Source organism: Manis javanica, chromosome X (genome assembly GCF_040802235.1).
Source record: "Manis javanica isolate MJ-LG chromosome X, MJ_LKY, whole genome shotgun sequence".
Taxonomy (NCBI): Eukaryota; Metazoa; Chordata; class Mammalia; order Pholidota; family Manidae; genus Manis; species Manis javanica.
Genome location: NC_133174.1, coordinates 8,608,749 through 8,680,837, shown reverse-complemented (window position 1 = coordinate 8,680,837; position 72,089 = coordinate 8,608,749). Strand labels below are relative to the sequence as shown.

The following is a 72,089-nucleotide window of genomic DNA, read 5'->3' as shown; positions in this document are numbered from 1 at the left end:
ATTTTCCTACTTTTTCTTCAAATGTTCGTGAAGATTTCATTTTACATTGAGATTTATTAATCCAGTTAGTGTATATTTTTGTAAGTGGTATAAGGTAGGAGTTTATATCAATTTACTTCCAAATGGATAGCAAAATAATGTGAACATTTAATAATCTTTCTTTTCCTACTGAATTGTAATGCCAGCCTTTCCAATATTAACTTCTACATTCTTGGATATGTGTTCAGAGTCTTTACAGTGTCCATTATTCTGCTTACTATTTCCCGTGCCCCTCACCACCCGCACCTGCCCCCCAACAATTCCCTCTCTCCCTGTCTTCCTCTCTCCTAAATTCTTGTGGTTGATTCTATAAACCAAATGCAGGCATGACTATGACACAACTCTATTGGAAAAACAGTACCCATACAGCCAGGCCCTCACAGGGCTAAAATTAAAGCAGGATAGATCAATGCCAGACAAAACCACCATTTCTGTTAGTGATATAAAGCCAAGCGTGAAGTCCTCGCTCGGCTGAGCCCTCATCCCTCTCAAAGTGCCATGCGATGATTTTATCAAGCGCTTTCCAGGCCAACATGGATACTGTGGGTCTGCCATCCAGGCCACTGAGCATTTCTTGGGCTATGTGGCCACCAAGCAGTGCTCCCTGACTTTAAAGTCACACTGCTCAGCCTAGTGTTTCCATGTCTGCAGAAAAACTAGTGTCTCCCCTTCAGGAAAAGAGTTATAATTCATAGTTCAGCCCTGACAACCACATGAGCTAATTAACCAACCTTGGAAACAAAATAGAGCCATTTTTATTTTGCTTTAAACTTGTTTAATAAATATGATATGCATAGCTGCTGAGGCAGTAGCCACCGCTAGGAAATTATTATGAACATAAATTAGAGCAGTTTGTCTAGCCCACAGGTAAACAAGTTTTCAGATTGATTTATTTTCAAAACAAATCCAAGTTGTCAAGGCAAAAAATTACATGCAAAAATGCTGAAGCACTGATACAGAGCCAGAAAGGTAAAGTTCTAGGAAATTAAGGGAATGGACTACAAAGTTGGATTCAACCCAAGGTTGATGGAAATTATAGTGTAGGAGAAAGAAGAGGAAACGCTAAGTCAGAAAGCACTGAAGTCCACCAGACTCCAGTTCTGTGTACCTTTCTGTGAGCAAGGCAAGCTCTTCAGGCTGGGCCTCCTTCCCAATTTGCAGGGCCCAGTGCAAAATGAAAATGCAGGACCCCTTGTTCCTCAATCATTACAAATCTCAAAAAGGTTCAAACAGAGCATCAGACGAAACACAGGGCCCTTCTAAGCACAAGACCCCAAGATCCTGTGCAACTGTACAGGTTGTAAGCATCTCACATTTCAATTTTTTAGTCAGTGCAATGGGAAACATAACAAAATTACATTCACTTTGCTTTCTTCCTGGAGTCACTGGGGCTGATAGATTGAGATCTCTATAAAAATGGATTGCAGATTTGAAAGCTCTTTATCTGGACCAAAGGCCATGGAAAGTCTAGAAGCACAAGTAAGAGGGTCTCCCGGACACCTCATGCCACTTACAGGAATTTAATCGGCAATAGCCAAATGCTTCACCTATAATTAGTAAATTATAAATCACAAAACTGAGATGGAGCTCGTTCTTAAAAGTTTTCACTCAATTAAAAGAAACCAGCTCCTTAAATGCAGTGTGGTTTCCCGGATTGGATCCTGGAACAGAAAAAGGGAGATCAGCGGAAAAACTGGTAGAAACACACAAAGGTTCTGGAGTTAATAGGAACATAACACTGTTGATTTCTCCGCATTGACAAAGGTACCATGGTCACGTATGATGTTAACATTAGAGGAAGCTGGGTGAAGGGTGGTTAGGAACTCTCTGTACTATCTCTGCAACTTTTCTGTAAATCAAAAATTATTCCAAAATTAACAATTTATTTTAAAAATGAAATTAGTCCAGTTTGACTGGGAGGAAATGATGATTTTTAGTTGGAAGCAAAATAACAAGATTAGCTCCTGTATTCAAATACAGAAACCTGTCCTAAATTATCTAGACAGTCGTTTTAAATTACATCAGCCTAACTACATACATAGACACATACACGGATAGAAATAAAAAGGGGGAGGGGAGCAAGTGGACTGGATCATTGGCAGTGACTTGAAATTCTGCTGCATGTACACAGTATTTTATGTATTTCTGATTTACTCATAGATTCAACCTTGATTCCAGAATCTTCTTCCTTTGGCAAGTATCACTGCATATGCTTTTTTTTTTTTTTTTTGCTTACCTATGTTTTATTTTATTTTATTTTATTTTTTATTTTTTTTATTTTGGTATCCTTAATCAACAATTACATGAAGGCCATTATGTTTACTAGGCTCCCCCCTTCACCACATCACTCCATATTCTTATTAATATTTTTTCTGATTACAAGATGAAGTCATGCTTGTTCTAGAAAATACATAAAAATACAGCCCCCCCAAAATTATTTATAACCTATCACTGACAAGTAGACACAGTCAACATTTTGACTCATTTTTCTCTCGTGTACATATGTGCCTGCAAACATAGAACATCTTAGGATAATAGAAGCCATTGTGTACAAACCAGCATTTCCAAACTCATGTTCCATGGAACACTGGGATCCATGGACAGAAAACTGGGAAACAGCCCACCATGCTCTCCCTCTCAGAGACTGGCTGTACCAAGCAACAGAGCGAAAGCCATGAGAAGTCCTATGTAGCTTCTTAAAACGCGGATTTCTCAGCGTATGAATTCTATTATTATCCAAAAGAACACTCCTTGGGAAACTTTGGTATAAATAGCTCCACTCCAGATTTTTTTCACTCAACATAATGTTATGAGTATTTTTTCATGTTACTAAAAGTTAATGACAAATATCATTTTAATGGCTACAGATATTACGCCATGTGAGCATTCCATTATTTATTACACCAGCAGTCAACAAAAACTTCAGGCAAGAGTCAGATAGCAAACTTTTGAGGCTTTGCGGGCCCCTAAAGCCTCTGTCCAATGTCTCAAGCCTGCTGCTAAAGCACCAACTTGGCCGTAGACACTATGTAAATGAATGGATATGGCTGTGTGCCAATAAAACTTCTGTATCATTTTCACATGTCGTGAACTATTCTTCTTCCTTAGAATTTTTTAACCACGTTTTCTAAAATACCATTCTTAGCTTTCAGGCTGCATAAAAACAGGTGGCACGCCCACAGGTCATAGGTTGCCCACCCACGTTTTTCTCCCCAAGATAAAAAATTAGTAGGTGTTTGGAGAAATAAATCTTTGTCTGAATTTCTGGTCGGTTCCTTTGGATAGATTCCTAATAAATTCCTAGACCCAAACTAGACCAGGGAATATGAATATCAGGTTCTGAATGCATGTTGCTAAGTTGTTTTACAGTAAAGATATACAATGCTCAACAGCATTGTCCCAAAGTGTCTGTCTCACTGTAAAGATGCCAGTTTTGACTATTATCATTTTTTAACTTTTGATAATTTGATAGATGAAAATTAGTATGAAAAATACTATGCAATTCTCTGATTACTAGTGAAGCTGGACAGTCTTTCATGTTCACTGACCATTTGCATTTCCTCATTTGTGACATTTCTGATGTGAGCTCTTTTTCAGTTCGGGACTGAAATATTGTTTGTTTTTTTTAACTCATGGCAGTTCTTTATATACAGTGCATGTTAATTCTTATTCTCGGCAAATATTTCCCTAATTTGTTGACCTCTTAATTTTATGTTTTTTATTTTGATGTTTTCAGTTGTAGAGACCATTTTAAATTTATAAGTTGATTGTAGATTGAATATAGATACAGATTATAAATTGCCATAGATTTATAAATCTGCCATTATTTCCATTTCGGTTTCTCCCTGTGCTTTTATGCATAGAAAGTACACTAGCTACTGTTTCAGCTCTTGTTATTTTAGCATACATTTGAACACCAGTTCGTGTTGAAAGGTATGATAAAAGACCACTCCCCTTTATTACTCTGAGTTCTCGCTTCTCAGAAGAAATTACAGGGCATCTTTGGAATATCTATGTAAGGGGAAAAAAAGCCCAGCATGAGTGACTGATCTACACTGAAACTAGGCATAGATAATTCACATTTAGTTTACTAAGAGAAAGAACAGATGAACCCAAAAATTCATGTGAGGAAAAAAGTGTTGGGCACACACTACCTTGGGAGGAGCTGTCTCCCCATTTGCCTTAGTCCTATAGATAACACTCAGTCAGTTCCTGATTCTTCCGGTTAAATCTGCCACAGGAATGTGTCTAGAGCTCCATGGATCATCAATCCCATAGCAGCTTTGAGTTAGCCAAGGTCTCCAGCCAAGTGCATCAGGAGAATCCTAACAGAAAATGTGCTCTGTGGGCAGAGCCTCTCCCTCTTCCTTCCCTGGTCACCTTCCTTGGGTGGGTTGTAAACACAGAAATCCTCAAAAGTGTGTCAGCAGTAGGAAGAAACCCAGCAGCCAAACCTCAGATTGAATGTGTAGGCCTGGGTTGGCAAACTACCACCCACAGGCGAAATCCTATTTTTGTACATAAAGTTTGATTGGTGCAGAGCCATGCGATTTCTTTCTTTTCTTGTCTGTGCAATGGCAGAGTTGAAGAGTTGCAGCAAAGACCGTACGGCCTGCAAAGCTGAGAGTATTTACCATCTGGCTCTTTATAGAAAAGGTTTGCTGACTGTGTCATTGGACTGGTTGCGCACTCCCCCAAGCGCGGGTCCCTGCAAGCACGCCTTACTGATTATAAAGACAGACGCTTCCTTCTCTTTTACTTTCACTTCAGCAATTCCTGTCTGCTTTTAATTAGAATCGAATCCAGACCTCAGCCGTTCGCATGGAAGACCAGAGGCTAATGCAGTCACAACTTTTAATTTCCCTCCATGAGGCTGCAATCAGCTCCTAAATTCAATCTGATTGTCAAGGCCTGAAAAATGCTCAAGCTGGGACTAAAAAAATCATGGTTAAGCAGCTAAGGGCAAGTTGCCTCTTTCATGCTGCTAGTGCTGCTGTATAAGGGAAGCCTAGACTGATGAAAATAGCAATGTGGCAATGTCCAAGTTTCAGGATCTCTAAAACAGATGCGTTATTTTTAAGCACATTTCTTCTGTCAGTCTGAAACCTCTTCAGGTAAGAGCCAAGACATTTACAGGCCTTTGCTATCTACAAGGTAATTGCTGACTCTAGTTTCTGAGCCATAAATTGAGTGACAGTATGTACCAATAATCTTGTGTTCCCACAGCAGCAAGTAAGAACAGCAACAGACCAAATGATAATGATGTTATTGGTCTTACACTGCGTTTCAGACTTCAGGGTTTAAATCATGTAAATTGTTTTTCAAATCATTGCCTAGAAGCTCAGCCATAACATTTAGTGAACAAAATTATAGGAACACTTCATTTGGTCTGCTTTTCCAGAAAATGAGGTAGTCCATATAGGTGAAGTTTCCAAATAAATAGATTTGAAGGTCAGAATTCTTTTAGTCATAATCACTTTGGAAGGAATTTTTTCCAAAATATATTACTTCACTTTGTATTAAATGCAAAGCACTAGGTTTTTCAGTAGCCAAGGGCCATCACTTTGAGCATTTAAGTCTCTGCCAAGAACCATCTCTGCCCTCCAGGAATTTATAGTACAAGGGTCAGCAAACATTTTCTGAAAAGAGCTAGATAGTGTAAGAGTAAGTATTTTTAGCTTCGTGTGCCACATAAAGTCTGTTGCATGTTCTCTGTTAAGAAATAAAATTCTAGCTGGGTACATCAGGCTTTTGGCCTTAAAGGATGAGTAGCACCCTGTGTTTTCAAGAGCAAATATATAGCCAGAATATATTAAGAACTCTTACAACTCAACAATAAAAAGACAACCCAACTGAAAAAATGGGCAAAGGACTCAGACATTTCTCTAAAGCAGATATACAAGCAGCCAACAAGGACCTGAAAAGATGCTCCATATCATCAGTGGGAAATGCAGATCAAAACCACAATGAGATATCATTTCACATCCTCTAGAATGGCTATAATTTTAAAAAATGGAAAATAGCAAGCGTTGGAGAGAATGTAGAGAAATTAGAGCCCTTACACATTGCTAGGAATGTGAAATGGTTCAGCTGCTCTGGAAAACAGTGTAGTATTTCCTCAAAAAGTTAACACAGAATTCCCATACGATGAAGTAAGTCCACTCCTAGGTATATCCCCCAAGAATATAGTGAAACAAGCACTTGTATGTGCATGTTCATGGACACACGAGTCACAATAGCCAAAAGGTGGTGACAGCCGAGTTGTCCATCAACAGATGCATGGATAAACAAATGTGTAGTATATCCAGACAATGGAATATTACTCGGCCATTAAAAAGGCATGAAGTTCTGACACATGCTACAGTGGGGGTGAACCTCAAAAACATCATGGCAAGTGAAAGAAGCCAGATACAAAAGACCCTACTGTATGATTCCATTTATTTGAAACGTCCAGAATAGGCAAATCCCAGAAAGAAGATTGGTGGTTCCCAAGGGTGGCAATGAGAAGGGAATGGGGAGCAACTACTTAACAGGTACAGGCTCTCCTTCTGGGGTGATGGAAATATTTTGGAACTAGATACAACTGGTTGCACAACATTGTGGATATACTAAATGCCACTGGATTGTTCACTTTCAAATGGCTAATTTAATAGTATATGAATTTCGCCTCAATTTTTAAAAAATTAGAAAAAAGAACAAATATGCAGGGTGGCCCTAAGGTCAGGAATCAAAGATACTGTTTTGTGATATTGTGATATAATATCATAAAGCCATTTTATATGTATAACTTGCCTGTGTTCCCACCCTTTTTGACCACCTTGTATATGTATTGATTTTTTTACTGTTCAAGTGCTAGATGTTTGTTGTAAAATGTAAGGCATGTAGAAAAATGTCATGCTGATAGCTAAATACTAAATACTTAATACTAAAAGGTATTAAGTCCTGGCCATCTGCTAACACTGTGATGAAATGAAACAAGACGCACATGTATGAATGCTCTCAACAACCCTGTCAGCTAGACATTGTCTATGCCCAGTTTAAAAGATGAAAACACAGAGGCTGAAAGAGATTAGGCAATGGACCTAATGGTAAAAAAAACTAGTAAAAAGCAAAGCCAGAATTGGAACCCCACAGTCCAAACCCAACAGTCTGGCTTTGAAACACTGCCTTCCATTGCCTTGAAAGAAACCACAGCTGTCCCCTAATGCTGCACTCTAGAGGAATCACTATTAACTAAACATTTTTAGATCTTTTTTGTAAACAGGATAAGGATCCCTCCCACCACAGACAGTGTTCCAAAGCCCAATTTTCTTAAATGTAATATATCACGAGCATATTTTCATGTCTGTACACTTATTTGATCCTGTTAAAAAAAGAAACAACAAGCTCAAAATGGACACATTTGCCCCCACTATGGCAAACCAAGTTTCAACCTATCCCAGGAACATGGCCTTTCAACAATCTGAAATTTCCTGGTCTGCACTAGTGAGGCAATCTGATAAAAACCCTGCCATTCCCATTTCCCAAAAAGGAAGATGTCCTGGCCTGAAACAATCCTTTCTTTCCTTTTGCTAATAATTTCTTGCCCCATCCTCCTGTCTATAAAATGTCCCATGTTATACAACTCCTCAGAACCTCTCTCCATTTGCTAGAGGGGATGCTGCCGATTCATGAATTGCTTAATAAAGTTAATTAGATCTTCAAATTTACTCGGTTGAATTTTGTTTTTGAACAGCCCTATTAATGGCCACATCATATTCCATCGCACAAATAAACCCTCCTTTACTTATCCAGTTCCCTAGTTTGGGTACTTAGGCTGTCTCCATTTTTTCACTATTATAATGTGGTGATAAAACCCCTGTTAAAAAAATTCAACAACTAAATTTGAAACTCTAATTGGCTTTACTAAGCGATTCATGAATTGGGCAGCATCCCCTTTAGCAAGTAGAGAGATGCTCTCAGGAGTTGTACAAAATGGAAGGTTTTTATAGGCGGGAGGGTGGGGCAAGAAGTTACTAGCAAAAGAAAATCTTAGGGTTCGTTTCAGGCCAGGTCACCCTCCATTTAGGAGGAAGAGCAGGGGGTCCTATCATGCAGATTACCTCTCCAGAGATCAGAAAATTCCACACTGATTGGTTTAAAATTCCACTCCTGGGAGAGGCTGAAACTGCAATTAAGTTAGGCAATAAGCAGTGTTTGGTGGCTTGGCCTAGCAGAGCAGACCCCATGTGGGGCCCGTGTTTTTCTATTTACCCCCACCAGTATCTTTGTTCACTTAGTTGATTACATTGTCAAGATAAATTTCTAGAGGTGGAATTGCTTGAGCAAAAGATATGCCTATTAATCATTGTGATGAATGTAGCTGAATTGTGTGCCCCAGATCGTGTGAATCTAGATGTCCACCCCTAGCGTGTGGGGGCTCCTTTCCTCACACCTTCACAATCCTAGCCATTGTGAGTCTTTTTAGTTGTTATCACCCAATAAGGTGAAATTTATACCTTATTTTACTTTGCATTTCTTTCATTAACAAAGTTGAACACATCTATGTATGTATTGGCCATTTGAGCTGCTTTTAAGAGTTGATGCTTTATGTCCATCTTTTTCTATTGGGGTGTTTATTTTATTGATTTGTAAGGCTGTTATATTATAGCTAATAGCCCCTCCATATTTTTTTCTGTCATATGTTCAATATTTTCCATGGGTTAATATTTATCTTTTAAGTTAGGGTATTTTTGGCCACCTATAAGGTTGTTTATGTTTTTTTTTAATGCAGTCAAATCTCTCAATATTTTAATTTAATGTTTCTGACTGCAATGCCATGCTTTAAGGGGACTTGATGTCAAGATTATGAAATTATTTTCCTATTGTAATATATGATAAGAAATACATATTTGGTCTTCCTCTTATTTCTGGCACAGAGCTCCTAAAACGCATGGAATTTCCTAAGCAAAAAAGGTGTCTTCTGTTATGTTAGTGAGGTGACTTTGGGACTACACGTAAGGAGGGGTTGGTTTCCCAGAGAACAACATGTGATTAGAAGGTTGGCATCCGCCTGAGAAGGGCTAGAGATTGAGTTCAATGACCAAAGGCCAATGTTTGATCAGTCATGCCTATTTAATGAAGCCTCCATAAAATCCCGGCAGGATGGGTTTCCTTCCAGGTTGGCAACATGTGGCGATGCAGGGAGAGTGGCGCACCTGGGGAGGGCATGGAAGCTCTGCGCCCTTTCCCACACTTTGTCCTATGTATGTCTTCCGTCTGGCTGTTCCTGAGTTCTATCCGTTTATAGTAAACTGGTAATTTAGTAACTAAAATGTTTCTCTGAGTTCTGTGAGCCACTCTAGCAAAGTAATCAAACCCAAGCAGGAGACATGGGGGTCTCCAAACTGTAGCCAGTGGGTCAGAAGCACAGATGACAACATGGACTTGTGACTGGCATCAGAAGTGGGAGGGGGCCATCTTGCAGGGCTGAGCCCTCACCCTGTGGGGTCTTAGGCTATCACTGGGAAGACAGTGTCAGAACTGAGTTGAATTGTAGGCGCCCCCAGCTGGTGTTTGAGAATTGCTTGGTGGTGTGGGACAAGCTCCCAAACACACATCAGAAGTGAGTGTCAGAATCCTTTACCTGTTTTTCTAGGAAAGTTTTACTTTTCCTGGTGAAGTCTTAGCCCACCTGGAACTGATGTGTGTTTATGGTGAAAAGTAGGGCTCACACTTTAGAAATGAGGAGGACAGCAGGTAAGATTGTCTCTGGATTTTGTATTTTGTTTGTTTGGTTGGTTTGGTTTTTGAAATTTAGTTTTCTTTTTTGAGAAGAGAGTTTTTTGTTTTTCTTCTAATTTTTTCAATTATCTTTGTGCATATGTTACTCTGGAGAATAGTTTTCACTGCAGATGCCCAACACAATTGATTCAAGTGTAATGTTCAGAGCCTGATGCTATGGCCCCTTTCCTTTCCATGGACATCTCTTAAGATTCCAGATTGGTCCAACAGGGACCTGAACGAAAACACACAGCTATAGATGTGAATAAAATCAAGCTCAAGTCAAAGAAGAGGAAGGAAGGATGGCTGAGTGGTGACACCCTGATGACACGGGCACTGAGAGCAGTTCCCAACAATCCACGTCTATGCCCATTTGACCGAGTCTCATAAAACCGGGATTGAGGTCAAGGTGCCTTCATTACCTTCAGAGATGTTCTTAGGTTATTGTGCATGTAGTAGGGATAAAATGTCAGCTGACAAATTCATTTTTGTTCATGGTGATTCTTAATTCACAAGTTTCAATAAGAAGCAAAGACGCTATGGAGAGGTGGATGCTCAGAGACCACAGGGAACATCTAACCCCGCAGAGAGTCCAGCTGCCCCGGCCACTGGCTAGAATCCCTGAGCAAGACCAGGAAGGCCAGGGGGAAGGCAGTGGAGGTGCTGTCAGTCCTTGGACACGTCTGCTCCAGCTGGCAGACAGTCTGTGTGTCTCTCCTTTCCTCTCTACTTTAGTCCTTCAGCTTATGCCTCTTACCACAGACCTAGCCCCAGCTTACTTCACACACATCCCTCTTATCCCCATGGCCTCGCTTTATTTCAATTGAAGCACTTTCTGAAATTACTGAGCTCTTTTTTTTTACAGGTTTACATGTTATTATGGGTTAAGTTGTATTCCCCCAAAAGACATTTTGAACTCTTAACCGCAGATGCCCGTGAATGGTACTGGAGTATAGTGGGCTCTTAATCCAATAGGATTGGTGTCCTTATAAGAAGAAGGAAATTTGGATACAGGTGCAAACACAGAGAGAGAGAAGATGGCCACATGAAGACAAAGGCAGAGATCGGGGTTATGCTGCCAAACCCCAAGGAAGAGCTGAGACTACAAAGCTAGGAAGAAGCAAGAAAGGGTTCTTCCCTAGAGCCTTCTGGAAGGGGCGTAGCCTTGCCCACACACTGAGTCAGGATGTCTAACCCCTAGAACTGAGGGAGATTGGATTTCTGTTGTTTTAAGCCACGAAGTGTGTGGTGCCTTGTTACAGCAGCCACGGGAATCTAATAGACATGTTTACACTCTATCTTCCACCACAAACATGAAAATGAGGGCAAGAGCGGGTCCTGTACCTCTAACACTTCAAACAGGGCCTAATGCGTAGTTGGCACTCGGTGAATACTTATTGGAAAGAAATGACTAAGATGTTCGGCTCTGCATGTGAGAAGATGTCATTGCCACCTCCTGTACTATGTACCCCTTCCATTTGCTTCTTTTCATGTCCCTTGACTCTGTACAAGTCTATCTCAAGACCCTTGCCAGAAAGCTTCCCACAGCTGCCCCTAACTGCCTCCATATCGCTTAGAACTGGGCAGCGGGAGGCAGGGCTGTGCAAGAACTGAGGCTCCAAGCGCCCAATGCATGCTCCATTGTCCCATTGGACTTCACTTACAAAACACGAAGTCGAAGATGAAGTTACTACGACTCTCAAGATAATGACTGCAGAGCCCTGAATCCCAGGCGTGGAGCCCTTCTGAGGGCAGGCCCCTGTGCAGCTGCACTGGTCACAGGCCCGAAAAGCAAGACCTACTTTAATCTTGCAGCAGACAAGGCCAACCTGCCTTGACCTCCTCTGGTCTCTTTTGTAAGTCTGTGTGCCCTTCCCCAGGCTTCAGCAGGCTTTGCTTCTCAAGGCCGGCGCCTACCACTCTCCTCAGAGTACTGCCCCTCAGCCTCTGTAGCCACTTCACCCTGTGTACTGAGAGCGGAAATGTCTGGGGGTTCACTTCCTCCTCAGGAGTACGGGAGCTGGGAACCTTAGCTCGCTCACCTGAAGGTCTGGAGGCAGAACAGGCTGTGAGGCTTCCTTCATCCTCCAGAATTCCCAGGGATCTTCGGAGGCTTGGACTTCCGGTCCTGCACCCTCCCTTTCCTTCTCTCTTGAGCATTTCCTTAGGCAAACATCAGGGTCAGGGGAACCTGAGTTCAGACAAACCTTCCTTTTACTGCTTGTAGATAATAATACTGAGGGCCGCCATGTACCAGGCATGGTGCTAGGCACTTCATCACACACAGTGCCTGTGTGTCCCTTGGTGTGGAGCAGGGCAACCAATGATGAGTCATGTGGAAGGAAAAGCACAGATGTAGAACAGCAGTCATCATTTGCAGAGCAGAATGCTTAAATTAAGGGGGCAGTGTGACACATCTTCAATTAGCAAGGCTCCGACCACACAGAATTGCCCAGTCATCAGTGCGCCGTTTTCAGTGTTATTCAGCAGTCAGGTGAGAAATCGGGGAACAACAGTGGTGAAGCTTAGAACCTCAACCCCCCTGTTTTGAGAGAAAGCTTCTGCATTTGAAGACTCCATGTGCTGCCTTTAAGCCAAAATACTCTTAAGATAAACATAAAGTGTCACTTAGACATGACCATATGTGACACCAGGGAGCAGAATCATTTATTTTGCTCTAATGGAGTAAGTGAAAGAAACTCCACTAAAAAAGTACACTAAATGCAAAGGTATCATGTACTCTTTCTTTCTCTTAAAAGCCACATTTTATTCAGATGAATAATTCCGGTTATCCTAGAGAGAACAGAAGAGAAAAAAATCCCTGCTTTTAAGTAGGCAATTGGATCATCAAAGAATTTCTTTGATTCCTGAGAGTTGGCTTGAATTATAGAATTATGTCTTAATGTTCTTCACTCCTGTCATCATCCAGAAAGTCATTTTTCTCTTTTAAAATGAAAGCCTGACTTTTCCCTTTTCAACACCAAAAGTTAGCAGTTGTACCCACACGAAGATGAAAATGCTGAATGAAATTTTTTTAAGCAGTCATAAGTATATTTTATTTAAATGATGAAAACTTACAAAAGTTTTATATTCTTTTAGTAAGTCTATATTTTAGAAAACTTGGAACATATAATCCTATAGAAATAGTATGATACAAAATCAAGACAATCGAAAACTCTCTTTAATCTGTTGGGTAGGTAAATATAATATAAATAATGTCATTACAATTCCAACTAATCTCCATGTTTTTCTATGGGAAATTGGTCCAGAATGGTCACATGATATGCCCAAAATCTGGTTTCTTGGCAGCAGCATCCTAAAACAGAAGGGTTATAGGGGATATGGTAGGCAGTCAAAGGCAAAAAATGTTTGTTGATCATTCATGTCTGCATAGTAATTATGTAGATATTTTTCATTTAATTGTTTTAAATGCATCTTAAATTATCAGGGTACAAAATTCAAGGTTTCAGAAGAGCATATGGCAAGAGGTCTCCTCTCACCACGTCCCTACGTACCCACTCATTTCCCCTCCCAGTTATTAGTTCCTTGTTTATCACCCAAAGGTTTTCTCTGCATGTGAATCCATGTTCTCCTTCTCTTTTTACATCCATATTATACACACTGGAATGTCTTGGGGTTTTTTTTTTGCACTTAATGATAATGGTCTATTTTAACTGGAGACTGTTAATAAGGTCCTTGAACCTCAAATTTAATTCAGTGCTGTAACAGGAGATTCCCAAAGTGACATCCACTGGACAGCTGATATCTGAATCACCAAAAGCTGATGTCCAAGCTCAATTTAGACCTTAAGAGACATAAATGTGTACCCTAAAGTGTGTGATCTGAAGATGTGGGAAAAAGAGCACTGGTTCTGGAGTCAAATAGATCTGGGTTGGATTTAAATCCTGTCTCCGTGTGTGCCCCTGAGGCAATGGGGATGATGGTGTCTACCTCTGTGTTCCTGGGAGGAGTAGGTTTGAGTTGCATGTTCATAGTAGGAAACAATCCCAGGAACTGGTTTGTCAGCTCATAGGCACCCACACCAGCCTCTTCCAGCCCTCTCTCTACAAGTCCTAGCAATCCCCTCCCACCTCACTCCTGGCAAAGTAGGGAGCTTCTTTGCTGCCCCTCCCTTTCTTGTCCACTTTCATACTCCCTTAGCTTCTTCCACAACCCATTAACTTAAGACATAGCCCATGTGTAAGAGTTCCATGGATAGAATTTTTCTAGCACATTCGTTCAGGGGGAAACAGGCACAAACATGAAAATAAATTAATTAAAACACATATTGTGATAAAAACTAAAAAGCAAACAAAGAAGAGATAAAAGGAGAGAACACTTTGGTATGGTAGCTAGAGAAAACCCCTCTGAGGAGGTGACACTTCAGCATTACCAAAGGATGACCAGTTAACCGCAGACTAATACTCATGCTGAAAACAATTCTAAGTATTGAACACGATACAGTAAACAGCCCTCTGAGGGCACTGCAGAGCATCAATGCAGGCAAGCTCAGCAGGGCCAGGCGCTTGGAGAAAAGAGGCGCATAAGAGCGAAGCCCCGTAGTCACCCGTTATTCCCCAGGAGTCCTTCACACTCATGGCCCAGCAGACAGCAGCCATATTACTGAGCCAAAGGGATGGAGATTAAAGTTTGGAGCTGCCGGTGTGCCTGGAAATTGAGGGGCAAGGTCCCAGAGAGAACTTGAGCCCCAAAATCTGCCCAGAATTTCCCTTCAAATGATCAGTTACCTCCTAGGCTGTCTATGTGCAGGGTGAGACTCCTGGAAACCCATAAAAAAGCAGCAGCTGACAGGCTTTAAAAAGCTAGGCAGAGGTGTAGCAACCACATGGTGCTAGGAAGACAACAGTGGTGGCTCCAACTCTACCAAGGTCATTGATAAACACCTCAGGCTTAGTTAAACACCTGGACCACGTGCTGAGACACAGAAACATGCTCTAGGATTAAGGGAAGCACTGAAGTAGACTGTCCTTCACAAAACCTGAAAACCATGTCTCCATAGGACCCAGCTGAGAAACTGGCACTTTCTTTGCCTGCCAAAGAAAAGTTGACCCTCTTTGGAAGAGGAGAATATCATTCAGACCCTCTATAATCTATTGCCCACAAGATCCAGTGTCCACTAAAAAATTACAGGCTGTGCTAAAAAAACAAAACAAAAACAGAAGTAATTGACCAAAACCTAAGGAAATAAAATAAGCAATTTAAACAGAATGGCAAGTGATTTGTAATACTAAAATCTTGAAATAATTAAGACTATTATAGGAATTATATAGGAATAATTAATATAGGAAAAGATCATTGGAAAAAAGTTTCAGCAGAGTCCTGGAACCTATAATGAAAAATAACAAGTTCTAGAACATCCTCCCAAAAAGAAAGTATCTACAATTAAGAATTCAATAGATGGGTTTAAGATTAGATTAGATACAACTGAACAGAAGAAGACAGATGAGAAGATACATACAAATTGATGTACAGTGTATAAAAAAGATAGAAAATACAGAAAAGAGCATAATAGCCATGAGGGACATGGATAGTAGACCTAAAAATATGTAATGAACTCCTAGAAAGAAAGGAAATAAAGAGGATGGAACAAAACCAATGTTCAAAGCAAAGCAGTAATGGCTGAGAATTGTTTCAATACTGATGAAATGAAAGATACCAACCCACAGATTCAAGAAGCTCAATGAACCCCAAGCAGAATAAATACAAAGAAAACCTAAGCATATCTTAAACTGTTGAAAAAGATGCTTAGTGCTCGCTTTGGCAGCACATATACTAAAATTGGAACGATACAGAGAAGATTAGCATGGCCCCTGCGCAAGGATGACATGCAAATTCGTGAAGCGTTCCATATTTTTCAGACAACGAATTTGACCGAATCTGTACTGTTGGAACTCAATCAGGAGTTGGGAGGGGTGCAAGTTGTAGCGCTCCAAAATCTTACGACTATAGACTATCTACAGTTAAAAGAACATATGGGATGTGAACAGATCCCAGAAATGGGTTGCTTTAATTTGTCTGATTTCTCTCAGACTGTTCAAGTACAGTTGGACAATATCCATCATATCATAGACTAATTTTCACAAATGCCTAGGGTGCCTAAATGGTTTTTTTGGCTTCACTGGAGATGGCTGGTAATTATAGATTTGCTTTGTTTATGTCACCGTATTTCTATTATGTTAATATGTGTGCGCAAGTTAGTTAGTAGTTTAAAACCTATACATACTTAAGGTACTCTACAAGAAGATATGTCAAAGAAATAATCCTCCCATGTTTTCTTCCATATGCTACCTCTATAGCTTTTCTTCTTCCTTCCTAATTACAACCCTTAAATAGAATTCATGCCTCATATCGAATTTACCGAGTATCATAATTCCTCCAAGTGGTAAAGATACCTCGAGACAAGTGCTGGGCATAGAAGCCACAGGGCATAAATCTGCAAAGAAGTAAAAAGCTAACCTTTTCAAACAATATGGCTTCTCTCTCACTTACCAACTTTATATTTCCCTGTATGGCCCCGGAAGATGACTGGTTAGCGAGAGACGGGTAAGATTCCTCAAGGGTGGAATAACCTAAGACAAGCACAGTCGCAGGGGGGCCACCAGGTGAGAAATCGGGGAACAACAGTGGTGAAGCTTAGAACCTCAACCCCCCTGTGTTGAGAGAAAGCTTCTGCATCCGTGGATGTTTTATTGCCCTTGTCTAGCTCGGATTAGCACATAGTCTACAGGCACACACCTGATCATCTACAATTGCTCTCTTACAACACTAAACTATGTTTTCTACCTTTATCTTGCATCTACCTACCACTTCAGCAGTTTATTAAAAATAAAAATAATAATAATAATAAAGGGAGAAATGTGGGATCCACATATAAATCAAGTATAAAAATCAAACGAATATTCATATTTGACCTGATTGTTTATAGTTCATAATGCGTGATCAAAACCGAGGGAACGAAGTGCTCAAAAAGGTATTCAGGGGATGCGATCCAGGGAGGAGCTGGACGGAAGGGAGACAGCAACACAGTGGTAGGTTCTATACACTTGTAAGTGTGTGAGCATATTGTGTGTGTGGAGTGAGATTGTAAAAATGGAGACAGTCTATGCATATTGTTTCGTATCCTGCTTTTTAAACTTTAAACATTATGAAAGACTAATGTAGGTGCTCTCAGGGCCTCTAGCCCCGACCTCTTCAGTGCCAGCAGCCCAGCTCCCTGTGACTCTTTGCCGGGAGGCTCTCTCTGGCACTGTAGTTGCATTGGCCACCGGCTGGCAGGCTGCAAGTGCCAGGGAGTTAATGCCTCCTGGGGGCAGCCCTCAACAAATGACTGATAGGAGTTGGTATATAAAAATGTTCCAGTTCCCTCCCCAAACTTAACCAGTTGCCATTAGTGATACATAACTTGTTAACCCTTTATTGCCTACCTTTCCATTCCTGTCTCACTTCCCCATTCTTTACTAGTTTCCTTCACCTCCCAAATAAACAACCTGCATTCAAATTCTTGTCTCAACCATCTTCTAAGGGAATCCAAGCTAAGACAACACCTTTCCATAACAGGAAGGTAAAGAAGGATGTTGTAAAGATTAAAGAAATGAATATAAAGTATTTGAAAATTGCCAGACACATAATAAGCACTATACGTGTTTGCTATCATGAGTACTATTTTTATTACTATTACTACTACATCTCCATTTGTAATAGTTGGCAACACCACTATTAATAATTGTTCCAAAATGCCTCCTACCTTGTTTCACTAAGGAATAGTTTATTCACCAAGCAATTGGACGTGGTCCATCATTTCCATCCCCGGTAGGCTACAGCAGGAGTTTACCCTTGTCAATAGGTCTTGGAATTTTAATCGCATGTATCTGGATTACATTTTGTAGTTGTGAACATTCTCTAAAGCCTTCACACTCCTCTCTCACTCAGATATGAGGCATGCATTATTAATTAAATGACAATGTTATTACAACCAGTAATTGAATGACTCTGTAGCCCTGCCTGCAGTAATTAAAGTCATTCAAAATAAAAGAGGAGGAGTTGTGTTGCCCTTATTACAAATGGTTTGGTTTTATGGGTTTCTGATCAAATTAAATAGAATCAAACTAACAAGTGATTGAATTAAGTGAAAGTCATCATACTTATATTGCCCTGATTTGTTCCCAGACACAGCTGAATATTGAGAATTGACTTTACAGTCTATACATTTTTCCTTAACAAACTTCCCTGTTCTCAGTACAGACCCAGGAATGTGACTATGCTTTTAAACTGATGAACGGGATTCTCGTCAAATTAGACTCAGTAGCTGCTTTGCACACAAAAAACTGCTTAAAAGTAAGTCAAGAACAACCAATTAAATCAAAAAATGATTCTGCAGCCTCTGTACCAATTATAGGCATAACCAAGGAGCAGTTTGTGTGCAAAAATACTCATAAAATCAGAACAGTGTCCAAGTCGGTCGATAGCCATCAATTTTGATTAGTGTAAAAAAAAACAGTAATGCAGGCAAGCATGGAGTAGGCCAAAGCTGAATCAAAGGGAAGTTTTCCCGTGAATAGGCAAACAGATTGTCTCTCATGAACAGACATGTGATTGCATACAGAAAAGTCAGTAAGAAGGAGACAGGCCACCCCCAAAATAAAAGCTTCCCACCAAGCCATATCCCCATCAATATTGGAGCATCATGAACCACATAAACATGCTGAAATCTATATTTGTAACAGTATTCATGACAGCTGTGGACTTCAACAGACACATAGACTACTTTTCTTCTTTACCTAATAAAGACAAAACCTGCCTTAACTGGACTCTCTCCTTAGACACAGTTCCCTCCCTCCCCTCTGGTGAATAAACACACAGGCAACTGCAGCCATCACTCACAGGTTGGCTAAAAGCAGTTCAGGTAAGCTTATTCTAGTCAAGATGGCCTGCAATAATCCCATTTATGGCTGTTGTGCTAACTAAATTAGCAATAGTACTCTTTCCCTCTCAAAAGTATGCTGGTTTAGAAAATAAATTATTTGGTCCTATGGTGTCCACATGGAAGGATTCCAACAAATAGTTTCATTCTCTTCTAATCTGGCACAATAAGGAGCTCTCAGTCCCAGTTAGCATTCCTGAACATCTCCACATTTCCTGTGACATTCTCTCTCAGATGCTAAATCATGGCAGGCTTGTGGAATAGATCAGGGGAGAAGAAAGGGAAGTGAGAGAATAAAGGAAGGAGAGGGAGGGATGAAGGTGGGGGGTGGGGGAAGCCCTAACTGTCCACTCATACACCATACAATGCCGTGACTCCATCTGTAAACACCTGTTCCTCATACATATTTGAGATAATTTGTATAAGTTCCTTAATGAGGTAGTTCCTCTCTTAATATGTAAACGACAGTCTGCTGGATAGGAGAAGGCAGGGATGGGTACAGTGCATTTATTCCGAACTAAATATCATTGTGGAGCTGAGGTACTTCCGTGCTTAAAATTTCTTAAATAATAAAAGGAAGTGGCCCTCAAAGAAAAGTGAGTTTCACACATACACACAGCTGTTTAATTTCATCACAGATAATAGAAAAAATCAAACTACAAAAATATCAATAATTGAACAATAGGATCAACTGGGTCAAAGAACATTCTACAGGCCAATAACCTCATTTTGTCCTCAATATAATAGTATTCTGTCTGGCTTTCACCCCCCCAAAAGGATCTTTTGAGCAATTATCCATCAAGATGACAAAGCATTGGAAGAGGCTAGCTAAAGAAAGTGTACCTAGAGGCATACCCAGAAGATGCATAAATAAATAATAAGCAGCTCTCCTGAGTGCTGTGGACTAGGCTGATTTTTCAAGTTACTTTCCAGCCATACAAAATCTATGACTCATTAGAACTTTGAAACCCTCTGTAAGCAGTATGCTAATACGTGTTAGTGCATTAAGTACATCCAGGGAAAATATGACCTTGTGTAGACATAAACTTATAAGTGGTCAAATTAGAAGAAAAACAACTCCCTAGCTCAAACCAAACAATTCATTTCTTAAAAATAAATTCTAGTTGCTCAAGAAATACGTGTTCATTGGGGGAAAACTTGGAAAACACAGATGTAGCATATAAGAAAACAAAAATCAGTCAATTCCAACATGGTTAACATTTTGGTTTATGTTTTATGTACAATTGGATGAATTATGATGAATGTATATACCCATGTGCCCTCCACCCAAATCACGAAGTAGAATATTTCCATCTCCTCCAGAAGGTTCCATGATGGCTCCTTCCTGTCAATCCCCACCCTCTGTAGGCAATCACTATTCTGATTTCTGTCACTAGTTTTGCCTGTGCTTGAATGTCAAAAAAATAGAGTCACACAACAAAATGTTCTTGAGATTTATTCACATTGTTCATGTATAAGCATTTAATTCATTTTTATTGCTTAGCCATTTTCCACCGTATGAATATAGTAGGATTCCATCAAATGGCCATACTACACTTTGTTTACTCTTTCTCCCCTTGATAGCCATGGGTGAATAGAACCCACAGTCAGTAGTAGAGGGGAGAGTTGGCAAGTGTCAGCTGTGGCCTCAAGAACAGCTGCAGGGATGAAGGCTATAGTTATCACTAACTTTCCTCCTAAAGCTTTTTGCAGAAAAAGAGACCAACCCTACTTGAGAGGCTATTCCGGAACTTATTGTAAGGTGCGAGGGCCTCCGAGTGGAACAAAGGATGGATGGTAGGCAGTGCTCTGAGCACGACCTAGGTCCTCTTTAAAAACTGAAGCACCCACTTCCCCAGCTGCTGGAAGTGCTAGTACCTGATGGCCATCAGCTGCAGAATGTTGACTCAGCCAATGTTACAGTCCTTCCCTGGGGGAAGCCGGCAGCCAGGAGTGGGCGAACTGAGGGTAGAAAAGCCAGGCCTCCCTCACCTCGAAGCAGGGCAGCTCTGAAGGGCTGTCTCAATTGCAGGGCTCCCTGAAAGATCAACTGAAGCACCCATTGCAGCTCTTCTGCTGTTCACCTTCTCCCTCTGCTTAATCATACGTCACTCCTCACACGTGTTCCTATGAGCAGTCTCCAGTAACGCTTTCACATGAAATGTCACAGTCTCAGAACTGGCTCCTCCTGGAATCTGACCCAGAGCAAACAAGTTCTGAAGTAAGGTAAAGTCCTCCAATTGTGTTCCTCTGTTTCAAGAGGGTTTTGACAGTTCTAGGTCTTTTGCATTCACATGTAAATTTCAAATGCGCTTGTCTATGTCTACCAAAAAACCTGTTGGGATTTGGATTGGAATTGTATGGAGCCTGTGGATCAGTTTGGGACTGAGGTTAACCTATTTCCGTGTGGATATTCAATTGTTCCGGGAACATTTGTTGAAAAGATTATCCTTTCCCTCATTGAATTACCTTGACGTGATCATATCATCTGCAAATAGACAACACAGGTTTGATGGAAGTTGGGAAAGCAGATATCCTTGCCTTCTTCCTAATCTTTAGGAGAAGTGCTTGCTTGGTCTTTCACCAACAAGTATGTTAGCTGTAGGTTCCCCCTCCACCAACACCAAGTTGAAACACCATCTTTACAAATTCCCCTATATTCGTGGACTTATTCCCATTGATTTATCTTTTCCTACACTAGTATCACAATATTCTAATCACTATAGTTTCATAGGTCATGTTTATTATCAGGTAGAACAACTTTTTATTTTCTATTATCTTGGTTATTTTCCACTTCTTCTAGATACAGTTAAGAAAAATATTTATTTGTCCCATTTTTTGTTGTTGTTCCTCTGTTTCTACTTTCTTAGTTAATCAAGTGTTGTTCGATTTTAATTCCTCTATTGACTTTTTATACCTCTTTGTATTACTTTGAGTAATTGTATTCTAAACATTACAATATGTGTCCTGAACTTATCAGAAACTATGTAGATTTAACATTATGCTATTTCACATAAAATGTAAGAACCTCATCCAGTATAATTCCATTAACCTCACCTTGTTAATGTTGTTATATATATTACACCTATACATATCATTAATGCCAAAGTACTATCTTTGCTTTAGAGAGTCATCTGCATTTTAAAGAGATTAAGATTAAAAATGAAAAGAGTCTTTTACATTCGTGCAAATACTTATCACTTCCAGTGTTCTTTATTACTTCTTTTGTACTTGAGATACCATTTGATGCCATTACCCTTCAGCCTAAAGAAATTCCTTTCCCATTTCTTGCAGTTCAGTTCTTTGCTTGGAACAAATTCCTTGTGCTTTTGTCCTTGTCAAAATATATCTTTGAATTCTTTCCTTTTCATTTTTAAAAAACACTTTCTCTGGATATGTATTTCTGTGTTTTTTTTTCTTTTATTTCATTTAATTTTTTTTCTGGATATAGAATTCTGGTTGAATTTTTCCTTTAAGCATGATTAAAATGTCATTCCATTGTCTCTGGGTAGCTATTATATCGGATGAGAAGTCAGCCATAACTCATACCATTGTTTTTTAATGTCTCCCTCCCCACAAGCCACTTTTTTTAAGATTTTCTCTTTACCTTTGGTTCTCAGCAGTTTGACTATGATATGCCCAGGTGTAGTATCATTTGTAATTTACCTGCTTGATGTTCCCTGAGCTTCTTAAACCTATAAAGTGGTGTTTTTCACCACTGGGAATATTTCAACCATTATTTCTTCATTATTTTTCATGCTCCTTTCTCTCCAGTCCTTCTCAGACATCAGTTACACACATGAAGATCACTTGATATTGTCCTACCTGTCATTAGGAAAGCTGCTTATTGTTTTTTCGGTCTCCTTTTCTCCTTATTCTTCAGTTTGGACAATTGTTATTGATTTGTCTTTAAAATTCATTGATCCTTTCTTGTGCCAATTCCAAGCTGCTATTAAGTCTATCCACTGAATTTTTCTTTTCTGTTATTGTGTTTTACAGTTTTAGAATTTCATTTGGTCCTTTTTCATAGTTTTTGTTTGTCTCTCTACCTCGGTTTCCCATCTGTTCACTCCTTATAATAATTTGTCATTTAAGTTCTTGGACATGTTTATAACAGCTCTCTCAAAGTTCCTGTCTGCAAATTTTCATCTGTTTTTATTCACTGCTTTCTTTCCAGACCTTATGTCACATGTTTCTGTTTTTTGCACGTTGTTTTGGTTTTTTTTGTATGTTGGACATTTTGGATAATGTTTTAGAAAATCTGGACTGTTATCCCCTGTGAATTATTGTTGATTTTTGTTTTGCAGGTATTTAAATTACTGATTGGTAACCTTGCACTTGTGGAGGCTTGGTTTCATGCTTTGTTAGGATGGATGGGTTTTTATTTGTCCTGAGACCTTAGGATTAATCTCTTAGTCCTGTGACAGAGTTTTAGCACCCTTGGCATGACCTTTCCTGAGTTTCAGTGCAAATCCCAAAGTATTTGACAAACCTACATAATTTGGCAGGACTCAAAGTCCAAACTCTGTCTTCTCTGTTGTGGTCAGGAGTTTGAATCTCTGCCCACATTTTCCGGCTCTCCGGCTGTTGCCTTCCACTAGTATCTTTGGATGCCCCTTTATGCAAGTTTAATTCAGGAATCAGCCAAGGATGTAAGGGGAGATTATACACAAATCTCTATGCATATGTGAGATGCATATAAAGGATTTAAGGGGAGATTATATGCAGCCACCTCCATGACTCCCTCTTTCCTAGGGTTTTATCACTCAAATTCCAGCCACTCCTGAATCACCTAACTGATCTTCTGACAACTCTAGCCAGTATGAAATCAGCTCATCTTTGGGTTTTAGCATAGACTGGAGAATACCTTCAGAGGAAAACGATATAAGCTTGGATCTTACCCAGTGCAGTCCCCTGATTTCAAGAGTCCAGTCCTATTTCTGCAGTCTTTTTGTCACTTTCGAGTGCCTTCAAATAGTTATTTAGTTAACATTTTGTCAAATATTTTCAATTGATATATGTAGGAGAGTTAGTCCAATCCAGCTCCCCTGCCCTCACTAAAATTCTCTCTATGTACTGCTTGTTAACTTGCTTTGTTCACCTAACACTTCAGCTTGAACATTTTCCTTTATAGTTAGGATTTCTTCCATAATATGATTTTTCAGGTTCAAGCATAATTTTTTTTCAGATAAACCTCACTATGTCAGTCTGAATCATGGAAACTGCTAAAATACATAACTTTTAGTTTTCTCATAAGGACACCATGACAGTCTGGTTTGCAGCACCATGGAGATGGGGAGACTATTAGGTAACCTTTTGTGAAAATTCAGAACTTCACAAACGATTCCAGTGAGAGAGTTCAAACAACAGGTGATTTCTCCCTTCTGGCTGCACCTTAACTGATATACCAACCTTAGGGATATTCAAACACCTTGATTCATGTTCCAAAAGGAACCCACCTCCTCCCCTCAAGAAAAGCAAATGCTCTGTGTACCTTTCAGATATTTTTCCATTTCTCAGCATGTGTTCCCTTTCCCCACTAGTATTTTCCTCATGGGAGCTCTAGGTAAAGGTGTAGGAAGAAAAAATTGACACTAATAGCAATGCTTTACCACACATCAGGGCTCTCACCATTACTTTATTTTTCAAACACACTCTATGATTTACAAACACAGTAAAACAAGAGAGCTTGACAGGATGTTCTAAGTTTGTGAGGAACTCTTCATATATAATACTGAATGATAAACACCCAATCTATTCAGAGACAAACTTGGGTGCTTTTTTTAATACACTCTTTGGCAGCTCTCACCACTTAGAGTAGGTAAAAATTTCAAGCATTAGTTTTCAAGTCTGACAAGTTTCATATTCAGATTGTTTTTTCAATTCTAGAGTTTTCTAAGCAATTCCATCTCCTGGAAAAGAAAATATCTCTTTAAAGTTTATGCCTGTGTTTATTATTCACCATGGAGAATAAATAGCTGAAATGAAGTGACTGCATAATGAGGTTTCTCTTTAGTCATCAGAATAAGGAACACAGCTTTTCCTGGATTATTATTCTGCTGTTGGGGTTTCAGAAGTGGAGCTACAATTGTCTTTACTCAGGACACCTGAGTGCCTGCATTAAAAATCTGAGCACACTGGAAAACACAATGTTCCCCAGGCCTCAAATCATTAAGTGCTCAGCACCAGAATGTGTAAAGATACCACTGCAGTTCTCCATCTCTGGGATAAAAATGCTGGCTGAAAATTCAAGTAATAAGCTTGATTAATTATGCCATGGTAGTTGCACCAAGCTGTTTCAATAAGAAACATATATTTTGAGGGACAAAAGGCATGTTTATGTTTATTTCGATCAATACCCTTTCAGTTGGTCACGTAAATTGATGAGTGGCTTGGACTAAACACACTGCCATTGAATTGCAGGTGAGGTGGTAATTTTATTTTGCTTAGGGATGAAGAAAATATTTCAATTTGAATTTCCAAACTTTAAGTTACCACATCATCTGTAAGGAAAGTCAGACTTCTGTCTGGTAACCACTAGAGTAGCCTGTACGCTCTGAGTTTTTCAGGAGCTATGGTCAAAGCCCTATACTTCTCAGACTTCCCAGCCTGCCCTCAGGGAGAGGTTTGATCCTTAAGTACAAGAATGATCTGTAAGAGCTCACTCAGCAACAAGAAGCAGGCTGACAAAAATAAGAAAGATGAAAATAAGGTGCAAATAGCATTTGAGCCAAAGGCAGAATGTACTGAATGAGTAATTAGTGACATTTGAAAAGGAAGAATAATAAACACTATTGAAAACGAACACCACTATAGGAGAGACAAGGACAACTGACGGGGTAAACAAGACCTTCAAATCAGTAAAAATAGATAGAAGTTGGACTCATCAATGTAAGGTAATAATCCCACGTGAGTTATAAGAGAGAAAAAAAACATCTGAGCTGGCTGTAGATAAAGGTGAAAGATAAGCTTGAACATCAAACAAATAGAAAAATAGAGTAGGTCTACAACTCAGTAGCAGAAGGAACTTGGAACTAATATTAGCTTTCCCTGTTCCCAGAATCCTTTCAGCCACCCCAACATTCCATGTAGCCCCAACCTTTCTCACTGGCTGCTCTTTCCCCTTCTCCCTTATTCCTTCTTATCAGGGCCAACAGTAAATGAATAATTTCTTCCATGTTCTCATAGAAAATGAATAGCCCTTCATACATTCTGCATTTCCATTCCAGACTCTTCTCCAAGGCCTATATTTTCACAGCTAAATTAGCCATCAAGGTATTTTCCCAGAGAGTTCTGGTGCCAGGAAATAAGAAATACAGATGAGGGAACTGAGGCTTGAAGAAGCTTAGAAATGTGCCCCAGGTTAACTGGGTAATAAGTGACAGAGGCAAGATTCAGTCTCTAGAGCTTCACTGGGCAATATGGAAGCCACTAGCCTCATGCTGCTACTTAAATGTAAATTGTACTTAATTAAAATTAAATAAAATTAAATTTCAGATCCTCATTCTCACTAATCACATTTCAGGGGCTCAAGAGCTCATGTGGCTCGTGACTACCGGACTGGGCAGTAAAGATATAGAACAATCCTGTCACCCCAGAAAGTGCCTTTGGGCAGTGCTTCTCAAACGCTGTACAATTCCCAACTACATCTCTTGCCCGGGTGCCCCCACTGGAGACACTCACAAAACCATCTCATTCCTTTTATGTTGGACTGCCATCTGCTGTGCCATTTGCAAATGAGAAGAAACAGGCATAGTTACGAGTACAGAGTCTGCAAAACTCGGCCTAGTTTCTCTGATGTGTGTGAAGGCTGCCTCACGCTCTGCACAGGTGTCCTGCCTTTAGGTGAAGAAATCACCAGACCGTGCTCTTGTGTTGGTTCTACTGGCCTGGGGGACTCCTGACACGATTTATCCTCTGGAAGCAAAAGCCTCATTTCATAATCAAGGCACTGGCCACGAACCTTCCAGAAGCGGCAGGTCTTTTCAGGAGTGGTCGTGTTTCCTGCTCTCCCACCCCCATTAAATGACAAAGTACAACTGTGTCAGAGAAAGTGCACTGAATGGTGTTGCACTGATAAGGACATGCCTATGCACTCCCTCTAGAACAGTCTGTCTGCTCTGAATCCTTTCTTCTGATCTCCCGACTCCCTTGATTTCTCTGCTTTTGTTACTCAATCTGCCACCATTTCTTCATTTTGAGCTTTGATAGCAACAGGGATGATTCATCAGGACTGAATGCCTTTCAGCCAGTGGTTCTCAGCTTGGCTTGGCCATTGCAGTTCCCTGGGGAACTTGGGAAAGTCTCCATGCTCAGGCCCACTGAAGAACCAGGACATTAGCATCTCTAGCGATGAGCCCCAGGCATCAGCATTTTCACCAGTCTCCAGGTGATTCCGAAGTGCTGCCTGGTGGTCTGGCATCACTGCCTGACTTGGAATGCCTGTGCTGTACAGGTCCCCACACCTGACTGCATGAACATTGCCTGGGGAAGCTGAGGAAACATCCAGCCCAGGCTCCTCACCTCCCAACTAAATCAAAATCTTGGGACTTGGCAGTTAAGCTATTTGTATTTTTCTAAAGAAGCACAAGAGATTCCGAGGGAAGACAGCTTTGCAAACACTTGCCTAGGAGCATTTGCAAGATGCCTGGGGACCAGGGCAAAATCGTGCAGTGACATAAAGCTGCCACTCTCTCCTGCACTTCAGGCCCCTGGCAAGGCACACCAGCCTCCCACCAGCCCAGCACTGCAAACACCGGAACCCCACACCTGTTCTCATGTTGGTCAGACACCCCCAGGACCCCTCCCTGCTTCCATCATGCTTGGGTTTTATCTCTACTTTCCAAATAGGGAAGCTGAAATAAAGCTGACGTCTGGAAAATCCTCAGAGAGTTCCTACGCAATGGACCCTTTTCCATTCACAATACAGATTTCCCACCTCAGGATGAGTCTCTCCCCTTAGCACCTGACCCATTGTGTAATTCAGTCCAAGGTCCCAGCATCTTGCCTTATGCACAGTAGGTGCTCAATAAGTATTTGAATGTGAATGATAAATGTGTAGAAGTATTGCATTTATAATATGATATTCAAAGGCTCTTTTAAAGATCTTTTTACAAGTCAAAAAAAGTCCCTTTTGTGACCATCAAATCAGTTCGGTGGCACATCTTTTCATACAAAAGTAGTAAAGTAGAATTTAGGGAAATAAGTTAAATTAGCAGAAGATGGACCCTGCAAGCTATCTAATTAATGAGCTGGGAATTAATGTCACTCCGATTTTAAATCAATTTTCTGAAGTAGGTGGAAGGGCCCACTGAAACTTTCTCCCACGTATTTGTCGGAATTTTGCTCTTAAGTACATATAAACTAACCAGAAGACCAAAGCAAATAGAAACAAGATTACTTTTCTCTAAGGGGATCTCCTTAGAAGAAATGCCAGCAGTTTCAGCATTCGGGGCCCCAGGCATATATTAGAACTGCCTACAGTGGTTTTTCTCCTACTCAATCACTGGAGGTAGTTAGAATTGATAATCAATCAAGGATGCTCAGCCAGGGGCCCTATAGAAAGAGGCAATGACTGTTCCCAAGAAGGGGGATTTTCCTTCCTTCCTTCCTTTTGCTTATAATTCCTGTTTCTTATGTAACAAAAGTCTATTTTTAAGGAATAATAAATTTAAGTGTACCAGCTCAATAGTGAACACAGGGAGTTCGCTGTTTATTCAAGTGGAAATTAGAGAGGACCTTTCCATCGCTGTGCAAAGATGGATTAGGTGGCCAAACTGGCGTTCACTACGTGATTAGAATCTTTTCCTTTATTGGGAGCTTTCCACCAGTTTAAACCTTTGATGATAAATATTAATCCACCATAGAATGTTTTCTCCATCACACAAAATTTTCCAGTTGCATATTACTTTATACATTCTTCACGGATAAAGAAAGACTTCAAAATGGGTCTTGAAAGTAGCTTTAAATAATCTAAACATTAGGAAACCTGTATGCAGGAAAATCTGCCTATAATGATAAAAATTTGGAATCTTAAATATCCACAGATAGAAGACCGTCTAGCAAATTATAATATAACCATTTGGAAGAATATTTTGAAGTCACTTTAAATGTTGATTATGAAGGGTGATGACCTGGAAAATGCATGTCAATATGTTTTTAAACAACAATATATAATCACCACAGTGATATGCCACTTCATGCCCACTAGTACCTGTCAAATAGACAAGTAGTAACAAGTGTCGGTGAGGATAGACAAATTTTAATACTCATGCATTCCAATGGGAATGTAAAACTGCACAGCTTCTTCGGCAAGCATTCTGGCACGTCCTCAAAATGTGGCCATGTGACCCAGAGTTACACCATATGACCCAGCAATCCCACTCTTACATATACACCCAAAAGAATTCAAAACAAGTGTTCAAATACTTGTGCACAAATGTTCATTGCAGCACTATCACAATAGTCAAAAGGTTAGAAACAACCCAAATATCCATCATTGGATGAACAGATAAAGAAAATGTGGCATATCCATACAGTGGACTATTATTTGGCCATAAAAATGAGTGAAGTACTGATCATACCACACTGTGGATAAACCTTGAAAACATTATGCTAAGTGAAAGAAGCCAAACATAGAAGACCAGATACTGAATTAATCCATTTATATGAAATGCCCAGAATAGGCAAATCTATAAAGACAGAAAATTTCTAGTAGGAGGCCAGTGCCCGCTAATGGGTACAGGTTTTGTTTGGGGGACAATGGAAATGTTCTAGAATTGATTGTGGCAATAGTTGCACAAGTCTGTGAACATACTGAGAAAACCATTGAATTGTAGACTCTGGGTAAGTTGTATGGTATCTGAATTATATCTCAATAAAGCTATTTTAAAAAACACTCCTACTTCTACGCATATTGTGACTAGAGAAAAGCACGTGCATAGAGAAAAAAGTTCAAATGTGAAAATATTTTGAAATGCGATTATGCAATTATAATGACCAAAGAAACAAATGGAAATGAAACCAGTTAATGAAGAGCAGTCAGTGCAGGGATCGCCCAGTCTCATCCCAGCACAGAGCCCTTTCCTGAGTGTACTATTGGCCTCTTGTTAATAATAAATATGAGGTTTGTTAATAAACTGTGTTCATTGCTGTTTACCCTCTTCCCTTAGAATCAGCACTTGGAAGAATACCTCCGCCTTTTTCTTTGACCCACCACAAGTTTGTTGATTTGAGTACTCCACCTCAATGCAAGAACCAAGCTAGTAGTAAAGTGGGGGAGGAACATGAAAGGGGAAGGAATTTTATTGTGCTCCGTAGGCTTGTCTCCTCTGAATTTCCATTTGGACTCCAAAGCAGGTGCATGTTCAAAGACAGCTCTACCCTGCAACCCCTTTGCCCCTCCTAGCACCGAATCGTGACCTATTACCACTGAGATCATCCGGAGCAGAGTCAAGCAAATGGTCTCAAGGACCCTGACACAAAGCCATAGATGTCCCCAAATAGAAGGAGACATCTTTTTGGTGAGAATGAGCTGCCTGGCACTGTGTTAATTGTTCACATACATTAGCTCATTCAAACTTCCCATCAACTCTACGGTGAGCACTAATAATATTTACATTTTCAGGTAGATATAGGCAGAAACAGTAAGTTGCTCAAGGTCACAACTAGGAAGACGAGGAACAAGAATTTGAATACAGGCAGTCAGGCTCCACAGCCTCATTCTGTAGATCAGGGTTCCTGCCCCCCAGCACCAGATGGTACCATGCTGTTCTGTGCTCTGTGGCACGTGTAGCAAGATCACTGGCCTCTACCCGCTACATGGCAAAAGCAGCCCCGCAGTGGTGACAATCAAAAGTGTCTCCAGTATCACCAAATGTCTCCTAGGGGGTAAAATGACCTCGAGTTGAGAGTCACTGCTAGAGATGGGGTCATATTGCCAGTCTGTGATGACTAGTAAGTAGCCCAACCCATATTCAAACCTAGGATGACCTGCCCCATGTGCTATCACGCTGTACTGATCGATACGGCAGTAAAACCAAGAGCACAGAAAAAGAAAAGGGAGTAAAAGAAAAATGAAATTATTATTTTCAAATGATTTGCTTTTGCTTGAAGCAAAAGAAATAGAAATAGTCTCTAAAGACTCTTAAAGAAACAGACTGTTAAAGAAAGAGTCCCAAACATACTTATGCTCAACTAAGACCAAACAGGGGTAGTCCATAAAGCAGTGTTTCCCAAACTCAGCTACCTATTAGAACCACCTAATGAGCTCTCAAAGTGCTGGTGTCTGAGTCCCGGCCCCAAAAGATTCTAGTTTAATTGCTCTGGGATGTGGCCTGAGTTTAGGGTTTTTAAGATAACCTCTCCAAGTGCTGCTAGTATGAATGCAAAGCTAAGAACCACCGCTGTAAAAGATTAAACTACTTCATTTATATGGGTCTTATCAATTATGCATATTAAATTGATTGCATTTGTTTAGCTTAATAGAAAACCAATGGTTACATAATAAGTTGAGTACATAAATTATTCTCAACATCCATGAAGCTACCAATCATCAAATTTGTAGATCCTCATGGTATTCTAGACCCACAAGGGAAAGTATTCTGTAGTTCCTAACCTTTTGGCCATCTTGTCCCCCATCATCATTTCCAATAGAAAAGGAACAAAAAAGGTGGAAAGGGTACTGGTTATTCATAATTTTTCATAACATGAAAGTGTGATGGCAGAATTTTTTTTAATTACTGGATAAGATATGGTTTGGAATGGTTTCAGGGCTGTAAGCACTTTTGGATTATTCTAATATGTTTGGGTAGGTGATTTCTAGAAGTTCACCTTGTCCCTACCTCCATGAACAATCCAGAATTCAATAGATGCAACAAATGCATTTTTAATATGTGATGTATTTGGATAACAACAGGGCAGTGTAGGTTTTCAATAACATACCCTTCAAATTATGGAAAAGATAACCGGTTTTTCAATGAGTTTTCTATCACAATGACCAGCAAATCTTGTCTGATGTAGACACAACATTGCTATTCATTCCAAATAGATTCCCTTTCATTCCCTGGACAGTCTGCACCTGCACATGGTAAGCAATAAAACAGTATATGCACCTTCCAACCCATTATCCGGTACTAATGATCATTTCTAATCACGCCGAACAAAAATTTCTCCAGCAACTTGCACTGATTCTTACAAGATGGTCATTTCTCCTACACTGATCTAAGTGTAGGTCACTTCTTTCACATAGATCCATAGAATCTATAAGTTTCTTTAGAACTAAGCAAAAGAAACCAAAAATTATGTCCCATTATAAGTTATCTTTTAACCACTGAAGGTTAGGGGGGTGCGTTTGCTTTTTTTGTTTTGTGGTTATTGCCAATTTGTCGGGTATTTAGGGGAAGAAAGAGGAGGTTTGAAAGTGTGGTAAGTTTTCCTAGGCCCTGAAAGTGCGTAAATACCTTCAAGAGCGGGATGAAATTCAATAAACTATGGTAGAAACTCTCCTCAAAACAATGCCTACATATTCACTGTGACTAACATTGAACTTGAAGATAGCACTGAACCTAGGTAGCAGAAATACCTGAATTTATATAGCACATATATTTAATTCAGTTTTAATAACAAAAGTGGTCCACTCTATTCCTACAGTTAATTATTTTGCAGGGGAAAAAATGAGGGTAGGGAGTATAAGTGCCTATTGCTTTTGAGTTTTCACAGCATCAGCAACCTGCTTTATGTGTTAAAAATATGCCTTTTGTGTTCAAAATGTGTGCTATGTATTGGTTGGCTAAAGGAGAAGATCCTTGAATCACATAAATCATTATTCCCCATTTTGTATAATTTCTGCTTTTTCTTGTTTTATTGCTCCTTTCTAAATTGGAGATAAACTTGGACCAGGATGAAGTCTATGAATGGAAAGGATGAAGTGACATGGGAAAAGAATGGAGAGGTGCAAGCGTGGGATTTTTGATGACTATGGATCGCTTGAGTCTGCTTTCAGTTTCCATTGATTTGTTGGTGTTGCCTGGATCCACTACTACTATGCTTTCCGTCTGAGAGCCAGGATTTTATGTTCCCTACAGCAGCATGTCCCTTGTGCAGAGGTCATTTCCCTGAGACCTCCGTGTGGCCAGGAAATAGCCAAGAGCTGAGAAACAAGCCAAAATACCTCTGAGCGATCAAAATAGATACGGCCCTGTCTGCATCATCCAAACACTTACATAGAGTGGAAGGCCCTTTGGAGCTCTCTGCAAACTCTAGTAAACTCGATTGCGTGATTTTCCAACAAGGCACATTAGAAGCAGCAAGCATGTTAGGTGGTTAGGGAAGGAAGTTTGCCAAAGGCTGGGACACTGGCATCCGTGCAAATGACACCTGATAGATGGCAAGAGAGAGGAAGACCAAACAGCACAAAAAGCATCAGGGAATCAAAACTCAGAGATCTGATCATGCCATGTAGAAGCAGATAACCCTATACCTGAACTGTGCATGAGGACATCATCGTATTCTAGTGTGGGAGAGAAATTGACATTCACCGTGGTAAGCTTGAGATTGAAAGAAAAGAACAGGATATGTTCCGGAAACTGCTGGAAAAGGCAGGATGGGATGCAATGCATTTTAGAAAGATTTCTAGCCAAAATGGTTTTGCTGTTGTCTTTGTGTTTGAGTTAAGATCAGGAAAAAAATGATCTTTTAAATTTTAGTCTTTTAATCAGTTAAAAAATTTTTAACAAAATACCAAATTCATAAATCATTTAAACTTACCACTTCTTCCCTCTAATGCTGGGTATTTTAGGCACTGCTGTATTTCAAACAAATAATGAAAATCTCTTTAGAAGTGTCATGTTCTGCCAATATCACTATAACAGCAATAATGTGAATTAGGAAGGAAAGACAGACACAAAAAGACAAGAGATATAGAAAGAGAGAGACTACTAACTCTCTGATATGTCAAGGGTGTTAAAAAACAAAATTCAACCGAGTAAATCTGAAGATTTAATTGGCTTTTTTAAGCTACTCATGAATTGGGCAGCATCTCCTCCAGCGGGTAGAGAGAGGCTCCGGGGACTGTACCGAATGGAAGGTTTTCATAGGCAGAAGGGTGGGGCAAGAGGTTATTAGCAAAAGGAAAAAAGGGATTGTCACAGGTCAGGACATCTTCTTTTTGGGGGGTAGGGGAATGGCAGGGCTTTTACCATGCACACCACCTCACAGGAAATTTCATATTGACTGTTAAAAGCTCACATTCCTGGGATAGGTTGAAACTATGAAGCCTTGGTTTGCTGGGGGGGGCAAATGACTCCATTTTGGACTTTTCCTTTTCCTTTTTAACAGAAGTTATTACCATTCCACCTTTAGTGCCACTTTTTCCCAGACACATATGCTCTCGATTTTTACATAGTTACTAACATGACACATAATTCATTCTGCTCTTATTTTGCTTATCATTCATCACACTTATTTTCCATGCACCTCGAAAATAGTCATAATTTTCATTTTGACGGCTGCCTAGTATACCATGTTCCTAAATTGCTTCCAATTTCACTAATTATCCATAAACAATTAGTAAAAAGATAAACAAGCCCAAAATGGATTGACCCTTTAACAATCAATCTGATATTTCTTGGTCAGCGCCAGTGAAGTAATCTGCATAAAAACCCTGCCATTCCCTTCTCCCCAAAAAGGAAGGTACCCTGGCTTGAGACAATCTTTTGCTAATAACTTCTTGCCCCACCCTTCCTTATAAAAACATTCCATTTTAGCATCTCTGTTTGCTCGAAGGGATGCTGCCCTATTCATGAATCATTTAATAAAGCCAATTAGGTATTCAAATTTACTCGATTGGATTTTGCTTTTTAACACAGTATATAAAAAAACATATATAGCTATTATCCTTTTATAGTTTTGAATTACTAGCAAAGGGTAAGTTCCCCAAAATGGAATTCGAAACATATCTAAAGTAAGTAACTCATCTGAAGGGTGATCTGTTTTATGAGGTTGTGGTAAAAATAAGGTGGTAACACTAATCAAAGCCCTCTTCCCTGCTGACCACTCATTCGGAGCCTGCTGCCTCCCACTGCGCTGAATTGGCCAGGAACCTGGGGATTCAAATGCTTCACAGTGAGAAACACTCGAGTCTGGCTGCCATCTGGTGGCCACTTCTGACAGCTGCAGTTGTTCAGTTACTCCTGTACTCTGGCACCGATGACCCATGTCCACGGCGCTCACACCGTGAGCACACATCACCCGTTCTGTGAAGCAGGCCCAGTGGGCATCATTGTTCCTCCATTAACAGATGAAGACAGGCTCTAAGAAGTAGTGCCTTGACCAAGGTCACACAGCCAGTAAGGGACAAAGCCAAATCTTCCACCCCCTAGAACAGGGCTTTGCACATTTTACCACATGACCTCATCATGTACAATATCCATGCCAAGAAGAGTCTGAAAATATATGGAGGGGGGCACTATTAACTTCATTTTTTCGTGATCTATAAAGGGGAATATGGCACATTAAATATAGGTGTGTTTTACTTCTGTGTAATAACCTGTAAAATATCTTCTGAGAACAGAAAACATACCATATGTGAAGTTATGCTCTAAAAAAACCCCTTACATGTTGTTGGGCTTAAATGATTTAAGCCAGTTGAAATTAACAGTATTACTTAGAGGCCAACTTTAACCTAACCTGAGCTTGCTGATGATATAATAACTTTAAAAACAATGTGAAAGCTTAGAGCTGGGAATGCAGTCTATAAAGCACCCATTATTGAACTTTACATGTCTAGTTACACATCTTTACACATGGTGATATATGTCACTGTAGCATATGCCTGAGATTAATGTTCCCCCTGTTTTTTCTCTATCAGTAATTTGTACAGCTGCACCCTCTGCTGGACGGAGATAGGTACTGTTTTGAAGAGTTACACACATAGTGTTTATAATCTTATCTATTTAAGCAAAAATTTTCATTACTTGAATTCTGAGTAATATTTCATAAATTAGTTGGCTCCATCCCACACCAATCCCGTAGCTCTACTTCTAGATTACTGATAAAGAATCTCATCTACTGAAGATTCAAAACACTATTAAAAATTAGCTCAGTACTATTTAGTATTATCAGCTGATAGTGACTCTTGCCACTTCTTAAAAAAGTACTCATAATTAAATACAATAATGTAAAAATGGACTAATCTTTTTGGTTTCCCTTATATCAGGAAAACGCATAATGAAGCCTTTCGTTATAGTATTTAAGTTTGCAAATATACAAGGAAGCACGATTATTGCTCCATTTCATTTCATGATTTCATTTAACCAGTATTTATTCCCATGTAGTATGTGAGGTTTTTATGACACAGAAGCAAGTAAGGCACGGCCCCAATTCTCAAGAGTTTTATCATTGAGTGGAAAATGCTGAGAAGTAGATTAAGAACATAGAGTAGCATGTTGTGAACCCTGGGAAAGCCCAGACCCCCCTTCAGTGAAGGTCTTACTCCAGCCACGGAGAGCCGCCTCACCCAGTGCCACGCCCCTTCCCAGGGGCCCACGTGCAGCAACTGCTGCACGTGGTCAGAAGGGCCCATCTAGCTCCCGAGGTGCCCATGGAGTCCACAAAGACTGTTGTTAGCTCACATCCAAGTTCAGCTCTTCTCTCCACCCCAGTGGGTGATTTGCCTCCAGCCCCAGGATACTTGGCAGTGTCTGGAGACGGTTTGGGTCGTCACAACTGGAGGGAGAGGGTATGTGTGTATGTGTGTGTGTGTTAGTGAGTGCTATCGGCATCTAGAGGATAGAGGCCAAGGATGCTGCTGAATTTGCCACAATGCACAGAACAGCCCCACAGCAAAGTATTACCCGGTCCAGAGTGTCAATATGCCCGGGTTGAGAAACCCTGTTCTACCCACTCCTGCTTCTTTCAGGTGTTGGTCCTAAGGTCATTCCTTAATAAACATCCTGCACCCTAATCTCCATCACAGAGTCAGCTTCCTGGGGAAGAGTTATACGATCGGCTCTACAACAAGACGCATTTGGTTGTATATGTGTGTGTATAAGAAAAAGAGTAGTATGTACTTGTTTAAATTTATTAATGTACAAAACACGTGGAAGGTGCTCCTGCATATACTAAAATTGGAAGGCTACAGAGATTAGTGTGACCCCTGTGCAAGGATGACATGCAAATTCATGAAGCATTCCAAATGTTTTCTACGTTGACAGATAGTAACTACACTAGTTGGGGTGAGGATTTAATAATATATACAACTGCTGAATCACTATGTTGTACACTTGAAACCAATATGATACTGTATGTCAACTATACTTCAATAAATAAATTAAAATAAAATAAAGCCAAAGTATTCAGCCAGCAAATGAGGCAAATAAAAATGGAATTAATGTTAAAACCAGAATGTCATTTTGCAAAGTAAGATATATATGTATAGATAGATATATAGACATAGATAGCATCAGTTAATTTTTTTGCAGCAGTGGTTTTTATTTTCTTTGAAATTTGTATCAGAAAAATGTGTGTCTATGTCATTATTGGAGATTTGTCAGTTTCCTTGTATTTACATAATTAACTGTACGTTCTTAGTCTTGATTACTTAAGTCTGATGCCTACTTCAAGGTGATGACTATGGGTTGCAAATCATAGGAAGCCAAAGACATTTTATTAACCAAAAAATGGTGCTTCCAATAGGCCAGGTAGGAATGGATTTTCCGATGGCTCACTGTTCAGATCCATAAGGCCTAGGACTGTGCTGACATAGAGAACGTGCTCCATGAACAGTCACAGAAGAGTAAAACAGACAAATGTATTTTAAGGGAGAAAAAAATGTGGGAGGATATACACTAAATATACCACGATTATTTTAAAGTAATGGTGTTGGGAGTGCCGCTTTCCTTTGTGCTTAAGTGCATGTGGTGTCTGAGATGTGTGGTGGTGTTCTTGTGTTTAGTTTAATCTTGTGTTTTGTTCTGTGCACTAAGCACATGTTACTTATGCAGTTTGGGGAGGGGAAATGTGGTAGCTGCAGAGAAAGAGGACATGGTCAGTAGTATCAAATGCTGCAGAGAGGCCAAATACCAGCTGATGGGAAGAGGTCGGCAGAAGCCTTGGTGGAACAGTTCTGCTGGAACAGACCTGCTAGAAGAGAAATGGCAGTGGTTTGAGTTGAAAAGGGGCAAGGAAATCAAGGTAGCCCACTTTTTACAGCAGTAGGACCAAAAAGAGAAGTAGAAAGAACAGCATGGAGTGAGAGATGAGAAATCAACCCAAACTATTACAAAGATCAGAGTGCCTGAGCCAGGTGGGTGCTGATGAGGAAGGAGTTGGGGAAGAGAGGGGAATAACTGAGGGCATGAGGCACCGGTGAGGACGGGGAGGGGATCCAGAAAACACGAGGATGGCTTGGCCTAGGCAGGAGCCAAGGCACCTCTTTCTCTAAAACAAGAGGCATGGTGAAGCAGAGATCAGACAGTGATACAGCTGTACCTGGTCATCTGCATTTGGTCAGTAGGAGGGGATGGCATCTGCTGAAAGAGAGGGTCTGAGTGGTGGGGCAGACGAAGGTGAAATCTAAGGGAAATTGCAGGAGAGGCCCTTGGAGGGACCTGAAGCCAGGACCCCACTAGGGAATGCTCCTGAGAAATGGACTTTCTGTTCTGCAGCTTACAAACAAGAACTCAGGACTGTTTGCAGGTGGTTTAGCACCACTTCCTTGACCCAAGCAAGGGGACTGGCTCCCAACGAGTTCCTCCACAACTCTCATGTGGCAAAGGGGACCAAGGGTGAGGGGCCTAAAAAGCCCCATACGATTCGCCCTGGATTCCCACACCTGGCAGGGTCACCCACACCTGTACATCCTGAGGGGATCCTTGTGGCCCCAACACCAGGGGCTGGGATTATTCTCTGCTACTTCCTACTTTAGACAACGGCCTCTGTAGATTTCCTTGCCCTGGGGGTTTAAAGAAACTGCATCCTCTCGCCAGGCCTTTCAGTCAATCTCATCTCCAGCTGTTGCAACAAGCAGGCGGAGAGTTCTCCAGAGCATTGAAAAGAAGGCATGTCATGCTGCACCCAGAGCCTCATTTTCTCCCAGTACTGTCTTGCCTCCCTCCTGGACCGACCAGCCACTCCCAGGATACACTGATACTGGTAGGAAACTGCTGTGGCATATGGCCTTAATAGACCGTGGACTTTCAGATGCTCTGTTGAAAGGAATGGTTCTCAGCTGGAGACAATTTTGCCCCCCAGGGAAGATTTGGCAATTTCTGGTTGTCACAAATGGAGAGAGAATGGATAGGGTTACTACGGGCATCCGGTGGGTGGAGGCTAGGGAGGCTGCTAAACATCCCATTGTCCAGGGCAGCCCCGGCCACAAAAAGAATGATCCGGCCCCAAATGCCAATAGGGACGAGGGTGAGAAACCAGCTTCAAAGAGTTCTTCATCTGAAAAGACCCTTTAAAGTTTTGCCAAAATCCATTTAAGGGTTACGTATAATTTGAGGTTTACACCTGAGACAAATGACAGGCCATACCCGAGGATGAGGAACGGCAGGACTTGTAAATATCCACCAGATGGCGCTACAACACAAGTAAAAAATCCAACCTTCAGCAGCCTCCGCTTCAGAATCCAGTTTCACTCCCTGGTGAGCCCTCGAAAGTGACAGTGCCCATCCTTTTCCAACGGGAGTGTCATTTTGGGGGGTGCTTAGTGTTCCCCATCACCGATAGTTTATGCAAGTGAATTAAAAATGAACAATGACTAAAAGTCAGCCTGGAACATGAAAAACACAGGGCCACCTCCTCATTCGGCCACAGTTTCCAAGATTCCTTTCCTCTTAATGTTAGGCGGGAAAATAGATATGAGCGGGATGGAAAGAGAAAAAAGCCAGGAAAGTCCACCAAAAAGACCCAAAGTTAATCAATTAACGCTCAAGAAGGCAAGAGTAACTTGGCCTGGAATGTTTGAATGTTCCCCAGATAAAGGAGGGTGCCTCAGCATAGCCCATGTATGTATTGTGTTAATCATGCAGGCCCAGCCGTAAACAACATAGTAAAAGGCAGGAAGCATTCCAACTTAAAGATTGTATTTTAATACCCAGGAAAAATGTAAGGTTCTTAACTTACTCTTTAGCAAACACTGTAACTCAGCCCACCTTGGGGGCTGGGCAGGCAGCCTGTTTGATCTGCTCCCAGACCAAGACGCCGGTATCCCAGGGAGAAATCAGAGCAGGAAGTTCCTTGTGTTACGTTAATTCTAAGTATTCAAAGACCACTTAACAGGTCTGCACCCCCAGCCCTTAGTCACATTCCTGAAAAATCCTTAAAAGGGGGAACCCCCAGCCTTTCAGGGAGCTCCTCTCTCTGAGGTCACCCGCACTTTCTAAGTGTGTAACCTTTTAATCTTAAACTTTCTCCAAACCTTTCAGGGTGCCTCTTCTTGCTGAGGTGGCCTGTATTTTTTCTCTCTTTAAGTCATTTTAAATAAAACTTTCACTCTACTTCCCTAACTGTGTCTCTGCCCTTCAATTCCTTGTTGCGGCAGGGACAAGGACCGAGGAAAATCACAACGCTCCCCCAACATTAGGATGGCTGAAGAATGAATTTCTGGCCACTAGTAGGATTTGACCAGAAGTGTTATGGTCTGGGTAGTACCCTTAAAGCAGCGGTTCTCAACTAGGGGTGACTTGGCCCTCCAGGGGATGAGTCCCTGGCCCTGTGGATCCACCTTGCACACGGAGACAGCAATACATTTCCTAATGGTTTGAGCCCCTCTTCTCCTGGGTCTCTGTCACAGCAGCCAGAGTAATACCATTATATATATTCACACACTTGGAGCGCTATAGCACATCTCTCAGTCCTCCAGTAACTCCTCTACCTGAAACGGCCATTGTAGGCCTAGCTTTGCTCTACCTTTCCCCCAGGCACCCCCCACACACACACACCCAGTCCTCTCACCCTGGCAGCTGACCCCTCTTCTCTTTCCTTCTCCTGATGTGGTTTCTTCCCTGAGGCAGAGAGTCCCCCAGGCCCCAATTATTTATCAGCCTCAATCCATACCTGACTTTTCTCAGCAGACACCACACCCCTGCCATCCACTCCCCATTCTATCTGTAAATATCTCACTTCCTCCCACATCCATTTTCTGAACAGGGAGGAAGAATCTTGTCTAAAATAACCCCCCTCAATATACACATACTTTATGGCCCTCACCCTGCTTTCTTGTCTTCATATAAGTTACCCCGATGTACAATTATTTATCTGTTCATTGTCTATGCTCTTCTCAACAGTGCTCATTTTTATAAGGTCAAAAACTGTCTTACTTGTCATTGTATATCTGTAAATAGAATACCACTGACCAATAGTCCAATAGAAACATATACAGGCATCTATTGTTGAGTTCAGCTTTGTTGCACTACACAGATATTGTGGGTTTTTTGTTTTTTGTTTTTTTTGCAAATTTAAAGTTTGTAGCAACCCTGCATTGACCAAGTCTATTGGCGCCATTTTTCCAATAGCATTTGCCCACTTTGTGTCTCTGTGTCACATTTTGGTAATTCTCACAGTATTTCAAACTTTTTCATTATTATTGTATTTGTTATGATGGTCTGTGATCAGTGATTATGACTCACTGGAAGTTCAGATGGTGGTTAACAGTTTCTGGCAATAAAGTATTTTCTAATTAAAGTATGTACATTGTTTTTCAGACCTAATGCCATTTACTGCTCACTTAATAGACTACAGTATAGTGTAAACATAAATTTTATATGCACTGGGAAACCAAAAAATTCATTTGACTCTCTTTACTGCAGTGGCCTGCAACCCAACATACAGTGTCTCTGAGTTACGCCTGTAATGCATGTTAACATCTATCATTTTAAATGTTGTAATAACTACATTAATAAAGTAAAAAGATAAAGGTGAAATTAATTTTAATCTTATATTTTATTTAACCTTAACATCCTTCCCTAACATGTTATCACCATTAAAAAGGGAGATAATTTACATTCTTTCTCTCATACTAATTCTTAAAGGCTACTGTGTAATCTACCCTCACAGCACATCTCAGTACAGACTACATTTCAACAGCCATCTGTGGCTAGTGGTTGCAATGCACAGCACAGACAGAATAATACTTGAGGTGTATGTATTAGGCATCCAGTACATACTTGTTAAAGGTAATATACTTCTATACTATTTGATTCTTCTGTAGTTATAAGAATAACATTGTGATAATGTCCACACCATTGATAATAGTCTAATTGACTTAGCCATATCCTCTTATAAGGCATTTGTTCCCAGTTTTCACTATTTAAAAGAATTCTGCAATAAACATCCGGTTTGTATTTATTTTTCCTTGGAATAAATTCCCATATGTGGAAATTCTAGACGAAAGTATGCCTTTTAAGGTTCTTGCAGCAGTTTGCAAAATCAACCCCCAGAAATATGCCACTTAGACTTCGAGTGGCTTATGCTTGGTTATAAACATATCCTCTGTGATAACTGGTCAGACATTGCTGATAATGATTGTGATAAAAATGTTAAAAGGTACTATTTTTTGTTCGCTGTAACGCACCAGGCACTGTGCACTAGGTATTATTTACATCTTACGGGTGAGAACCTGAGGTTCCTAGGAGTTAATAAACTAAGCGTTACAGTCGCAAACTCAGATCCGGGTGCCTTTAGTGCCAAAGCCTGTACGTCTAACCCCTGGGCCACGACAACTGTGTATGTTAGTTGTGTTTTTTTTTTTTTAAAGAAAATCTAACTAGGAGGGAACGAAAATCAGAGATGAGAGGAGGGCGAAAAGTTAAAGGCCAAGGAACTGGTGCGGACACGGGGGCTGTGCAAAAACGACCCTCGTCTCCCTGTCCCGCCACACCCCTCTGCGTAAACACAGCCATCCGACCCGCCGCGGCCCCAGGTCCCCCCCTCCCAAGGCCTGGATCCGGGAGCTGCTCCCGGCCACCAGCCTCGCCGCCCCGCCCTCTCCCCGCCCCCTCGCCTCCCAGCCCCCCCGCCCCCGCCATCTCCCCGCCTTCCCACGGCCTTCCACCGCCATCCCCACAGTGCCCCCGGGGAGGCGGATCCTCATCGCGCCCCAGGTCCCCACGTGACGCAAATCGCCGCGCGACGTGACGTCAGGGCGGCACGTAGGGAACTGCCGGCGTTCGCGTCACAGGATCCGCGCCGGAAACTCGCTTTCAGTTGCAGGGTTAACAGCCCCTCGTGCTCAGTACCCTTCAGTACCCTAAAGGAAGTAAAGCTCTGCTCGCCCACCGCTGGGGATCTGCAGGCTCCGCGTCCACGAGGTGACTCCGGGGACGGCTGGGTTTCCCTTGGGGAGTGAGGGAAGGGCCTGGAGGCCCCGGAGCCTGGCTTCCTCTGAGACCGAGAGAGCCCAGGGCTTGACCGTCAGGTTGTTGCAGTTATCGTCATCCCGCAGCAAAAGGTGCGGCCAGGGGCCCACGAGACTCCTAATTAGTTGCTGGTTAATTGTGAGAGGGGACTGGTTCCAGAGGCTGTCAGCTGTGCTGTGCGTCAGAACTGCTGGGTGACTTAAGAATTCTAATGCCCGGGCCCCATCCCAGACCAATTAAATTTGCACCTCTGGAAGTGGAGCCCAGGAATCGGTATTTTTATTAAAGCTCCCCATGTGGCGCTGACATGCTGAGTAACACTGTTAATTAAGCTAGGTCTGGAAGGAGAATTCGGACTTTGCCCATCCAGCCCAGTCTCTGAACAGAAGATCGCTCAGGGCAGCCTCATCCTTAAGAGATGTGTAGGATTTGAGCCCTTCTATTCAAAAATAGGGGTTTTCCTTCTCTTCCCTGTGTGAGAGGTCAGAGTTTTGGCGGAAGTTATCTGCACACTTGGCACCTGTGGGCTTTTACGCGCCTTGCTTGTGGAGGTAGAGAAAGTCTTCGCCCACTGTTCTTCCTCAGTAGTTAAGGGGAGTTGAACCGGAAGCCATGTAGTTGAACCAGAGTACCATTTAGCTCCGAAATCCTGAGAGTACTTCGTACAGATCAGACGCTTCTGAACAATTTAATTTTTTTCAGGAATGATTTTTAAAGTTGTTTTACAGGCTCGATTCCATATTCAACTGTTTTGCACGTTAAGTCAGAACGTTATTTGAAAGTCTATACCAAATATTAATAACAGGACGCCTCTGGGGTTATTTTACGGGTTCCCTATGCATTGTGAGGTGGGGATAACCTTTAAAAATACAATTTATACTAATACGGTTTATAAAAGTAACAGCCCCTTTGGGACGGCAATGCGAATAGAAACTATCATAAAAGATTGTCGGTTAGTGACTGGGGATAGGCATAACTGAAGGTAGGTTCGTGGTAAGGTGTACAAATCCCCTTTGGGTTCGTCGCTGTGCTGGGAAAATATACAAAGTAAAGGTCCAGAGAGGAATTTTCATACTAAAACTGTTCTACAGATGGTGAAGGATTATACTGTTTTTCAGGACCCAACGTTTAGGGATGGGGCTAGACAAGAAAAATGGGAAATTGAACGTGATGGCTAGAGTGTTAAGCTGGAGGAATTACAGGTAGGTGCAGAATTTAGAACTCCTTCTCTCCAATAGGAAATCCAGCTACAGAACAGTTGAACAAGTGAAAAAGGAGCATAACTGTAGTTGGTCAAAGGTCAGATAAATTGAAAATATCTGAGAAAACATACTAATGTATTTAAACATCTGCTTCCTGAAAAGATTTGGAGCATTATACTCAGTTATTTGAGTGACTAGCTCCTCAGTGATTTAAGGGAGGGTGAAGGCAGGAGGAGAAACTTACCAGGAAACGGTAAACAATCTAAACAGCGTCCAAGGGCAGGAAAATATTAGCTATGATTTTTATGCTGGGAGGAAAATACAAAATTTAAAAGTAATTGCAGAATCCATGCCTTCAAGTAATTGATTAAATGCCCAAATGAGTGGGTCATAGTGAGTGCTCTGTGAATTCAGAAGAGAACAACTGACGTGGAAAGACTGTGTATGTCATTTATACTTCACAGAAGTAAAACTTGAAATGAGGCTCCTGAAATCTACTGGTGGTCTTAACTGAAGGCAAATTCTAGCGCACTAAGACCCCCACCCGTTAAGATCCAATCACCACCAAGCAGATGGTCACCCACCCCTTAAGATCCAATCACCAGCGCAGAACACACCCTACCCCTACTCCTTAAAAACGCACTTCCTCACCCACGAGCTGCTGCTCCCTCTCTCTGGGGGCAACCATTTTCTCTTTCAGATAACAACACCTCTTGCGGGGCCTGTGTCTCCCCAGTCGTTCTGGGGTAAGGAGGGTCGCGGTGAGATACCCTTTCATTAACCACTTTAAACTAGACATGGTTTTTGCTGATATGCTCTTAACATGCATAACCTGCCTGTTGAAGCCTTCTTCCTTTATGATCACGTGTGCAATAGAGGTGCACTTGCCATGAAGTGAACTTATGTTTCCTCTTTTGAGGCGTAGTATTACTGTGTCCTTCCCTGTTATCCCAGTTTCCAGCTGTCCCATTGCCTGTTGTGTACCTGAATCAGAGGGTAACTCTGTTTTTGAGTGGCCTCATATTTCGCTTCTAATTCTGAAATTACATGGGGATTTGGAACTTGCAAATGAATCCATCTCCCTTGCTGACCACTTAAAGCAATGCTGTTCTGTGGGTGGAATGTTATTTGTATTTAAAAAAAAGTTAACTACAACCTTTCAGTCTTTCTCCTCCACCATGCTATGCCTCCTGTGTGACACAGTTATTTCAACATCCACAAGAGAGTAAATTGGGGTGTGGGGTTGAGGGAATGAAAAGGAAATAAAACCGATTTTTGTGCCCTTGCCCATCAGTTTAATAATTAAAAACAGAGAGGTGTGGGCTTTCTGAACATAGTAGCACACACACTTAAAGATTGAGAGCGTCGACTCCTGAGGGTAGAAGAAGCCTGTTCAGGCTACAACCATCTTTTATGTCTAAATCTCTAAGCAGGGACCATGAGAGCCACGAAAGGGAGCCCCTGGGGGCAGCATGCCTGATGAACTTGCCATCAGGCATCTGGGGCTGCAGACTAGGAAGCAATGCTCTCAAAAAACCTCATTTTACTATTCATCTTAGTTGAGGAAGTTCCTACCAGTGTGTGCATTATTATTGGAAGACATCTTCTCTGATAGGAAAGAAGTCCCTTAGAGCTGCATATGATTTAATTTATGAAACTCAGATTTCTCACCACGCCTTCATTTATTTTCTGCAATCCCTACAGAACCCTTTCCTTTTGCCTTGAAACAGGGTGTGCTGAAGGCCTAATTAGATCCCCCCAAATTATCTGCTTGGCTCAGAGAACCAAATCAGTGAGAGCCTTACTGGAAAGGTTTGACTTTCCAGACCTTAGCCAGCATAACTTATTTCATGATTGACTTTTAATGTGTTTCTATGCAAAAATCAAAACAAGTGGATTTTCATGTGTTTGATTTTCAGAATACTAGTGGGAAAGGAGGATAGAGAGGAAAATCCACTTAGAGTATATACAGTATCATTTTGAGGGGACTTTGTGTTTTTTATTTATTTCGTTGCTATGACACATCCTCAATCCTATACCTAACAAGCGTGTGAATATGCAGTAAAAGAAATACAGGGTCACTACCTTTCAGCAAAGCCACATTACCTGTGGAATTTTTTAATAACTTGATGGAAATAGTCACAGTTTATCTGTTGAAAACTACAAAACTCTTGTCTGTTATTCTTCATGCATGCTTATGCATTTAAAAAGCAGATTCATTGAAGAATTAGTGCACTTTTTAAGAAAGGGAATGTATGGGAAATGCATGGTTCAAGACTCAGAGGCACCGGCTTGCCTTTGGGCTTCAGCAGTGTTTCCTGAATGACCTCAACGCTGTTTTTTTCCCTTCCTTCTCGGGTGTTTGAGGACAGACAATGAATTCGGTCTGTGTCCTGGCCCGGGCTCTGCTGGGCAGCGATTGTTGGCCATTGTGCTCGCTGGGGGTGGGGGTGGGGGTGGGGGTGGGGGCCGCCCATAGTGCTGTGGATCGCGGCCTGCCCCGACATTGCCGATCTCGATCATTTCTTTCATCCCGTTGGGAGAAAAGCTGTTGAGCCCATGAAGACGTGTCCTGTGAAAGAGGAACACTCCCAGACAGGTGGGGAGTGGAAGACAAAATTACAGGCCACTGAAAGGCTTCTAAAGCTGCCACAACCATAAGCTTTTCTCTGAAATGATGGTGGTGTCTGAAAGTGTTACTTTACTGTCTAGAGTTATTTTAATGCTGGCTTTTCAGAAACCCATTCAGGCATTTTTATCAGGTCCTTCCTTAAGCTCTCTGTGTGGAAAGGGTACCAGTTTTTAAAAAGTTCATAGGACCCGTTTTTACAAGAGGTTCTCACCTCGCATGAGCCAGCCGAGTGGTTAGTGGGGAAGGATGTGTGTGCCTTCTACGGAGGGAGGCGCTCGCGGCTCTCCTGCTGCCCGCCCTGGCCCTGGTGGGGTTGCCGTCCAGCACCTGGCAGCTACTAGGGGCTCCGCCGGAAGTCAGGGTGCTGTATTTGCATTCTAAGCCCCGACAATTGATACTGTTTTGCAGGAATTTGTTCATTTTTTAATTAAGTCTTCAAATGTCTGTGTAGATCTTTAAGAAACGGTTCAATTTCCTTATTTCATCCTGGAGACAATTCTTTTGTCCCAAGTAGTGGGAACTGGTCGTCGAGATTGCTGTTGGTCTTAATCACAGTTGTCTTGCTTCCACTAGTGTCTTCTGAGCCTAATCATTTATGCAGGGCATGAGAACAACGAGGTTCCTCCACTGATTTCCCAGAGAAAGTAAGGAACAATTAGAGTGTTCAGCGTATTGAGGGCAGAGTCTATGCAACTTCATAATGGATTAACAGAAAACAGGTGGGCAAAGAATGGCCCGGTTTGGTTTTTGTACTTCCCTGAGGCGCTAAGAATGGTGTTTACATCTTTAAAGAGTTTTTACAAATTAAAAAAAAAAACAAGAATATCTATGAAGAGTATGTGACAGAGACCATATGTGGCCCACAAGCCCAAAATATTTACTATTGGCCCTTTACAAAAAAAATTTGCTGGCGTAAAATACCAAGAGTAACAATGGAAATAGCAAGCTAATAATAATAAAGCCGTACGCAAGCTGCTCTTCCTTTAGACGGGTTTTTCTATACCTTATTTGATTTCTAAGAGATTATTTGTCATTCATTCAAACTATTTTTAGTTGAGTATCTGTAAGATTTTAGGAATCTTAAAAATACTTAAAACGTGACAGGATAGGATATATAGATTTTGGAATTTAGGGCAGGAAAATAATAAAGCCAAGGGTGAAGCAAACATATTCGACATACAGCCCCAGGACTCTAAACTTGCTGGAGGAATGACAGCAGATTTGATTATGTGTCCCAGTGGCCCAAACAATGAGGAAAGCATAATGAGACTAAAATCAAATGACAACGTTGTATGTATTCCATCATTAATATAAATTCCTATTTCCTTAATAGCCTAGGTCTTAAAAGAGTCCAGCTCCTTTGCTGATTACTTGTTTCACTTTATAGTCAGCAGCATTCCAGGCTGAATGCAAGATGCTTCTGGTCCAAACTCCAGCTGTGCCTTCTTCAGCCATGGTCTCTGAGGCAGTGTAACATGGCAGCCCCTCTGTCGAATTACTGAATCAAAGCATAAATAAGTAGCCTCTCCTCAAATTCGCACTCCCTCCCCCTTTTTAATTACAGCCATTGACATCTGAGCAGCCTGGCGAACATGATGGGTTACATTTGAACCTCTTAAATAGTTGTCTGCTTTATTGCGCGTGCCTAAACTTCTAGCTCAGCGAAGTGGAACCTCTCATAAGCCATCTTGTGCATTTTCAGAATGTTAGTACTACTACCTTTAAAGCCAGGCTTGATTTTCCCAGCTATAAATAAAAACAGGATTTTCCCAGGTCTACAGTAGTGTTCAGCCACAATAACATTTTTTATGTATTCGAAGCTATCAGATTTCCCAGTTTGGGAAAATACTTATATTGATCTGGTTCTAAGTACATTTTATAAGGCATAGAAGTCTGGATTCAAAACTCTTAATTTCCAGAAGACACACAGATGTAGACTTTTCTAATTTAATTCCTATGCTACTTGTTAATCTCTAAAACAAATTTGATTAAGGTACACATAGAGTTCACATTAATGTCATTATGTGCTGCCGGCTCTCAGAAAGCTATTCACATTTCAGTGATAGAAATCTGAAACCTGGCTAGAATGCATTAGCCACTTAAAGGCTGCACCTAACAGTTTAGCACTCAAGTATGTACTGATCTCTATCATTTCATTGTGGTAGCTTTATTTCTCTGGCTGGTTAGCCCCTTAATTATATTGACTTTTATATCTCTTCAGTAACCTGTAAAGCACATAGCAGTAAGCCAGGTCTTCAGATAATTGCTCATGTTTTAAACCTTTAAATTATAGTTTCAAAGTAATGTGAACTTAATTTACACTCACATTTTCACTGCATTTGTTAGCTTTTTTCCAGTTTACATTCACTGCATGTCTGTGTGTTTCTGAATTTAGACTAGGGAACAGGAAGTGTGAGCCAAGTTTCAGGTAAATGTACAGAAGGTCATGTCCACCCTCTTGGAAATACCGTATTTGAAAGCTTATTATATTTAAAAAGAAAGTGAATGGTTCTCTTTTGGCTAAATGTTAAAAGATGTGATCAATTTAGCATCTCAGATTTCCACATTAGGCATAGCAAAACATCTGATAGAGATTACAGAATAAGTCAAGCTTATTTCTTAAGGCTTGGGAAGGTTTTTCAATTCTACCCTACAATTTAGTAAGAAAAAATAGGGCTCCTTCAGTATTTGATTTCCAAAGTTTCAGAACTCAAGTAGCTGCTCCACATCACATTATGTTAGTGGTTTCATCTCACAGGTGCTTAAATGCTCTTGCAATTTAGGATATTTTTTTATACTACATTCTGGTATAGGCTGGCATTTTAGTAGCTCTCAACTTCTGAACTTATATTAAGAGAAAAAATTAAGTAGTAAGTTGGCCAAATGTACTCTAGTCTAATCAAGCCTCAGGAACTTCCAGAGTTAATTTAAATAGGTATTAGCCTGGGTTATTATGGATTAGTACATTAAAAGTAGAAGTTGAACACTTTTATTCATGTTCTGTGTATTATTTTGTATATTCATACTTAACTATTAACTGTTTATATGGTTCTTTCCATAGACTTTGTTTTCAATAGGGAAACGAGTACTTGAAAAATGCAGTGTCCCTTGAGCCACTTAATCATACTTAAGAGGATCCCTCCTATTTACACCACAAAGTCTAATCCGTGCCAGGGCCCTATGCTGGCATGTTGCATGAAGATCAGGCATGGTGCTGGGAAGAAGCAACCTTTGAGGAGCTGCTCTGCAAACCAGAGAATAGCCCTCCCTGAGTGTCGCCCCCTGTTCTCACCTGTTTGTGCTTTGCTTGTTCTTTCCTAGCTTCAGTGCCCATTTGGATATTCATACTCAGAGATGGCAACAAAGGTAAGTTGTGTTTTTTTTTAACTCATTAAAGAAAAAGGTAAATTTTAGCCTTTATGGTCTTCATGTTCTCATCGTATAATGGAGAAGACCAAAGAAGTAAGTCAGAAAACTAAAAGGCACTGAGGAGTAGGCCAGCCCAACAGGTATTTAGGAGGCAGAGAGGGAGAGAGAGACCAGAGAATACCATGCTTTTAGTCCATGTGGTTCTTGGCAGGCTCTTTCTAACTTGAAACTAGTCACTGAATTACAGTGGACAAAGAAGGCCATGGTGATAGACTTTGGGTCCATAATCTCCCTGCATCTTAACTAAAAATACTAGTTCTCAGCCTGTGTCCCTACTTTATAATGGCCTTAATCTTAAACTAATTGTCCTGTGCATACCTCATGTACACATACTTCAGAGCAAATGTGCATCCACTTGCACATTGTGGGCATGGACCTGTCCTGTATTCTCTTTGGCCCAGTAGCATCCTGATGTAGAGTAGCTATTTAGGAGATGCTCAGTAAATACCTGTTGGTTAGTTGATTAAACATTTGAGGATTTCTCTTGTTAGAACTGTGTGGCATCTAGCCTATGCCTCCCTTTATTTTGTAGGCATCATCATCGAAAATTACTGAGGCTTGGTTTTCTCATCCAGTGTATGCAAGATACTGGCAGCATTATCATCAAGCCATGGCTTGGATGCAAAGGCACCAGCACGCCTATCAGAAGGCCGTGGAGTCTTATTTCAGTTGCCTGTGGCCCCTCTCTCCCTCAGCTCTTCCCCAGAGCTCTTACGCCTACAAGGGTAGATCTGCTCAGTCCTCCTATGACCATCACTTGGCCTCTCAGAACTCACGCTATGGGCATTCAGGTCCCAGAAGAGCCAGGCAGCATCCACGTGATAGCACAAGAAGAGACCAAGCTTGGCTAGCAGAGGACGAGATGGAGAGCGAGTCAGATGGGGGAGTGGAATGCGACCTGAGCAACATGGAGATCACCGAGGAGCTCCGCCAGTACTTTGCAGAGACCGAGAGGCACAAGGAAGAGCGACGTAAGTGCAGGCCTGTCTCCACGTGCTTCCTTTCCTGCCCTGCCTTCTGCGTTGTTTTCTTCCCTAATCTTTAAAGTCATTTTATATCTCCTTGACAATATTCTAGATCCAGTCCTAAGCCTGGGAAAAGGTATGGTGATGTTGCACCTCAGTTCTATTAGTTTCCAGAGTTGTTTTAACACAGGGCTTGCTTTCAGTTCTGGAACAAAGCTTATCCTGACAGTGCCTCTACATTTATTGAGTGTTAGACCCTCCACCAAATGGGGTGCATGTGTATGTGAGTGTGTACATGCATGTGTTGCCTAATCTCTGCAACAGTCCCTCAAGGTATTACACCCATTTTATAGATGAGGAAAGTGAGCCCTAAGAAGGTCAGTTGACTTGTTCCATGGTACCCAGCTGACACCACTCCCTGTGCTTCCTTCAGTGGGAAGGCAGGAATTGTGTTTCATTTCTTCCTAACTTGCTAAGAGAACTAAAACTGCCACTTGTGCTTGCCTTCCTGTTAAGATTCAGCAGACCTTTTGCATTTTAAGTGTCTCTAACAGACGTAAATACTTTTCTCCCTTTTAAATTAACCAGTATCTAGTCTCAATATTTTTATTGAGTTCTAATTATGTGATACTTTACTTGGAATTTTCTTATAAACAGAAACATAGCAGCCTGGGAGTAGGCAAGTTTCATTTCCATCTTCATGATCTATGTTTTCCTAACAGTGGGCTAGCATATACTGATCCCTGCTGGGTACCAGAAACCGAGCAGCCAGCTTTGTATAAAGTACAGTGCCCAGAGTGCCTACCTGTGATTCTTCCCTCCCTTCTTTTGATTAAAGCTGTTGAATTCTTTGATGCATTATTAGAAAGCATATCCAAACAAGTATTTTGAGAACAGTACTTTCTACTATACACAGCTGATCTCCAGAAATAAATTTTACCTTTTTGCAGAACACATAGAAGTAACAATTAGTCTCATTTAAAAGTATACAGCGCACCTAGGGAGTATAGTCATTGACGCATGTCCACCTTTGGCTGGCATGCTGTTTGTTACAGCTTTTAAAAAAGAAACTGTGTTCTGAGAGAAAGCTTCTGCATCCGTGGATGTTTCAATGCCCTTGTCTAGCTTGGATTAACACATAGTCTACAGGCACACACCTGATCATCTACATTTGCTCTCTTACAACACTAAACTATGTTTTCTACTTTTATCTTGTATCTACCTACCACTTCAGCATTTTATTAAAAATAATAATAATAAAGAGAGAAATGTGGTATCCACATATAAATCAAGTATAAAAATCAAATGAATATTCATATTTGAACTGACTGTTTATAGTTCATAATGCATGATCAAAACCGAAAGCTTCTGTGTTGAATGCCCTTGTAATGTTCACCATGTAACTTATTCACTATGTAAGAATTTGTACTCCATGTAAGAACTTGTTCGTTATGCTTCAGAAGATTGGAGACTGACGAAAATTAGGCTTGGGGTGGATTAAGGATTGTGCATTGAGCATTGATCCCCCTATACAGAATTTTATTGTTGTTAACAACCATTTGATCAATAAATATGAGAGATGCCCTCACAAAAAAAAAAAATATATATATATATATATATATACACACACACACACACTTCCAATTGTAAAATAAATAAGTAACCGGGATGTGATGTATAGCATAAGGAATATAGTCAAAATATTGTAACAACTTGCTTTGATGATAGCTGGTACCTAGAATTATCATGTATATAAATGTTCAATCACTGTGTTATACACCTGAAACTAATGTAATACTGTGTGTCAACTACCCTTCAATAAAAAATAATTATCTAAAAAAATAAAAAATAAAAAAGAAACTGTGAAGATAGGGCTTGTTTCTGTTGTTCTTAGCAGAAGGTAGAATAACATGTTTTTCCCACCAGAGATTGCTACTCTTATGAAAGAAATTGTAATTAAGGTCGGAAGCAAACCCCAGCCACCTAAGAAGCCATTTTGAGTTATCTGCTAATGTAAAATAAACTTGACATCGTTATTTAATTAAAAAAAGATATGAATGAAATGAAAATAAAATAATGAAACGGATCCTTCTGGGGTAAGCAGTTTAGCTGCAGTGATGGCTAAGAACCGTCCCTGTTCTTCCCTCTTACCTTTGTCAGATAGAATTCTAGTTAGGTAAAAAAAAAAAAAGAAACAGTCACAAAAATTATCTGCTAAGTTGTGCCTGGCACTTAATATTATTCTGATGAATGAATGAAGTATTTCAGTATTAATTATGAGCATTCCTTTGATCAACGGCTTTCAAATATCCCAGAAAGTGCTAAATTTGCTATGGTTCTATGGCACAATTTATGAAGTGAGCTAGGCTGTGAGTGCTTTAAAAACTTAATGAACTTCATAGTTAGTTTGATATTATTCCTAAATATGCTTAGTTTACTAAAAGGCTCCAAACTGTAGTATTATCATCCCTGTTATGGGTTGAATTGCATCCCTTTAAAAAAGATTTGTTCGACTCCTAACCTAGACCTCAGCATGTGACCTTATTTGAATAGGGTCTTTACAGAAATGAGGTCATTAGGGTGGGCACTGATCCAATATGACTGGTGTCCTTATAAAAAGGGAAAAATTTGGACATAGAGATAGATGTGCACCCGGGGAGGCGGCCATGTGAAGACAAGTTCTGCCACAAGCCAGGCGACCACCAGAAGCTAGAAGAGACGCCTAGAACACACCTGAGTGCCTTTAGACTGGGCATGGCCAACTGATGCCTTGATCTTGGCTTCTGGCCTACAACCTGGGAGACAGTACATTTCTGTCGTTCTAAGCCACCTAGTTTGCGGCACTTTGTTACCACAGCCTGAGGAAACTAATGTGATCACCCTGTGAGAATTTTCTTTGTTCCCAAATGCAGCCTGTGAATGGGACATACAGTGAACTGCACAGGTCTTGCCTTCGCTGTGAAGAAACGTGCTCCACGTTTATTTCACTGTTTTCTAGACAGCAAACCAGCAAAAAAGGGAGTTTTATGAAAACCCTTACAACTTCCACCTTTAACCCTCCTCCCCAGTATTTACATTATTGCTAGGAATATTAACAGAGGCAGCTGTAGTGGGCCTGCTCAAATTCCAGGGCTCCAGCCTATATCCACCACTTACTGGCTGGAGAGTCTTATCCTCTTGTGGGGCACCTGCCCTAACTGTTTCGTGCCTCAGTCTCTTTATCTGTGAAATGGGGATCCTAATTGGTGGAGTGGTAATTAGGAAGATCAAATGAGATAATAAGAGAAAAGTTATAGAACAGTGCTTGATAGGAAGTCACTACCCAAGAAAGGTTGGTGGTTATGGCTAGTTGCTAAAATACTCATCCTTTAATGTGGATTATTAACCGTAAACTGACTTTACTGTGATATGTTTTTTTTGAGAGTTCATCTCTCATATTTCTTGATCAAATGGTTGTTAACAACAATAAAATTCTGTATAGGGGACTCAATGCACAATCATTAATCAACCCCAAGCCCAACTCTCAACAGTCTCCAATCTTCTGAAGCATAACGAACAAGTTCTTACATGGTGAACAGTGCAAGGGCAGTCATCACAGAAACTTTTGGTTTTGATCATGCTTCATGAACTATAAACAATCAGGTCAAATATGAATATTTGTTTGATTTTTATATTTGATTTATATGTGAATCCCACATTTCTCCCTTATTATTATTATTTTCTTTTTTTAATAAAATGCTGAAGTGGTAGGTAGATGCAAGATAAAGGTAGAAAACTTAGTTTAGTGCTATAAGAGGGCAAATGTAGATGATCAGGTGTGTGCCTATGGACTAAGTATTAATCCAAGCTAGACAAGGGCAACAAAACATGCATGGATGCAGAAGATTTCTCTCAAAACGGGGGTTGAGGTTCTGAGCCTCACCTCTGTTGATCCCCAATTTCTCACCTGATGGCTCCCCTGCGACTGTGCCTGTCTTACGTTGTTCCTCCCTTGAGGAATCTTACCTGTCTCTGGCTAACCAGTCATCTTCCGGGGCCATACAGGGAAATGTAAAGTTGGTAAGTGAGAGAGAAGCAATATTGTTTGAAAAGGTTACTTTTTACTTTGCAGATTTATGCCCTGTGGCTTCTATGCCCAGCATTTGTCTTGCGGTATCTTTACCACTTGGAAGAATTATAGTACTCGGTAATTTTGATATGAGGCACGAATTCTACTTAAGGGTTGTAATTAGGAAGGAAGAAGAAAAGCTATAGAAGTAGCAGACGGAAGGAAACATGGGAAGATTATTTCTTTGACATATCTTCTGGTAGAGTAACAAAAGCATGTATAGGTTTTAAACTACTAATTAAATTGCGTACACACATTAACATAATAGGAATACAGCTACATAACCAAAGCAGACCTACAATTACCAGCCATCTCCAGTGAAACCAAAAAAACCAGTTAGGCACCCTAGGCATTTGTGAAAACTTATCAATGATATGATGGATACTGTCTAACTGAATTTGAATAGTTTGAGAAAAATCAGACAAATTAAAACAACACATTCCTGGGAACTGTTCACATCCCATATGTTCTTTTAACAGTAGATAGTCTATAGTCGCAAGATTTTGGAGCGCTGCAACGTGCACTTCTCCTAATTCTTCGTTGAATTCCGACAGTATAGATCCAGTCAAATTTGTTGTTTCACTGTATGCACAGGCCAGCTTAGATATCTCCTTCATTCCAATGGCAAGTCCAGGAACCGGTGGGATGAATGCAGCTACAACTGCAACAGCGCCAGGATCTTTGTTCAAGTTTTTTGATGATCATCTTCTGGAATGACTCTTCCAGAGAATGTTGATGCTGGAAGTTCTTCTTCATACCGTATCTTAATTCGTTTTCTGGGTAGCCAAATTAGGCTTTGATCCTCTGTATAAACACAAACCCTTTGCCCACACTTTGATATGCCCTTTATACCATTGTGAAGAACTTACTGGAGATCACCAAACAAGAACTGCTTTTTTTTTTTTGTTATCATTAATCTACAATTACATGAAGAATATTATGTTTACTAGGCTCTCCCCTATACCAGGTCCCCCCCCCACAAACTCCTTTACAGTCACTGTCCATCAGCATAGCAAAATGCTGTAGAATCACTACTTGTCTTCTCTGTGTTGTACAGCCCTCCCCTTTCTCCCACCCCCCCATTATGCACGCTAATCATAATACCCCCTTTCTTCTTCCCCCACCTTATCCCTCCTTACCCACCCATCCTCCCCAGTCCCTTTCTCTTTGGTACCTGTTAGTCCATTCTTGGGTTCTGTGATTCTGCTGCTGTTTTGTTCCTTCAGTTTTTCCTTTGATCTTATACTCCACAGATGAGTGAAATCATTTGGTATTTCTCTTTCTCCGCTTAGCTTATTTCACTGAGCATAATACCCTCTAGCTCCATCCATGTTGTTGCAAATGGTAGTATTTGTTTTCTTCTTATGGCTGAGTAATATTCCATTGTATATATGTACCACATCTTCTTTATCCATTCATCTACTGATGGACACTTAGGTTGCTTCAAATTCTTGGCTATTATAAATAGTGCTGCGATAAACATAGGGGTGCATCTGTCTTTTACAAACTTGAGTGCTGCATTCTTAGGGTAAATTCCTAGCAGTGGAATTCCTGGGTCAAATGGTAAGTCTGTTTTGAGCATTTTGAGGAACCTCCCTACTGCTTTCCACAATGGTTGAACTAATTTACATTCCCACCAGCAGTGTAGGAGGGTTCCCCTTTCTCCACAACCTCACCAACATTTGTTGTTGTCTGTCTTTTGGATGGTGGCCATCCTTACTGGTGTGAGGTGATACCTCATTGTGGTTTTAATTTGCATTTCTCTGATAATTAGCCATGTGGAGCATCTTTTCATGTGTCTGTTGGCCGTCTGTATTTCTTTTTTGGAGAACTGTCTGTTCAGTTCTTCTGCCCATTTTTTAATTTGATTATTTGTTTTTTGTTTGTTGAGGTGAGTGAGCTCATTATATATTTTCGACGTCAAGCCTTTATCGGATCTGTCATTTACAAATATATTCTCCCATACTCTAGGGTACCTTTTTGTTCTATTAATGGTGTCTTTTGCTGTACAGAAGCTTTTCAGCTTAATATAGTCCCACTTGTTCATTTTTGCTGTTGTTTTCCTTGCCCTGGGAGATGTGTTCAAGAAGAGGTCACTCATGTTTATGTCTAAAAGGTTTTTGCCTATGTTTTTTTCTAAGAGTTTTATGTTTTCATGACTTACATTCAGGTCTTTGATCCATTTTGAATTTACTTTTGTGTATGGGGTTAGGCAGTGGTCCAGTTTCATTCTCCTACATGTAGCTGTCCAGTTTTGCCAGCACCATCTGTTAAAGAGATTGTCATCTCGCCATTGTATGTCCATGGCTCCTTTATCAAATATTAATTGACCATATATGTTTGGGTTAATGTCTGGAGTCTCTAGTCTGTTCCAGTGGTCTGTGACTCTGTTCTTGTGCGAGTACCAAATTGTCTTGATTACTATGGCTTTGTAGTAGAGCTTGAAGTTGGGGACTGAGATCCCCCCTACTTTATTCTTCTTTCTCAGGATTGCTTTGACTATTCGGGGTCTTTGGTGTTTCCATATGAATTTTTGAACTATTTGTTCCAGTTCGTTGAAGAATGTTGCTGGTAATTTGATAGGGATTGCATCAAATCTGTATATTGCTTTGGGCAGGATGGCCATTTTGACGATATTAATTCTTACTAGCCACGAGCATAGGATGTTTCCATTTGTTAGTGTCCCCTTTAATTTCTCTTAAGAGTGACTTGTAGTTTTCAGGGTATAGGTCTTTCACTTCTTTGGTTAGGTTTATTCCTAGGTATTTTATTTTTTTTGATGCAATTGTGAATGGAGTTGTTTTCCTAATTTCTCTTTCTATGGTTCATTGTTAGTATATAGGAAAGTCACAGATTTCTGTGTGTTAATTTTGTATCCTGCAACTTTGCTGTATTCCGATATCAGTTCTAGTAGTTTTGGAGTGGAGTCTTTGGGGTTTTTTATGTACAATATGATGTCATCTGCAAATAGTGGCAGTTTAACTTCTTCTTTACCAATCTGGATTCCTTGTATGGCTTTGTTTTGTCTGATTGCCGTGGCTAGGACCTCCAGTACTATGTTAAATAACAGTGGGGAGAGTGGGCATCCATGTCTTGTTCCCGATCTCAGAGGAAAAGCTTTCAGCTTCTCGCTGTTCAGTATAATGTTGGCTGTGGGTTGATCATATATGGCCTTTATTATGTTGAGGTACCTGCCCTCTGTACCCATGTTTCTGAGAGTTTTTATCATGAATGGATGTTGAATTTTTTCAAATGCTTTTTCAGCATCTATGGAGATGATCATGTGGTTTCTGTCTTTCTTTTTGTTGATGTGATGGATGATGTTGATGGATTTTCGAATGTTGTACCATCCTTGCATCCCTGGGATGAATCCCACTTGGTCATGGTGTATGATCCTTTTGATATACTGTTGAATTCTGTTTGCTAATATTTTATTGAGTATTTTTGCATCTACATTCATCAGGGATATTGGTCTGTAATTTTCTTTTTTGGTGGGGTCTTTGCCTGGTTTTGATATTAGAGTGATGTTGGCTTCATAGAATGAGTTTGGGAGTATTCCCTCCTCTTCTATTTTTTGGAAAACTTTAAGGAGAATGGGTATTATGTCTTCTCTGTGTGTCTGATAAAATTCCGAGGTAAATCCATCCAGCCCGGGGGTTTTGTTCTTGGGTAATTTTTTGATTACCGTTTCAATTTCTTTGCTTGTAATTGGTTTGTTTAACTTTTGTGTTTCTTCCTTGGTCAGTCTTGGAAGGTTGTATTTTTCTAGGAAGTTGTCCATTTCTTCTGGGTTTTCCAGCTTGTTGGTATATAGGTTTTCATAGTAGTCTTTAATAATTCTTTGTATTTCTGTGGAGTCTGTCGTGATTTTTCCGTTCTCATTTCTGATTCTGTTGATTTTTGTTGATTCTCTTTTTCTCTTAATAAGTTTGGCTAGAGGCTTATCAATTTTGTTTATTTTCTCAAAGAACCAGCTCTTGATTTCATTGATTTTTGCTATTGTTTTATTCTTCTCAATTTTGTTTATTTCTTCTCTGATCTTTATTATGTCCCTCCTCCTGCTGACTTTAGGCCTCATTTGTTCTTCTTTTTCCAGTTTCGATAATTGTGATGTTAGACTATTCATTTGGGATTTTCTTCCTTCTTCAAGTGTGCCTGGATCGCTATATACTTTCCTCTTAACACTGCTTTCGCTGTGTCCCACAGAAGTTGGGGCTTTGTGTTGTTGTTGTCATTTGTTTCCATATATTCCTTGATCTCTATTTAATTTGTTCATTGATCCATTGATTATTTAGGAGCATGTTGTTAAACCTCCATGTGTTTGTGAGCCTTTTTGTTTTCTTTGTAGAATTTATTTCTACTTTTATACCTTTGTGGTCTGAAAAGTTGGTTGGTAGAATTTCAATATTTTGGAATTTACTGTGGCTCTTTTTGTGAGCTAGTATGTGGTCTATTCTGGAGAATGTTCCATGTGCACTTGAGAAGAATGTATATCCTGTTGCTTTTGGATGTAGAGTTCTATAGATGTCTATTAGGTCCATCTGTTCTAGTGTGTTGTTCAGTACCTCCGTGTCCTTACTTATTTTCTGCCCAGTGGATCTATCCTTTGGGGTGAGTGGCATGTTGAAGTCTCCTAAAATGAATGCATTGCAGTCTATTTACCCCTTTAGTTCTGTTAGTATTTGTTTCACATATGCTGGTGCTCCTGTGTTGGGTGCATATATATTTAGAATGGTTATATCTTCTTGTTGGACTGAGCCCTTTATCATTATGTAGTGTCCTTCTTTATCTCTTGTTACTTTCATTGTTTTGAAGTCTATTTTGTCTGATATTAGTACTGCAACCCCTGCTTTCTTCTCTGTGTTGTTTGCCTGAAATATGTTTTTCCATCCCTTGACGTTTAGTCTGTGCATGTCTTTGGGTTTGAGGTGAGTTTCTTGTAAGCAGCATATAGATTGATCTTGCTTTTTTATCCATTCTATTACTCTGTGTCTTTTGATTGGTGCGTTCAGTCCATTTACATTTAGGGTGACTATTGAGAGATATGTACTTATTGCCATTGCAGGCTTTAGATTGGTGGTTACCAAAGGTTCAAGGTTAGCCTCTTTAGTATCTTACTGCCTAACTTAGCTCGCTTATTGAGCTGTTATATACACTGTCTGGAGATTCTTTTTTTCTCTCCCTTCTTATTCATCTTCCTCCATTCTTCATATGTTGGGTGTTTTGTTCTGTGCTCTTTTTAGGAGTGCTCCCATCTAGAGCAGTCCCTGTATGATGCCCTGTAGAGGTGGTTTGTGGGAGGCAAATTCCCTCAACTTTTGCTTGTCTGGGAATTGTTTAATCCCTCCATCACATTTAAGTGATAATCGTGCTGGATACAGTATCCTTGGTTCAAGGCCCTTCTGTTTCATTGCCATTAAATATATCATGCCATTCTCTTCTGGCCTGTAAGGTTTCTGTCGAGAAGTCTGATGATAGCCTGATGGGTTTTTCTTTATAGGTGACCTTTTTCTCTCTAGCTGCCTTTAAAACTCTTTCCTTGTCCTTGATCTTTGCCATTTTAATTATTATGTGTCTTGGTGTTGTCCTCCTTGGGTCCTTGGGTCCTTTCTGTTGTTAGTTCTGTGTATTTCCGTGGTCTGTTCGATGATTTCCTCCCCCAGTTTGGGGAAGTTTTCAGCAATTATTTCTTCAAAGACACTTTCTATCCCTTTTTCTCTCTCTTCTTCTTCTGGTACCCCTATAATACGGATATTGTTCCTTTTGGATTGGTCACACAGTTCTCTTAATATTCTTTCATTCCTGGTGATCCTTTTATCTGTGTCTATGTCAGCTTCTATGCGTTCCTGTTCTCTGGTTTCTATTCCATCAGTGGCCTCTTGCATCTTATCCATTCTGCTCATAAATCCTTCCAGAGTTTGTTTCACTTCTGTAATCTCTTTCCGGGCGTCTGTAATCTCCCTCTGGACTTCATCCCTTAGCTCTTGTATATTTCTCTGCATCTCCGTCAGCATGTTTACGATTTTTATTTTGAATTCTTTTTCAGGAAGACTGGTTAGGTCTGTCTCCTTCTCTGGTGTTGTCTCTGTGATCTTTGTCTGCCTGTAATTTTGCCTTTTCATGGTGATAGAGATAGTTTGCAGAGCTGGCACAAGTGACGGCTGGAAGAACTTCCCTTCTTGTTGGTTTGTGGCCTTCCTCTCCTGGGAGAACAGCGACCTCTAGTGGCTTGTGCTGGGTAGCTGCACGCAGACAGGGCTTCTGATTCCTGCCCAGCTGCTATGAAGTTTATCTCTGCTTTCGCTGTGGGCGTGGCTTGCCTCAGGCTGCTGCTCAGAAATGGTGGAGCCATGTTGGAGGGGGAGCGGCCGGGAGGCTATTTATCTCCGTGAGGGGCCTCCATGCTCCCTGCTGCCCAGGGGGTTAGAGTGCCCAGAGATCCCCAGCTTCCCTGCTACCGGACTAAGTGTCCCTGGACACTTTCATCCGGTTTTGGGGTCCCTGTCCCTTTAAGACTTCCAAAAAGCACTCGCAAAAAAAAGAAGAAAAAAAAAGCCGCTCGCTTTTCTTTCTCCCCAGGCGCCAGCCTCAGGGACCCGCTCACAGGTCTTGCTGTCCTGTTTCCCTAGTATCCAGGACCGCACACATGCACTGTGTCTGTGCTCTGGTCCGGAATCCTGGGGCTGGGTGTTTAGCAGTCCTGGGCTCCCTCCTCCTCCCTGCTCCGACTCCTCTCCTCCTGCCGGGAGCTGGGGGGAGGGGCGCTCGGGTCCCACTGGGCTGGGGCTTGTATCTTACCCCCTTCAGGAGGCGCTGGGTTCTCGGAGGTGTGGATGTGGTCTGGATGTTGTCCTGTGTCCTCTGGTCTCTATTCTAGGAAGAGTTGTCTTTGTTATATTTTCATATATATATCTGGTTTTGGGAGGAGATTTCCGCTGCTCTACTCATGCCGCCATCTTGGCTCCCGCTTCTTTGTACCTTTTAAATGTGTAGTTGTACCATAATTGAAATCTACTTGTCCTGGGCTTTCTGTGATGATTTTGTGTCCTGTGGAAGGCATTATCAGGTCCCTAGGAGATACAAGGGTAAGAACAGACTTCCAGGGCTTGACAATGCACCACCAGAAATAACAGGCAGCCGTTCACCAGCTTTATTGTTTACACCAGCACTTTTGATGGTGTGTAGGATGAATACATGTTCCTTTGAGCAGTAATGAAGGATGGAATTCAGATATAAGTAATATGAATGCCCATGGTGCTTTCCAATCCATTACCTTCACTAGAAATGTTCATGGAGGTATAGTTATGTACACAGTTGGGAAATGTCTTAATAGTGATAAGGGACCTGAGTAGTGTGACTACTTGGTTAAAATTGCTTTGTTTTGCTATTTGAGCCACTGGAAGCTACTTAGTAAGGGCGATTTCAACTTTGAATATGAATCATTTAGAGAACACAGAATTTAATAAAATGCTACTAGCAAGGAAAAATATAGCTAAACTTGAGAGGCTTAGCTTTTCAGTATTATTCACTTCCACAGAAACAGAGATGTTATATATAATTTGTTATCATCTGAGTCTTATTTAGTATTTCCTTAGGATAAAATCCTTCAGACAGGACAGCATGTTCTTGTTTGTGATCTCGACTCTTCCAGATAATCTCTAACTTAACATATTTTAATGATAAAACAAGTAGGATTAATGAGGAACTCATTTTGTGCAGTGGGAACAGGCATGCTTTTGATTATGTCATATGTCATCATTTCCTAATGAGGTGTTTGTGTTATATAAAACTTTGGTGGTAACATTACTTATGGGAAAGCAGGCAGTTGTGAAACTTTAAAGGTTAGCTGTGTTTTCACTTATTTCTTAAGAAAAACATTAATTGTTATATTCAATAAGAAAAGTATCATTTTTTAGTCATAAATAACCATCAGTTGAGATGAAAGTGGGCATCACAGTGATTGAGTGTGGTTTGTCTCGTCTAGTAGTGATTGAGTAGCTGCGTGTGTTTGTCTCATCTAGTTCATATGTTCAGAGGTGCAGAAAGCCCCTCAGTGAGAAGATAGGTGTGAAAGGCTGTAGAAAAGTGGAGGGAGGGAGGGGCAGGAAAATGGAAGGGAGGGGGGACTTTTTATTCTAAAAGTCAAAATGGTAACTGGCCACCGACTTGGGGATTATGCTTGTCATGGAGGGAGGGATGCGGGGTAAGGATGGAAGACCCAGCAGAATGGCTCCAGGCTGCTGGCAAGCACCTCTGTTGGGGGGGGTGTTGCTGACAAGCCGGAAATGAGGCCTTAGTGATAAAGCTGGAGTCGGTGCTTTCATCTCATTGTGCTAAGATCTTTAACTCTGGCAACATAGCAGAGAATATAATCAGAAAGACATGTCATTCTTGAAAAATGAGCAAAAATAACATTCTTTGTCACTCATTTGTCTTAGCACTTTGTCCTCTGAAATGTTCTGCCTTTGGGCTTATTTGTGGAATACTGAATGGCTGTTTCCTGCTATCTCAGGTCCTCTACAGCCCAAGTCACTCCCTGTGATTTTTCTTCCTTTATGGACTGTAAGTCCACCTTCGTAACACATGTAAATGTATAGATTGAGGTGAAAATATCAAAGTTCTATATCCTGAACCCAGATGGAATCCAGTAAAGTTTCTCCTAATAGTATAATACAGTTTTTCTTATTTTAACCTAATAGGCATAGTAACCTTTGGATTGGTTTCCTAGGCCTGCTGTAACAAATTACCACAAACTGGGTGGCTTCAAACAATGGAAATTTGTTCTCACAGTTCTGGGGCCTGAGGTCTGAAATCAAGGTGTCGGCATGACCACACTCCCTCCAAAGACTCAAAGGCCTTGCTGCTTCCAGCTTCTGGTGACTCCTAGCGTTCACTGGCTTGTGGCAAATACTGCTGCCACCCCTGCCTCCATGTTTACATGGCTTTCCCCCCGTGGCTCTGTGTGTCTGTGTCTCTCACACAAAGACACTCACTGGATTTAGGGTCCACCGTAAGCCAGGATGATATCATCTTGATCCTTCCCTTAATTATATCTGCAAAGACCCTATTTCCAAATAAGGTAACATTCTGAGGTTCCAGGTAGATATGAATTTTGAGCGACACTATTCAACCCACTACAACCCTGTTTTAAAGCTGGCGTCTAAAAAGATACTCTAATTTGTGTTAAAAAACAAATTCCCATGACCAAATATCCTACAAGAGAAAAGTGCTTAATAACACTGAGTCCCACAGCTGTTTTCAGTAACAGTGACCAACCTGTCCATGCCAGGACACCTCTTCAGTTATGTCTGAAGCGTGACGTTCTGCTTCTCTGCTTCAGTCAGATGATTCTCCCTCTCCTTGGCTGAGCCCTCACCTTGTTTTGACAGGAAGGAAAACGGCCTGTGATTGAGAATCCTGTCTTTCGTTGGGGGGAAGGAAGCAATAAACAGAACACAGTGTAAGCGGATGCCTTTCAAATGGCTGAGGTTTGCCTGGTCCCATCAGTGTACACACAGGTCCTTCCAGCTGCTCGCGCTGGCCTCCAGGGCCCAGCTGGTCTGAGCGTACTTGGTTTTAAGCCGACTGGCTTTCCCATATGTCGTCTAGCCTTAGAATTTTTTTTTAATCATATAAGTAAATAGAGACAAAGTGACGCAAATGTAAGGGAACAAGATCAGATCCCAAGTCACTGATGCCCCCACTCTCCCTCCTTCCCCCAGCCTCTCCGCAGCAGAGGCTCTGAGGAACCTCCCAGAGGGAGCTCTGCCCAGCACCTGTTGAGATTTGAGCATCTGTTACCCTGTCCCTGGGTTGTCATCATTTTTCTTTAACAGCATCTGGAAGAAAACAGTTGTTTACAAAAAATAATATATGGCCTTTGTCCAAGCTTCCCTCCACAATCCTTCCCTGAGCACCTGCTTTGTGGCAGGCATTGGGGCAGCGGCGGGGGGGGGGGAGTGAGCCAGGACAGCAGAGCGCCTCCCCCACCCAACACCTGTGTTTGACGGCAAGGCAGAGAGGGGACAAGGGTTGGGCCTTACATTCTCATGAGGAAGCCTGCGTGGGAAGGAGAGAAGGCACACTTGAGAGCAGAGGGCTGTGTCTTTGGTTCTTTTGTTTTTACACTATTGTGAGCTTTATTAACCGAAACCCTGTGGTGTAACCCATGAACACATGCCGAGTATGAATGTGGAAAGTTGCACAAGCTTCCTTGCCTGCTGGCCATGCTTTGTATGCACATGGTGTTTCTCCTCAGATGTCAACAATAAAAGAATATATTTCTGGATGGAGAATTGTTATACCAGTTGAATATCTGCAAGATCGTTTCTGTCAGAAGGGTAGCAGAAAGAAGCTTGATTGTAACCATGTTAAATTATAAGGAAAAGAAAAATAAAGATGCCAAAGTGAAAAGGTTGAATTCATATATCCTAACAGCAGGGAGCAATACTTATTAAGAGAATGACGCTTCCAGTGTTTATTCAAACTTCTGAGCTCAGGGGCTCAGAAGGAGACAAGAAGTTGAACATCTGTTGTGTCACTAAGTCTGTCGGTAAAGCTGATTATAGTCTTGACAAGTTTGCGAGTAAAAACGACTGTGGTCTGAGAAACACTGCCCTCTAAATGCAGAGACTCTAAGGCGCCCAACAGCCGCCTCCCAGGTAGGATTGGTTCCTCCAGGCCCTAGAAGTGAGAGCCCCAGGATTGGTACCATGTCCAAGGCTCTCGTACGTGACCGAGGGAATCCGTTGTCCCTGGCTAATGTGGAAATGCCAAGCCTTTTTCAGAAGTAGGCCTTTTCAGGGGCATGGAGGAGAGTGGAAATGTAACACCCATGAAAGCTGAAGTTTATATCCTGATGTTTCAAATTTGGCAGCAAAACCAAACATAAACAGATGCTTGTTAAAACCCCCCCCCCATTCATTTGTGTATTAGGCCACTATTTTGGTTTCATTCTGCCTTTCACAGTAAGTGAATTATATGTCTTTTCCATGGATAAGGTAACAATTGTATTGCATTTGTCTTCTTTGGCAGTCATTTGGCATATCCACATATTATGTCCTTAGGTAAAAAATGAACTGCAGATAGGCTGACAGAAATGGGCATACACATTTTTAATGTTTCTAAGTTTATATAACTTCCCTCCAACTCTAAGGTGTTACTTATAAAGAAAGGATTTATGAGAGTGGCTATGCATAGCTACACTAAGTATCTTTCTTTTCATGCTTGCTTCAGCTCACCTTTGTGTTCCTCTCTGCTAAGCTTTCATTTTGCTTTCTTTTAACAAGGAAAGCACCATTTAGAGCATTGTTTCCCGCTAAAACCATATCACTCCTTATTAAGTAGCATTTCTCCTGGTAGCCAAAAGAAATATAGATGTGTACATTCTATCAATTTCTTTTTTCTTCACAAAGTCCCTTATAAAAATCTATGTAAGTTGGCTAAATTTTACCTTATACAGCATTGTTTCATTGATATTTTTATTTTTGTTTACATAAAAATAAAGATTATGATATTAGGGCTTGTTATAGTAAAAAAAAGTAGAGAAAAGAGTAATTTGAATAAATATTTCTTGCTTACAGAAATCCATTGAAATTAATAGGGTTAAAAGCATATAACTCTATCACTTGAGCTTTAGCCTAAACTAACCTGTTAAGTGGAAAGTCAAATCCAGTATGAGAAAGTCAACACACTGTGGCAGATTTGTTAATATTGCAGGAAGATTAGAAGCCAGAAGGCTTCCGTTTTCAGGCTCTTTCACCTTGGCAGATGTTGAGTCACCTAACCTTCTGGTATGATTTGTGGTGTGGATGTGCGGAAGGCTCAGGATGGTCCTTGCCATGCTCTGGCTACCAGCACTTGTTCTTGTGCAGATTACCTAAAATCAGTACCCCTTCCCAGGGGCTGACTCCCCCCACCCCCCCACCTCATTTGTGGCAGGAAGTACTGCTGCTTGCACCACTGGACTTGCCTGGAAGCATTTCATTTCCCTGCTGGCCTGGCACGGTTTGGAAACCAAACAGCCCCACTAGCTCTGCCCCGCTGGGCAGGTCATGGCCAGGCTGCAAGGGTGAAAAGAGGGAACCCAGGAGGTTTCGTTTTTCTCCTGTATGTCCAGGGATATTGGCAAAGGTTTGATAGCAGCGGGTGGTATGTGCACTGGTGGCTCTGCCACTCCTCCCATTGCACAGCCCCCAAGAAGTAGGCAGCGCTCTGAGGACCCTGGCGGTGACATGGTGGTGCAGGGCCTGCGCACAGGCACGTGCCAGGGAGCCGGGCACCCACCTCACCGCACCCTCCCTCCTCTCATTCTGTCCCCAGGGCGGCAGCAGCAGCTGGATGCCAAGCGCCTGGAGGACTACGTGAACGCGGACCACGACCTGTACTGCCACAGCCACCGCTCAGTGGAAACCCCGGCCGAGAGGCCCGGCGAGCGGCGTCAGGCTGAGATGAAGCGGCTCTACGGCGACAGCGCTGCCAAGATCCAAGCCATGGAGGCGGCAGTGCAGCTGAGCTTTGACAAGCACTGCGACACAAAGCGGCCCAAATACTGGCCTGTCATCCCACTGAAGTTCTGAGCCCCAGCCAGCCCCTTCCTTGTGTCTCATTCCCCACCCCTCCTGGGCCTTTCCTCGGGTTGGGGGCTTTACGAGAAATACCTGTGCTCACCAAAGTCCCAGGGGGCCTGTCAGGCAATTGCCCTGTCAGCCCCTTGGAAGTCAGTGGGATGTGGGCTGTTGCCAAAGCAGGAGATTGTTTTTTTAACATAAAATGATCTTCGGATCATTACCCTGGCTTTTCATATCAGTAATAGTGTTCAGCACATTAAAGTCCTCACTTAGAGATTGTGCCTTGTTTTCTGCCTTTTTTCTATTTTTTTCTCTTTAACCCATCTGAACTATACAGATGTCTTAAATGAGTCAGAGGGCCTCTCCCACATGAACTCCTGTAGTCCCCACTAAAAATGATCCAATCAGGCAGTAAGACAAATGCCACTTCTCTCCAATGAAGGGGTCAGCATGGATGTGTGTAGAGGGCCAGAGAGCTCATATTTTCAGCTTTGCAAGCCATATGGTCTTTGTTCTGACTACTCAGTCCTGCTCTTGCTGGGTGAAAGCAGCCATAGACAGTAAGTAAACAAATGTGTGTAGCTGTATTCCAATAAAGCTATAAAACAGGCCATGGGCCAGGTTTGGCCTATGGGGCAGTACTTTGCCAATCCCTCCTCTAATAGAACGAACATACCTGTCTGACATCCTGTTATTTCGTTGTCTCTACAGAGCCTGAATATCACATAGAATTGAGAACAAAGAACAATTAATTCCCGAACTTGCTCCACTCTGCAGCCTCATCTGTTGTAGAAAAGGTATAAGTGAACTCTTTCAATGTTTTGATAATAGAATACATTTCTGAGAATGAAAATCTAACAATTGATGGAACAGTCCATCTGTAAAAGCCAGCTACCTTTTAAATAAGTTATCACAGTGTGTCGCCTGGGTGTGCCCATGTTGACCTGAAGATCAGCACATCCATCAAAGATTGGTGCAAAGATTTAGTATTGACATGTTTCTCCCTAAGAACACTTGGCTCCACAATTTCAGCCCGTGCCCAGAGACAAATGCATTTCTTTCATCAGCCCTAGATGCTTATTTTTCCAAGCTCTCGTTTTATTACTGTGGTTGCATCTTGTGCTTGGGTTTTGCAGACAAAAATCAAAATTAACTTCCCCTAAGGTGACGCAACTGAAATTTCAAATCTTTAGTGCTCTTTTTTTATTTTAAACTCATACACCTAAATAGAAGATAAAGGTGGCTCAGGCACAAATACAAACCAAAGCCCGTAACAATACCAGCTTCTTAGCTATGTGAGAGTGAAAGGACCCATACCTTCCCCCAAAGGAACTACCATCCAGTCCCACCCTGCTGGCTTTGTGACCTCACTGCTTCGTGTTTCTCACTCTTCAAGTAGGTATTAACAATTCCCTAACGGATCCTCCTGAGGGCTGCACTGAGGTAGGGCCTGTAAAACACACAGTGCTGGCCACGCAGTAAATAATAAATGTTGACATCTATTTCCTGTCTTCAAAAATTGCTAACAAGTGCTAATGGGTATGAAACTTCTTCTAGATACACAGAAATGTTGGCCCACCAGCTCTTCACATGGATGCGTTGGCTTTTTGACCACTCGTTCCCACCTGTCCTTCCCAGATAACTCACGAATAATTTGTGATAGGTGCCCGTGACTTGTTCCTTCGCTAGTTCAGCAAACGTTTGATCCTTTCCATTCCATTTCACTAAGCCACAGCATCTTCCGTGGGGGAACTGCGTGCAGGGAAGACAGCAGCCAGCTGTGCCGCGATCATTAGCGCAGTGTGTGTGTGCTGCTGTGGGCACGCAGGGGAGCTGCACTGTTGACTTTGGGGCCTGATCATTCTTTGTTGTACTAAAAACGCTATGCACTAAAATCGAGAAACTTGCATGGAAATGATACCTGCATCCCAACTTCAGAAGAGTGGTTAGTTCTGAGCAGGGAGGGGATTGGAGTACCGTTCAGAAGGGGTTTTTCTGCCTCTCAGATGTTTTAATTTCTTTATAACAGAAAAGCTATGGTAGAACCCAGCTTTGATGGAGGCTCCCAAGTTCATCAAACCCTATTCTGACACAAAATACTTTATGTTTCACTTCATTTCTAGGGTTAATGAAATTCCTATTTGTCAAACACTTATATAGGGCTTACTATGGGCCACATTTTCTTCTAATCACTTTACAAATATTAATTTCTTTAGCCATCCACCTATAACACACCTATGAAGTAGCTATTTCAGGTGCACAACCTATTTTTCAAAAGCCTAGGGTCAGGTGTGTTTCAGAATTCAGACGTTCTTGTACTTTTGAAAAGTAAAACATAGAACCTGTCCCAGTGGCCTGGGGCAGCAGTCTGTCATCAAAGACAATCGTGCAATAAAATGGAAAAATATTCTAAGTGGGACAAGCAAAGACCATAAATATCCTCAATTCCATTCAGGTCAGGTTTTTGTCATTAAATCCTTACAGGCATGTCGGGCTTGGCTGCCTAACATTATTTTTTTTAAGAAACAACAGAAAACACAGCTTCCAGTTCCCAGAGCTTTGGGGATTTCAGAGAAGTAGTGAAGGGATTGCTACTCCTGTTTTGCAGATGAGGAGACTGAAGCACAGAGAAATTAACCAGCTTAACCAAGTTTACTTTCAGTAATGGAAGTGGGTGTCAAGCCCAGATATTCTGACTCCTAAAACAACCCACTTTTAACTGTGTCACTCTGCTGAACTTGGCCTCTACAACCATAGTCACACAATATGTTGTAAAACACAATATCCAAAGCACACAGAAGAATCTGGAGCTGGTTACAGCCCTCAGCGAGATACCAGTGTATTCCATGCTGGAGCACGGGGTTAGGTTTCAGTCCTACATCTGCTTGAGAGTGTGTGACTCGGGATAATGCATTTGCACTTTTTATCTGAATTTTAGAACTGAGGCTGTAGCAATGAGAAGAGGGGACACACCTTGAGATTATGACAATTGGGGGAAGGTAAGAAAAAGTTTTGGATGACTTGGGCTTCTGTTTCAGATGATACTGGTACTCACTGAGGTAAACAAAAACAATGAGAAACAGGTTTGGGAAGGATAATTTATTCTTTTGGGGACATGCGTTTGAAGAGCTCACAGGACTTCCAGGGACATCTTGTCAGTCACTGGATATTCCAGTTTGGAACTCAGTGGAGAGGGTCTAGATCAGAAATACAGACTTTAGAGTCCTCAGCTTTAGGAATATAGGAAAGGGGACAATAGCTAGCATAGGAGGAATGGACCAGTGACATGGGCCCAGACTTTAAAACTGGTCAGAAGGAGTCAGTGAAGGGAACTGAGAAGAAACGGCAAAGATGAAGAGGAGGAAAACCAGGCGCTAGTGTCTCGGAAGGGAAAAGTGCAAGTGGGCCAACCGGACAACATGGCTTCTGTGCCGCATTAGGAAGTCAACTCTACCCCCAAACAAGTCTTTTTGCAAATATAGATGGTAGATAGCTGTAGATATATACTGAGAGATATATCTTGAGATGTGTATCTCATATTGCAAATATTTTCATAATATGTATATATCAAAACAATGTAATTAAGACTCTACATCTAATTACCAATTTACAAGAAGTTCAGAGAGTAGACTAATACGTTAAAAAACACTGTGAAGATATAATCAGCGACATCCAGATGTGGGAAATTTGATAGGACAGAAAACCCAATTTCTCCAACAAACAGACTTCTAAAAAGTGTGTTGGAGAAGAGAAAATGGCAGGTGGGAGGGACTATTTTAAGATGTAATGTATGGACTTCGTATGGGTCCTAATTTGAACAAACTACTAAAATTTGGGGGGAAATTTGAATATAGACTGGGGATATTGAAGTATTCATTTTCTCAGGTATAGTCATTGTTTTATGCTTATGTTTTTAAAAAGGTTCTTATCTGTTAAAGATATTGAACTCTTTACAGTTGAACTCATACGATGCCTGAGATTTCCTTTAAAGTATTCCAGTGGCAGAGCATGGGAGAGGTGACAGTCGAAATAAGATCAGCAAACTCTTGAGAATTGTCAAAGCTGGATGATGGGTACGTGGAG

At 41.1% G+C, this 72,089-nt stretch overlaps 1 protein-coding gene, 1 non-coding gene and 1 pseudogene across 3 annotated transcripts; all 3 read left to right on the top strand.

Annotated features, from left to right (window-relative positions):
- Positions 1-15,570: 15,570 nt before the first annotated feature.
- On the top strand, positions 15,571-15,677 carry LOC118972794 (U6 spliceosomal RNA). Its single transcript, XR_005061881.1, has one exon. It is a non-coding gene; the product is annotated as a U6 spliceosomal RNA (small nuclear RNA).
- Positions 15,678-36,842: 21,165 nt separating this feature from the next.
- Positions 36,843-36,941, top strand: LOC118972791 (U6 spliceosomal RNA; annotated as a pseudogene).
- A 5,955-nt stretch (positions 36,942-42,896) lies between these two features.
- GEMIN8 (gem nuclear organelle associated protein 8) lies at positions 42,897-68,280 on the top strand. Of its 2 annotated transcripts, none has more exons than XM_037020496.2 (4): positions 42,897-43,053; positions 50,257-50,301; positions 50,897-51,335; positions 67,759-68,280. In XM_037020496.2, exons 2-4 carry the CDS (start codon positions 50,290-50,292, stop codon positions 68,013-68,015), a joined length of 708 nt encoding a protein of 235 aa, XP_036876391.1. In that variant the 5' UTR covers positions 42,897-43,053; positions 50,257-50,289; the 3' UTR covers positions 68,016-68,280. The 2 variants fall into 2 exon arrangements, with proteins under 2 accessions (XP_036876391.1, XP_036876392.1); XM_037020497.2 differs by lacking the exon at positions 42,897-43,053 and adding an exon at positions 43,062-43,193.
- The last annotated feature ends 3,809 nt before the right edge of the window (positions 68,281-72,089 follow it).

Excerpts from the sequence above, each read along its gene's own strand:
- GEMIN8 (XM_037020496.2), top strand. Across the intron at positions 51,336-67,758 it reads GAGGCACAAGGAAGAGCGAC|GGCGGCAGCAGCAGCTGGAT; the intron begins GTAAGTGCAGGC and ends TTCTGTCCCCAG.